This window comes from Nicotiana tabacum, chromosome 23 (assembly GCF_000715075.1).
Source record: "Nicotiana tabacum cultivar K326 chromosome 23, ASM71507v2, whole genome shotgun sequence".
Classification (NCBI taxonomy): domain Eukaryota; kingdom Viridiplantae; phylum Streptophyta; class Magnoliopsida; order Solanales; family Solanaceae; genus Nicotiana; species Nicotiana tabacum.
Genome location: NC_134102.1, coordinates 73,607,671 through 73,679,759, shown reverse-complemented (window position 1 = coordinate 73,679,759; position 72,089 = coordinate 73,607,671). Strand labels below are relative to the sequence as shown.

General features: G+C 40.4%; 1 protein-coding gene across 1 annotated transcript; it reads left to right on the top strand.

Moving 5' to 3' along the window:
• The first annotated feature begins 43,710 nt into the window (after window positions 1–43,710).
• Window positions 43,711–45,432, top strand: LOC142177217 (uncharacterized). Its single transcript, XM_075245686.1, has 2 exons — window positions 43,711–44,199; window positions 45,316–45,432. The coding sequence occupies exons 1-2, from the start codon at window positions 43,711–43,713 to the stop codon at window positions 45,430–45,432; spliced, it is 606 nt and encodes a 201-aa protein (XP_075101787.1).
• Window positions 45,433–72,089: the final 26,657 nt, after the last annotated feature.

Below are 72,089 nucleotides of genomic sequence, written 5' to 3'. Positions count from 1 at the left end.
CAATTTCAACTAAGATGGACGATAAATAATTTAAATACAGTTAAACACAATTTCAAACTTGAATACAGTAAGGAGTCAAATGAGATATTAAGCCTAATTTAGGATTTAAATAAAGTAAAATACAAGAGGGGTTGTGCAAATAGAGCATCAACTGAGCTTAGTTTAGAAATAAATGAAATGAAGTAAAATATCGTATTTAAGCAAAGTAAAATATCAATTAAATTTAGTGGTATATATATATATATAGAATTTGTTAAAGTAAAACGTGATAACAACTTTTAAGTAAACTACACAACAATAAGGTGATGAGTAAATTTGGGAAACCAATTAAAGTAAAAGTGTAAGAAATCTTTTATTTAATTACGCTAAATTACCAACGTCTCAATCAGATATAAGCTAATGACCCCGTGCACATAAATTCACCTTTATGATCAATTTATCAAGAAATAACAGAGGTGCAAATTTGGAATATTGAGGCAACACAACATATCACGTAGCATACATGACTCACATAAGAAGCCAATATCGTTCTATTATTAGAATACTGACGGTTAATCAAATACGATCAAAATACAATGAAGTGATTTAAGAAAAACCAAATACCATCTAACATAAAATGTACCATGAGAATCACAACCGGAAATAACCTTAATATCACAACAATCAAAACATGTACATCCGTTGCAACATGCAACCCGATCCCACACAATAATAACTATATCCGTTGCGGCGTGCAACCCGATCCCACGCATATCATCATTTATCAATATCATAATCCTCCTTTATTCTACTATATCATCATTTATCAATATCGTAATCCTCACTTATTCCACCATATCATTATTTTCATTATGTTGCGGCGTGTAACCCGTTCCCCAAGCAACATAAATTAAGAAACATATTTACAACCAACTACGGATTACCACAAAATCAAAAGAAATAACAAGGCTACACAAACAATTCATAACGGATGAAAAAGTTACACGATAACTCACTAAATCATATAGCACTGAATGGCAATCCACAAACCAAGACACAATTTCTGAGAATCAATTAACTATTAAGGCATGTAGCAGACAAAGCATGAATTCAACAAGTAATTAAAATTAACAATTAGCATATAAGGGTGAACTTGACAATAAAAGATGGGACATGTACTAACAACTTCAAGTAAAGCATGTAAGAGCAATCCTAATGACAAAAGATATAACATGAAACAATAACTATATTTAATTGCATGAAAGAAGCCTAATAATCTAATCCGAAAAAATACTATATATAATTCCGCATACACACTCGTCACCTTGGGTACACGCCTTCCACATAATTCAGATAGTACCATCAATCCATAACCTAAGGACTACCCCCACACAAAGTTAGGCAAGATACTTATCTCAATTCGGCCAAATCAATACTTAAATTAGCTTTTCCTTTACAAATTCACATCCGCTCGGATCAATCTAGCCAAAGACGACTTAAATACATCAAACAATACAAGAGAAAACAATTTCGATTAACAAAGCAATGATCTTTATACAGTTACTAAAATGTCCACAAAAGTCAACCTCGGGCTCGTCCGGTCAAAACTCGGGTCCAATGGTAGGTATTTTATACACATAGCCCCACGAGTCCATATACGTATTTTGTTTCCAAATCCAAGTCCAATTCGACTCTCAAATCCCCAATTTTTATTTTTCAAAACTTTGACAAAAATCTCCAAATTTCCTCTTAGATTCTCATGAATTTGATGTTAAATCTAATATATAATCACGAAATATAATTAAAAATTAATTAAAATTACTTACACAGTAGTTTGGTATGAAAATCCCTGCACAAAATTGCCAACCATCGAGGCTAGGGTTCAAAATATGGTAAAATGATGGTAAGTCTGGGAATACTCAGCTATATGCAAGTTGCAGATGTCGCATTTGCGACACGGGGTTTGCAAATGCGAACCCTGCAAAAGCAAGCATCATATCGTAAAAGCGAACAGGAGAAACTCTGCTAAAGTCACATCTGCGACCCATATCGCAAATGCAAAGACAGCTACCATCAGAAAAGCGAACAACCTACACTCGCGCAAATGCGAGAAATATCTTTGCAAATATGAACTCTTCCCTAGCAGCTAAGTTTCTCAAATGCGAGGGCTACTTCCCAAATGTGATAGTCCTATTTGCGACAAAAACATCGCAATGCAATGGAACCAGCACCAACACTCAAATATTGAGTAAAATCAATCTACAGCCAATACGAAACTCACCCGAACCCCCGAGGTTCCAAACCAAACACCCACACCAGTCCAAAAAGATAACACGAACTCGCTCGCGAGATCAATACATTAAAATAACCTCTAGGAGCACAAATCGGATGCCAAAACTCATGAAAACCATAATGAATTTCAAGAACTTCAAGAATCGCAAACAAGCGTCTGAACCATATCAAATAAACTCCAAATGACACCGAACTTTGCAGGCAAGTTCCATATGTGGAAACGTATCTATTCCAAGTCCCAAAACAAAAATTCAAACCTGATAGCCTTAAAGCCAAACCATGGTCAAACGTAGGAAAATTCCAAACCTATAAATTGCCAATTTCTACCAAATATTGCCGAAACTTTCTAGAAACCTCCAAATGCAAATCATGGCATACGTCCAAGTCTAAAATCATCATCCGGACCTACCGGAACCATTGAAACTCCGATCCCAGGTCAAATACTCAAAGGTCAAACCATAGTCAATTCTTTCAACTTCGAGCTTCTCAAATAAGCGTCGCTCCTAAAAAATCATTTCCGAACCACCCATAATACACTATGTGAAGTTACTCATGACCTCAAATTGTCGAACTAGGTGCAACTGCTCAAAATGACCAGCCGGGTCATCACATCCTCCCCCACTTAAACATACGCTCATCCTCGAACTTGCCAGGAGTTGTTCTAAAGCTACCAAATCACTGCATGATCTCACCATAAATGCACTACGGAGTGATTCCATATCACCCCAATCCATGTAGGCCCGACAACGCAGCTCAACTAAAGTCTCACTTCATCCTTAGTCCATAAACCTTAGTGCAAAGCCCAATCTTCCACATCTGCAACTCATCATAGGACCCGAATCTCACTTCAATACTCTATATAATCCTGAACAAGCTGAATGGAGCCATAACCCCAACCCAAGGTACAACCACATGATGTTACTCACAACTCTGATGCCTGCGGCAATAACTTCTGAGCCAGTAGCTGTCTAATAACGAACCTCGGTACCGGTAATACACTTCATATTGAATAAAACCTTGTTCCAAACCTCTACAATGATGCCAATGATAAACGAAACATGCAGAAACTCATAACCACTCATGAAATCAACAGTCAAGAAGCTCCCTCGTCCGTCACGGTCCATTTGCCCAAATGTTGAGCGGAAATAACATCATCCCCCAACCACTCCTCATCCCGATACGATAGGGGAAATCTCAGCTCTAGAAACCTCATCTCAGCCAATACAAGTAGCCCAACTGACAACTCATCAAGGAACCACACGGATTCTCACATAAGACGGTTCGTACACCAAAAAAGCAATAACTCAGACATGCAGCAAAATAGGAGGAAACCAAGGTACAAGGATTATCTAACAAATGCAATAGATATAACAACAAAATACAATTTCATCAACTTATTCCACAGTGGGAAAATGGAACACAAGATAAACACAAGGAAGGGTATCCCACATAACATCTGTTGCGACACGCAACCCGATCCCAAATATATCAATCCACATAGGATGCCTATTGAGCCAAAGTGTTCGGGTTAACAGATCCCATATATGCCAACATCAACTACGATAGAGTGCACAAATATAACTGTGGGAAGGTGAATAGAATGGGTACAGATAACATCCATTATGCCCGGTACTAAACTCAGGATATCAATTTCATAAGAGTAACCAAACCCGTTCTGAAATAGAATACACCTTCTTAGCGGGCTTTCAAATAGCCCCACACTAATTCCGATCATTCCCAGACAGATAAGTACCCTTCCAAAAGTCCATACAACATATCCATAAGATATTCCATGAGTAATCCCATTCTCAACATTCCTTCACTATCCGCAATCAAGGAATAGTCCGCGTACGAGGACATCCAGCCCCCGGAACCGCATGAATACAAGAATTTCTATACCTGATCTCAACTGCGCTGCTCAAATGGCTGATACATCACTCACACTCCATCATTTTACGAAAATACCCACATAGATCTTCCATATCGCATAACAAAACCTTATCTTCAGTAGCCCCAAGAACGCGGAAATTGTCGTACCACTAACCGAGCATCTACAACCCAAATCACAAGGTGCTTTCCTAAAATGCACGCTCTTCACATACGATATCCAATAATGCCAGCATTCTATTAACTTCTGATATTCATCTAGGAGGAAACCATAATGCACATCATATTCCTTATGTCCGTAGCAGACACCCAACTCAAGCCATGGTCGACACCATCAAGAACTCTCCGAGACCCGTCCACACATAACTAAGCACTCCGAACTGAATCTCCCCAACTTAATCGAGTCACCCAAATCGTCCAACCCCGAGTACTGCCACAAACACCGGTAGAGAATTAACACCTAAAAAGGACCAATTACCTATATTGCCATTCTTTCCCAACACCACCTTGTCAACCCACTTCTTCAGATCCTCCTCGACTTTCCTTCAGGATTGTTCTTCCCTGTCGGTACACAACGACCCTAGAACCAATGCTCAATGTAGAAGATCCTAGCACGAACCACATAGCCCAGAAGCTCATAAGTCACTTTATTTCCTCTTAAGCACCCCATAATGCCGCAACCGAGATGCACACGCTGAATAGACCTTATGTGAATCTAAAGTTGTTTCTCTGACCCCTCTGATACTGAAATGTAGAATTATTAATGACACATAAATACCGCAAGTCCCAACACTAATCCATGCAAATCTCAGATCTTGATCATATACAAATTTTGGGGAACCTTTCAATACCACATATGTATACATCTCAGGCCAAAACTGGTATAACAGATGACCCTGCAATCTGCTCACCGACTGTGGACTCCCTCACTTGGCGCGAAGCCATGGGATACAACATCGGATGATCCACAATACTAACCTTCACCGTTCATACAATACTAATCATAATACACCTCAAGCTATCTAGTGGTGCATTTTCATCCTCGTGACAGTTAAACTCGATTCTTCCAGTGCCTTGAATGATAGTATGTACCTTTCACTTAGTAGAAATCCCATACGAACCACATAGTCTTCAATACCACCCACTATCCTCAAATCAACATCCACCTCATGACCCAACAACGATCGCGATGATTAGGCAACCAATTAAACCTTCCCAAGCTCGTACTTATTTACCAGGTGCAAGAAACTACTACACCCCCATGTGATCAACTGAATGATCTCTCAATACTTCTACATCCTCAATCTAGACGATACGTTGAGACAGTGTTTGAGCATCCCTGGCTTCCTCGTAGCCCATCCGGAGCACCACAAACTGTTGGCGCATAGTTGATACCGTGGGTGCAATATTATACACGAGTGGATGCAAAGGAATAGAAGATATATGCTTCAAGCTGAATCAACGAGTGAAAGAAGTGGAATTTCCTAATTGTTTCCGTAGCCTCTTGAAGATAAGTACAGACGTCTGTATACCGATCCGCAAGACCCTACTAAACCTGCTAATGACTCGTAGCAGCTATGAACCTAGAGGTCTGATACCAACTTGTCACGACCCCAATTTCCCTCAATAGGATGTCGTGATGGAACCTAGTCTCTAAGACTAGGTAAGACTAACACTTGCTGATTAAATAATAGATTTTCAACCAAACAACTATTAAGATGAAAACAAAAGTTTCTATAATAAGGCAACAATCTCAACATGATACAATATCCCAAAACCGATAGTACAAGTCATAAGCCTCTCAAAGAGTCATAAGCCTCATAAATCACACTTCCAAACTTTACACACATGGCACCTTGTGCCCACATTTACCAAACCACTTCCGCACATCAAAATTCACGTGCTACCATGTACATAGTATCCGTATCAATATCAACTAAGATGACCGTAGGATAATTTAAACACAATTTCAAACTTGAATACAACAGGAAAGCATCAAATGAGATATTAAGCCTAATTTAGGATTTAAATAAAGTAAAACAAAGGAGAGGTTGTGCAAATAGATGAGCTTAGTTTAGATATAAATGAAATGAAGCAAAATATCGTATTTAATTAAAGTAAAACATCAATTAAACTTAGTGAGTTAAATAAATAATTTGTTAAAGTAAAACGTGAAAACATTTTTAAAGTAAATTACACAACAATAAAGTGATGAGTAAATTTGGGAAACCAATTAAAGTAAAAGTGTTATAACCACTTCAATTAGTAAAACGAGGAATGAGATATGACTTTTATTTTTGAAAGACACACAAGTGAAACACCTTAAGAACGCTTTCATTTAATTCCACTAAATTAGCAATAACTCAATCGGATATAAGCTAATGACCCCGTGCACATAAATTCACCTTGACGATCAATTTATCAACAAACAACAGAGGCGCAAATTTGGCATATTGAGGCAACACAACATATTGCGTAGAATGCATGACTCGCACAAGAAGTCAATATCATTCCATTATTAGAATACTGACGGTTAATCACATACAATCAAAATACAATGAAGTGATTTAAGAAACAACAAATATCGTCCTAACATAAAAAGTACCATGAGAATCACAACCGAAAATAACCTTAACATCACAACAATCACAATATGTACATCTGTTACGGCGTGCAATCCGATCCCACACAATAATGACCATATCCATTGCGGCGTGCAACCCGATCTCACACATATCATCAAGTATCAATATCATAATCCTCCCTAATTCCACAATATTATTATTTATCAATATTATAATCCTCCCTTATTCCACCATATCATCATTTTCACTAGTGTTGCAGCGTGTAACCCACTCTCCAAGTAACATAAATTAAGCAAATGATTTACAACCAACTACAACGTACCACAAAATCAAAAGAAATAATGAGGCTACACAAAGAAGTCACAAAGGATGAAAACGTTACACGATAACTCACGAAATTAAATAGCAAGGAATAAAAATCCACAAACCAAGACATAATTTCTGAGAATCAATTAACAATTAAGGCATGTAGCAGACAAAGCATGAATTCAACAAGTAATTACAATTAACAATTAGCATACAAGGGTGAACTTGATAAAAAAAAAGATGGGAGATGTACTAACAACTTCAAATAATGCACATAAGAGCAATCCTAATTACATAAGATATAACATAAAATGATACATACAATTAATTACATGAAAGAAGCCTAGGAGTCTAAACCAGTCAAAATACCACATTTAGTCCGTGTACACACTCGTCACCTTGTGTACACGGCTTCCACATAATTCAGATAGTACCATAAATCCAAAACCTATGGGGTAGTTTCCGCCACACAAAGTTAGGCAAGATATTTACCATTAATTCGGCCAAATCAAATCTCAAATTAGCTTTTCCTTTACAAATTCACCTCCACTCGGATCAATATAGCCAGTAATGACCTAAATAGATCAAACAATGCAAGAGAAAACAATTTCAATTAACAAAGTTATGATTTTTATACAATTTCTAAGAAGTCAACAAAGTCAACCCCGGGCTCGCCCGGTCAAAATAGGGTCCAAGGGTAGGCCTTGACTACCCATAGCCCCACGAGTCCATATATGTGTTTTGTTTCCAAATTCGAGTCTAATTCGACTCTTAAATTCCTAATTTTTATTCTTCAAAACTTTGACAAAAAACTCAAAATTTCCTCTTAGATTCTCATGAATTTGTGTTACATCTAATATATACTCATGAATTATAAATTAAAATTGATTAAAATTACTTACCCAATAGTTTGGTATGAAAATCCCTCCACAAAATAGCCTCCCATCGAGGCAAGGGTTCAAAATATGGTTAAATGAAGCTAAGTCTCGGAATACTCAGCTATATGCAAGCTGCAGATATTGCATTTGCGACACGGGGTTCGCAAATGCGAACCCTACAATAGCGGGCATCATATCGCAAAAGCGAACAAGGAGAAACTCTGCTAAAGTCGTATTTGTGACCCAAAATATCGCAAATGCGAAGACAGCTGCCATCGGAAAAACGGCAAAAATCTTCGCAAAAATAACATAAACCTTCGCAAATGCAAGGAATATCTTTGAATATGCGAACTCTTACCCCACAGCCGACAAAAACAACGCAAATGTGATTGAACCAGCACCAACAGTCAAAAATTGAATAAAATCAATCTGAAACAAATACGAAACTCACCCGAGCCCCCGAGGTTCCAAATCAAACCACCACACCATTATAAAAATATAACACGAACTCGCTCACGTGATAAAAACATCAAAATAACCTCTAGAAGCACGGATCAGATGCCAAAACACAATAAAATCACAATGGACTTCACGAACTTCAAGAATCGCAAACAAGTATCCGAACCATATCAAATCTTCTCCAAATGACACCGAATTTTGCAGGCCAGTTCCATATGATGAAACAGACCTATTCCATGTCACGAAACCAATATCTAAACTCGATAGCCTTAAAGTCAAACCATGGTCAAACTTAGGAAAATTCCAAACCTTTAAATTTCCAAGTTCCGCCAAATGGTGCTGACACTTACTAGAAACCTCCAAATGCAAATTCGAGCATACCCCGGATGTTCAAAATCATCATCCGGACCTACCGGAACTATCAAAACTACGATCCGAGGTCGAATACTCAAAGAGCAAATCTTGATCAATTCTTTCAACTTCGAGCTTCTCAAATAAGCGTCGCTCCTAAAAATTATTTCCGAACCACTCAAAAACTAAAGCCGATGATGCACGCAAGTCATAATACACTATGTGAAGTTACTCATGACCTCAAACTACCAAACTAGATGCAATTGCCCGAAACGACCAGTTAGATCGTTACAAATAGTGGTGAATCATATTAGCTAAATCATGAGAGCTAAGGTCCAGTATTACAGATCAAATAACAATACAAGGCAATATAACTACCAAGAAAAATTATCAGTCTTAGAAGATGGCTAAACATAGAGTCACCTAGCTAATTTAGGGAAAACTTAATAGAGGAGGTCAGTCTACACAAACCTTTTGCGGAGCACCAAACCAAGTAGATGCTAACTGCCGTCTAAGGTATCTAAACTTACTAGGATAAACTCATAGTAGATTGCACTTAAATAGAAGAAGAAACGATAAATTAGAATGGAACTACTATAACTCAAATATTAGAAGAAAAGACTTGAACTTTTAATTCTTTTAGTATATGAATCGGTAGTATTAGGTGTGTATTGATGTGTGTTGATGTCTGTTAGGTGAGAGGATTTAAGACTGTATTTATAATGGCATTCAAGACTAAGTGTTCTGATAAATTCAAATTAGTTAGTGTATGGTGACGACGAGTAGATGATGATAGCAATACGGTGAAATCAGAGAAGGACATAGGGGAAACACTGAAGACTTTTATCTGGGAACGAGGATATGAAGAATCAATCGTTGAGAGTGAAGACCCTTCGGCCAAAGATCTAATGTCTAGAGGTCATTGTGTTTGACTCTGGACACGAATAGTAATGATGAAATTCAGTCATGCATGCTCTGATTTGAAGGACGAAGGGAGAACAGATGAGTTTCAGTTGCGCGATTTAGGTCTAGGGTTTGGTTTTAGGGGTTTGAATTAAATCAATGGAAATAGAAAGAACCCAGTATGATTCGCGGCTAGCAGAGACAAGATGGATGATTCGAGGTTGAATCGAGTGACCTTGCACATATTTGTGCAAAGTTTTTGATTGATAGGTTTAAATGGGATGAGGAAAGAAGAGAGGAAGGGAAACGTAGGCGGTCGGGTGGCACAAATAAGTAGGGTTCTAGGGGTGTATATAAGGTTAAGACTAAGGGACGAGATCTGAGCCATTGAATCTTTGATTAACGACTCTGATTTATGGGAGAATAGAAATTAGTAAAAGGATTTATTATGGAAAAAATGATGGTCATTGGATCTTTATTGTAATGATCCGGCAGGTCATTTCGAGAGTTATATCTCTGTTTCCCCCATTTCTGCTTCTTCTATGTTCTTGAGTTATATTATGATATACCGAGTTAGTTGGTTCGGGTCTGGAGTGGTTTCAGAGTGAATTGAGACACATAGTGTCTTTATTAGAAGTTTAAGTCAGAAAAAGTCATTTGGATGTTGACTTATGTGTAAACGATCGGTGATTTGGAGGTCTGTAGTGGAATTTTGCTTGAATTGGCAAAAATTAAAAATTTGATGATTTTGGTCGGAAGTGAAAAATTTGATATCAGGGTCAGAATGAATTTTCGGATGTTAGAGTAGGTTCGTGGTGTCATATGTGACATGCTTGTAAAATTTGAGGTCATTCGGGCGTGGTTTGGTAGGTTTCGGCGTCTTTTTCGGAATTTGGAAGTTTAGAAGTTCTTAGGCTTGATTCTGAGGGTAATTTGGTATTTTGATGTTGTTTTGAGTGATTCGAAGCCTAAACTAAGTTTGTATGTTGTTATATGACTTGTTTGTACATTTGTTTGAGGTCCCGAGTGCCTCACGAGGTGTTTCAGATGCTCAATGGAAGGAAGTTTTGGACTTAAGCTTGGCAGATTCTTCTGATGTTCTGGTGTTTTCGCACATGCGGTGGGAGGCCTGTAGGTGCGGCCCCGCAGAAGTACTTAGGAAGTCGCAGATGCGGGAAAAGCTAGGTTGGATTGGAATCGCAGGTGCGAGAAGGGGGATGCTTCTGCGAGACCGCATATGCGAGGCTGAGACGCAGATGCAGAAGAGAGGAGTTTGGCTGTTTTCGCAGAAGCGGAGGGAAATGCGCAGGTGCGCGTCCGCAGGTGTGTGACCTGGGATGCAGGTGCGGGGCTAGTGCGTTAAGTGAATTTCCGCATAAGCGGATTTCCGAACCATAGAAGAGGCTCCGCAGGTGTGGATATTGGACCGCATGTGCGGTTTTGCTGGGCAGAAAGTATAATTAGAGGGCTTTGAGATTTTTCCTCATTTTCACAATTTGGAACACAGACTTTTGAGCTTTTGGAGTGATATTTGGAAGGAAATTCAAGGGTTATCACTGAGGTAAGTTCCTTGAGCCTAATTATCCTTAGCTATGGTATTGTTACGTTGATTTCTCACCTAATTAGTAGGGTTTTGAAGTGAAAATTGGGGGTTAGGGCTTGGGATTTTGGAGAGTGGATTTGGGGGATTTGAGATACCAAATGATGCCGGATTTTGATGAATTTAGTATGGGTGGACTCGTGAGTGAAAGGGATTTCGTGTTTTATAAGTTTTATTGGATTCTGAGACGTGGGCCCGGGTGGGGGGGGGAGGGGGCGGGTTTGAGTCGATTTCGGATTTGAGCTATAGTTTGGTATTTTTCTTGTGGAATTGGTTCCTTTAGCCTATATTGATCATATTGTATTGCTTGTGGCTAGTTTCGGGATGTTTGGAGGCCGATTTGAGAGGCAAGGGCATCGCGGAGTAGGATTTTGCTTGGTTTGAGGTAAGTAACGCTTCCAGACTTGGTTCTGAGGGTTTGAAACCCTAAATTATGTGTTATGTGATTGGTATTGAGGTGATGCACATGCCAAGTGATTGGCGTGCGGGCGTGCAAGGTGAAAACTATGGGCTGGGTGATTCCGTGGCACCGTTTAGTGATTCTATTTTGTTAATATCCATGCTTTCAACATTTGATAAAGTAATTGAGCTGTAAATCATGCTAGATATCATGTTTAGGCTCAGCGCCAGTATTGGCTGGACCCTCAGCGGTAATTTCTTGCTGTCATCTCACTAGTTTCATTTACTATTCCATACTCAGTCATGATCATGCAATTTTATATCAATACCTCGGTCCCAGTTATTTGCTGATTCATCATATCATTATGCCGAGTTGTTTTCTTGACATTATGAGCCCATGGTGAGACTAGAGAGATTAATGACTGAGTGAGGCCGAGTGCCTAGTTATGACTGACAGTTATGGGATCGGGCTGTATGCCGCAGTGGTTATATTGATGATTATGATAGCGTATGTGCTGTAGGAGCCCTTCCGGAGTCTGTAACACACCCTAGTGAGCGCGGATGATATTATTGAGGGATGGATTTCCATGGACATGGATTTGTCCAAAGTACTTGATAACTGGAGATGGATTTCTCCATAGGATTGGATTGCCCTTTTCCCTCGGTACTGGTGGCTTATAGTCAGTGTTGTATATGTTACGGAATGGATTTCCCTAGGTCGGATGGCCATATGCAGTACCGAGTTGTTGGATACTTAAGAGTGAAGCACATGGTGCATTTTATACACTCTATGCATTGGCATGTAGAGATAGTTGCATTGTATACCTTATACTGTTCAGATATGTATTTCATTTACTGCTTGAGTTGTATATTTGACTTGAAAGCATGCCTACGTTTCTGCACATTTATTTATGTTATACCTATTGAGGTTGAGTTCGTCACTACCTTTCAGTCCAAAGTTTGGACTTGTTATTTACTGAGTTGGTGTACTCACGTTACTCCCTGTACCTCGTGTGCAGATCCAGGCAATATCGGTCATAGCGGCGATTGCTGATTGAGGATTCTATAGTTTTGGAGATTAGCAAGATAGTTGCACAGCATTCGCTGGCCTTGACTCTTCTTCCTTATCTATTTCTTACTTTCATTTTATACCTCTAGACACTGTAGTAAATTGTATTTTGGATCTGGACGCTCATGTACTCAGTGACACCCTGATTTTGGACAGGATTGTATCACTTTAGGATTTTCTTATGTTTCATACAGTTTTTCTTTAATGTTAAATGCTTCCTTTAACGTTTTTAACTTATTGTTGTTGGTGTTGGGTTTTGACTTGAGGTTGGCCTAATTCCACGATAGGTGCCATCACGACGGTCGATTTTGGGTCGTGACAAGTTGATATCAGAGCCTAGGTTACATAGGTCTCATGAGCGGGTTTAGTAGAGTCTTGCGGATCGATACGGAGACGTTTGTACTTATCTTCGAGAGGCTACAGAACCCTTAGGAAACTCCACATTCTTGAATTCTTGTCGTGCAAATCTATTGATTATAGTAACTAAACATCTGTTGTTTCATTCTCTCACAGATGGTGAGGACTCGTAATACCAGGCAGGGTGGACAGCCACCAGTACCACCAGCCAAGGCCGCGAGAGGCCAAGGTCGCAGTAGAGGTTGCGGTAGGGGCAGAGGTGCAGCCCGCACAGCAGCTGGGGTAGTACCTGCAAATCCACCAGTTGCCCCAGATAGGACCAGACTCCAGTTGTTGATGCACTGGCTCAGGCACCACCTGTGCCTATTGTGATTTCAGGCCTTCAAGAGGCCTTATCTCAGATTCTGACCGTGTGCACCAGCCTTGCTCAGGCGGTCTCTATTCCAGCCGTAGCAGCCACTTTTTAGGCCGGGGTAGTGCTCAGACTCCCGCTGCTCGCACACCAGAGCAGGTGGTACAGGGATTCCAGACACCGGGGGCACCACCCGCCAAGCCGATTGCAGCGTAGATTGGTTCCTGCTACGCCTGAGAATGAGCAGCGTAGATTGGAGAGGTTTGGGAGACTCTAACCTCCATCTTTCAGTAGTGCAGAGGGAGAGGATGCATAGGGTTTCTTGGATAGGTGTCCGAGGATACTCCGTACAACATGTCAGATCTCGTTCACTACCTTTCAATTCTCTAGGGATGTATTTAGTTGGCGGGAGGCTTATGAGAGGCGTAGGCCGGTCGGCGCAACACCCCTTACTTGGCAGCAGTTCTCCGTTATCTTTCTAGAGAAGTTCGTGCCTCAGTCCCATAGAGGGGAGCTGCGTAGACAGTTTGAGCAGCTTCGTCAGGGTGATACGTTTGTAACGCAGTATGAGATGCGATTCTTAGAGTTGGCTCATCATGCTATCTGGTGGGTTCCCACAGATAGGGAGAGGATCAGGAGGTTTATAGATGGCCTCACTTATCAATTGCAATTGCTTATGAGCAGAGAGGGAGTGTATGGTGCTACTTTTGATGAGGTTGTCGACATTGCTCGGCAGATTGAGATGGTTAGCGGTCAGGAGAGGGTTGAAACAGAGGCCAAAAGGCCTCGTGGACATTGTAGATTTAGTGGTACTCCTTCTAGGGGTCAGTTCCAACATGGTAGAGGCCGCCCATTCACGCATGCTCAGATGGCTCGCCCAGTGCACCGAGGTGCATTATCCGGTCATGGGCCCCATGGTTATCAGCAGGGCTAGACATCATTCGGTGCACTACCAGCTCAGAGTCCGTCTCATGCACCTTCAGCCCAGGGTTCATCCGTGTCAGGTCCTTCTGGCGGTTATTCCAGTGCTCTAGGTTCCCTTCAGTCCCCAGTGGCCAGTAGAGGTTGCTTTAAGTTTGGGGATTTGGATCATATAAAGAGGTATTGTCCTCGCCTGACAGGAGGTTCATCTCAGCAGAAGAGTCAGCCTTCGATTACAACACCAGTTCCTCCACCCGCGCAACCAGCTAGGGGTGGAGCCCAGTCAGTTAGGGGTCGCACGAGAGAGGGAGGCATATCGGGGGGTGGCCAAGCCCGTTTCTATGCTCTTCCTTCCAGACAAGATGCTATTGTTTCAGATGCTGTGATTACAAGTATTGTCTCTGTTTGTCACAGAGATGCCTCTGTATTATTCGACCCTGGTTCCATTTATTCATATGTTTCCTCGTATTTTGCTCATTTCCTGGTTATGCCCCGTGCGTCTTTAGTTTCATCTGTTCATGTACCTACTCATGTGGGTGAAACTATTGTTATGGACTATGTATATCGGTCATGTGCGGTGACCATTAGGGGTCTGGAGACCATAGTGGATCTTTTCTTGCCCAGTATGGTCGATTTTGATTTGATATTGGGTATGGATTGGTTGTCTCTATGTCATGCTGTTCTAAATTGTCACGCTAAAATTTAGACGTTGGCGATGCCGGATTTGCCGAGAGTTGATTGGAGCAGTTCTATAGATTATTTACCTAGTAGGGTGATCTTATATTTGAAGTCTTGACGGATGGTTGAGAAGGGTTGTCTATCCTATTTTACATTTTTGAGGGATGTTAGTGCAGAGACTCCTGCCATTGATTCTGTTTCGGTGGTACGTGACTTTTTGGATGTGATTCCTGCAGACCTGTCGGGCATGCCGCCTAACAGGGATATTGGCTTTGGTATTGATTTGGTGCCGAGCACTCAACCTATTTCTATTCCACCATATCGTATGGCACCGACGGAGTTGAAAGAGTTGAAGGGACAACTTTAGGAACTCCTTGGTAAGGCATTTATTTGACCTAGTGTGTCACCTTGGGGTGCACCAGTCCTATTTGTGAAGAAGAAGGATGGTTCCATGAGGATGTGCATTGATTACAGGCAGTTAACAAGGTCACAGTGAAGAACAAGTACCTTTTGCCACGTATTGATGACCGAATTGATGAGCTTCAGGGGGGGAAGGTGTTCTCCAAGATTGATTTGAGGTCAGAGTATCACCAGCTGAAGATTCGAGATGCAGATATTCTTAAGACAACTTTCAGGACCCGATATGGCCATTATGAGTTCATAGTGATGTCTTTTGGGCTGACCAATGCCCCAGTAGCGTTCAAGCATTTGATGAACAATGTATTCCAGCCCTATTTAGGCTCATTCGTTATTGTATTCATTGATGACATCCTGGTGTACTCTCGTAGCCAGGAGGAGCATGCTCAGCATCTGTGGATTTTGTTACAGAGATTGAGAGAGGAGAAGCTTTATGCAAAGTTCTCTAAGTGTGAGGTTTGACTTGGTTCAGTAGCATTCTTGGGGCACGTGGTGTCTAGTAAGGGTATTCAGGTGGATCCGAAGAATATAGAGGCGGTGTAGAGTTGGCCTAGACCGTCCTCGGCCACAGAGATTAGGAGCTTTCTTGGTTTGGCGAGCTATTACCGTCTCTTTGTAGAAGGATTTTCATCTATTGTATCTCCCTTGACCAAATTGACCGGAAAGGGTGCTCCATTAAGGTGGTCGGATGAGTGTGAAGAGAGCTTCTAGAAGCTCAAGACTGCTTTGACCACAGCTCCAGTTCTAGTTCTGCCGTCAGCTTTAGGTTCTTACAGCATGTATTGTGATACTTCTAGGATAGGTATTTGATGTGTTCTGATGCAGGAGAGTAGGGTGATTTCCGATGCCTCGCGCCAGTTAAAGACCCATGAAAAGAACTATCCTGTCCATGACCTTGAGTTAGCAGCTATTGTGCATGCCTTAAAGATTTAGCGGCACTATTTGTATGAGGTTCATTATGAGATCTATACTGATCAACGGAGTTTGCAACACCTGTTCAAGCAAAAGGATCTTAATTTGCACCGGCAGAGATGGTTGGAGATTCTCAAGGGCTATAATATCACTATTTTGTACCAACCGGGGAAGGCCAACGTGGTGGCCGATGCTTTGAGTCACTGGGCGGAGAGTTTGGGGAGTTTAGCATATCTTCTAGCAGTAGAGAGACCTTTGGCATTGGATGTTCAAGACTTAGCGGGCTAGCTTGTCATACTGGATATTTCGGAGCTGAGTCGGCTATTGGCTTGTGTGGTCTCCAGGTCTTCTCTTTATGACCGTATCAGGGAGCGTCAATATGATGACCCCTACCTGCTCATTCTTCAGGACAGGGTTCAACAAGGTGATGCTAGGGATGTGACTATTAGTGATGACAGCATGCTGAGGATGCAGGGCTGGATATATGTGCCTAATGTATATGGGCTCCGGGAGTTGATTCTTGAGGAGGCCCACAGCGCGCGGTATTCCATCCATCCGGGTGCCGCGAAGATGTACCAGGATTTGAGACAACACTATTGGTGGAGGCGGATGAAGAAGGATATAGTTGGGTTTGTGGCTTGGTGTCTCAACTGTCAGCACGTTAAGTATGAACATCAGAGACCGGGTGGCTTGTTTCAGAGGTTAGGGATCCTAGAGTGGAAGTGGAAGTGGATCACCATGGACTTCGTGTTTGTGCTCCCACAGACTTCGAGGAAGTTCGATGATATTAGGATTTTTATGGATCGGCTGACCAAGTCCACGCACTTTATTATACTTGGTACTACTTACTCTTTAGAGCGGTTGGCTGAGATTTACATCCGAGAGATTGTTCGCCTGCATGGTGTCCCACTTTCCATCATTTCAGATATGGGCACTTAGTTTACATCTCAGTTTTGGAGGGCCGTGCAGCGAGAGTTGGGTACTCAGGTTGGGTTGAGCACAACCTTTCACCCTCATACGGACGGACAGTACGATCGCACTATCCAGATATTGGAGGACATGTTACGCGCTTGTATTATTGATTTTGGGGGTTCGTGGGACCAACTTCTGCCACTCACGGAGTTTGCATATAACAATGGTTATCAGTCGTGCATTCAAATGGATCCGTACGAGGCTTTATATGGGAGGAGGTGTAGATTTCCAGTAGGATGGTTCTAGCCGGGTGAAGCTAGGATCTTGGGTACAGACTTGGTCCAGGATGCATTATACAAGGTGAAATCGATTCAGGAACGGCTTCGCATGGCACAGTTTACGCAGAAGAGCTATGCGGATAGGAAGGTCCGTGATGTGTCTTTCATGGTTGGGGAGAAGGTGTTGCTACAGGTATCACTCATGGAGGGTGTTATGAGGTTTGGGAAGAGGGGCAAGTTGAGCCCCCGGTTCATTGGGCCTTTTGAGGTGCCTCAGGGGATAGGGGAGGTGGCTTACAAGCTTGCCTTGCTACCCAGATTGTCGAGTGTGCATCCAGTGTTTCACATTCTATGCCCCTGAAGTATATTGGATATTCGTCCCATGTTTTGGACTACAACACTGTTCAGTTGGATGGTGATATGACTTATGATGTGGAGCCGGTGGCCATTTTGGATCAGCAGGTTCGGAAGTTGAAGTCAAAAGATATAGCTTCAGTGAAGGTGCAGTGGAGAGGTCAGCCTGTGTATGAGGCCACCTGGGAGACCAAGCGGGAGATGTGGAGCAGATATCCACGCCTATTTGAGGCTCCAGGTATGTTTCTAGACTCGTTCGAGGACAAACATTTGTTTAAGAGGGAGATGATGTAACGACCCGGTCGGTCGTTTTGAGAGTTATAGCCCTTTTTCCCCCATTTCTGCTTCTACTGTGTTTATCAGTTATATTATGATATATCGGGTTAGTTTGTTCGGGTCCGGAGTAGTTTCGAAGTGAATAGAGACACTTAGTCTCTTTATTAGAAGCTTAAGCCGGAAAAAGTCAATCAGATGTTGACTTATGTGTAAACGATCTAGGATTTGAATTTTGATGGTTATGTTAGCCTTGTTATGTGATTTTGGACTTAGGAGCGCGTTCGGAATGTGATTTGGAGGTCCATAGTGGAATTTGGCTTGAATTGGCAAAAATTAAAAATTTGGCGATGTTGGTCGGCAGTGGAAAATTTGATATCAGTGTCGGAATGAATTTTGGGAAGTTGGAGTAGGTTCATGATGTCATTTTTGACGTGTGTGTAAAATGTTAGGTCATTCGGACGTTGTTTGGTAGGTTTCAGCATTTTTTTTGGAATTTGGAAGTTTAGAGGTCCTTAGTCTTGAATCCGAGGGTAATTTGATGTTTTGTTGTTGTTTTGAGTGATTCGAAGGCTCGACTAAATTCGTATGTTGTTATATGACTTGTTGGTACAATTGGTTGAGGAAGTCTCAGATGCGGGCAAGGCTGGGTTGGATTGGAATCGCAGGTGCGAGAAGGGTAACGCTTCGGCGAGGCTAAGACGCAGATACGGAAGAGAGGAGTTTGGTTGTGTTCGCAGAAGCAGAGGGAAATGCACAGGTGCACGTTTGCAGGTGCGTGACCTTGTGCGGGGCCAGTGCGTTAAGTGAGTTTCCGCAGAAGCGGAGTTCCCAAACGCAAAAGCGGCTCCGTAGGTGCGGATATTGGACAACAAGTGCGGTTTTGCTTGGCAGAAAGTATAAATAGAGGACTTCGAGATATTTCCTGATTTTCACAAATTGGAACACGGACTTTGGAGCATTTGGAGTGATCTTTGGAAGGAAATTTGAGGGTTATCACTGAGGTAAGTTCCTTGAGCATAATTATCCTTATCTATGGTGTTTTCCCATTGATTTGTCAACTAATGAGTAGGTTTTTGAAGTGAAAATTGGGGTGTAGGGCTTGGGATTTTGGATAGTGGATTTGGGGGATTTGAGAGACTAAATGATGTCGGATTTTGATGAATTTAGTATGGGTGGACTCGTGAGTGATTGGGCTTGCGGGTTTTGTGATTTTTGTTGGATTCCGAGACGTGGGCCCTGGGGGGGGGGTGAGTCGATTTCAGATTTGGGCTATAGTTTGGTATTTTTCTTGTGGAATTTGTTCCTTTAGCCTATATTGATCGTATTGTAATGCTTGTGGCTAGATTCGGGATGTTTGGAGGCCGATTATAGAGGCAAGGGCATCGCGGAGTAGGATTTTTCTTGGTTTGAGGTAAATAATGCTTCCAAAGTTGGTTCTGAGGGTTCGAAACCTCAAATTATGAGTTATGTGATTGTTATTGAGGTGACGCACATGCCACGCGATGGGCGTGCGGGTGTGCACCATGAGAATTGTGACCTAGGTGATTCCGTGGCACCGTTTAGTGACTCTATTCTGTTAATATCCATGCTTTCAACATTTGATAAATTAATTGAGCTATAAATCATGCTAGATATCATGTTTAGGATTTGTGCCAGTATTGGTTGGACCCTCAGCGGTCGTTTCTTGCTGTCATCTCACTAGTTTCATTTACTATTCTACACTCAGTCATGATCATGCATTTTTATATCATACCTCGGTCTCAGTTATTTGTTGATTCATCATATCATTGTTTCGGGTTGTTTTCATGACATTGTGAGCCCATGGTGAGACTAGAGAGGTTGATGACTGAGTGAGGCCGAGTGCCTGGTTATGAGTGACAGTTATGGGATCGGGCTGTAGGAGCCCCTCCGGAGTCTTTAATGCACCCCAGTGAGCGCGGATGATATTATTGAGGGATGAATTTCCATGGACATGGATTTGTCCGAAGTACTTGATAACTGGAGATGGATTCCTCCACAGGGTTGGATTGCCTTTTTCCCTCGGTACTGGTAGCTTATAGTCAATACCGAGTGGTTGGATACTTGAGAGTCGAGCACATGGTGCATTTCATATAGTTTGTGCATTGGCATGTAGAGATAGTTGAGTTGTATACCTTACACTGTTCAGATCTGTATTTCCTTTACTGCTTGAGTTGTATATTTGACTTGAAAGCATGCTTATGTTTCTGCACATATTTTTCTATTATACACGTTGAGTTGAGTTCGTCACTACCTTTCAGTCCAAAGTCTGGACTTGTTACTTACTGAGTTGGTGTACTCACGTTAGTCCCTGCACCTCGTGTACAGATCCAGGCGATACCGGTCGCAGTTGCGGTTGCTGATTGAGGATTCTAGTGTTTTGGAGACTAGCAAGGTAGATGCACAGCGTTTACGAGCCTTGACTCTCCTTCTTATCTTTGTAATACTTTCAGTTTATATCTCTAGACACTGTAGTAGACAGTATTTTTTATCTAGACGCTCATGTACTTAGTGACACCCTAGTTTTGGGCTGGATTGTATCACTTTGGGATTTTTTTATCTTTCAAACAGTTTTTGTTTAATGTTAAATGCTTCCGGTAACGTTTACAACTTATTGTTGTTGGTGTTGGGTTGTTGAGTTGAGGCTGGCCTAGTTCCACGATAGGCGCCATCACGACGGTCGATTTTGGGTGGTAACATTTGTGATCCAACGGCTGAGATGGGATCCGATGAAAGCTTGAAAATAAAGGAAAAATAATGGTTAATTGTGGACCGTTGATGGATTGAATCAACAGTCCAGTTCTTTTGTGTTTCTTATGTGAGTGTTGGAGAGCCATGACATGGCGCAATGCAATTGGTTTAGGGGAGATGGCATGTATTGCCAACTTGGATGACAGGGGTGGGTCTGGCCCGGGTCAAGGTTGGTTGGGCTTGAGTATTAGGCTAGATTAGAATTTAAAATATAGCCATATTGTTTAGCTAATCAATTGCAATTACAGCCTTTAAATTTTTAAACCCCTTTTTAAAATTAACTTAATCAAACTTAATTAATCCTAATTATATGCAATAAAAAATAATCATCAAATATATTATTAATTACTGTAGTTAATTAGTTATTAAAATTAATACTTTGTCTGCAAAAACTAATTTTGGCTAATTAAAGCAGTAAAGGTGGTATAGTTATAAATTAAAGATTAATTTGTTAAATTATTTACAAAACCTGTTTATCAAGATATGAAAATTATTTTAATAGTTAAAAATAGTAAGAGTAATATAATTTATGCATATTTAATACCAAATTGTTATTTATTTAACATTGTTAATACGTATTATATTATTTATATTTTAATAAAAAAGGTATTATTGAATTAAAAATATTTTACTACATTTATTGCTGATTAACAAACATGAATAATTTAATTTGTAAAAGTGAGGGTCAAAATTAATCGTCAACAACTGCCCCTCTATGACCGGAGACGACAAAAGAGTTTGTAGGCAAAGAAATTGACTTAATGACTAATTTTACCCCAACTCTAGGCATGTATTGGAGAGATGGTATATGGGATTGTTAAGCTCATGAATAGTGAGGTTGGGACTGAATTCTGGCTTTGAGTCATCTACATACCTCGGGCTTAATGAGGATCAGGCATCATGTAGTTCTGGAATGACGATTCGGTCAGAGTTGCGCTTGAAGGAATTGTCCCAGTATCGTATTATGATGATACTACAAGACGAGAGGATTTTGGAACCCAAATGACTTCATGGATTGTAGCTTGATTATGAGATTTGGAGTTCTACTGATCGGATTTAGTTGGAGTTTGGATACTTCGCTCGCTTATGAGTTTGCTGTTCCTCATTCCGGGGTAGCTTGGTTTGCTGCTAAGAAGAAGTTCCACGTTGCAGTGTTTAAACCTGCAAAAAGATAATACACACATACCCATATATCGTAATGCAAATACGTTAAGATATAATGTAAATATCCAAGAACGATGATGCCTGACTGCCGGCTATCCATTATTTAAGATCTTGGGTGATAGGATGTTTGAATCTCAAGTATCCAAGCGCTAAAACATTATTTGGGATGTCGAGGAAGGGTATTTGAATCTGACATAAATGTTAGCCGGGCAGTGTACCATTCTGCAGTTGTTGGAGCATTTGAATCCACGCGATGGGAGTACTCAATTTTGAATTTTCCCTCGATGGGAATATTCGATTTGACTTTGAATCTCCACGCGGTGGGAGTAGTTGACTTTGAATTTAAAATATCCATATGATTGGAGTATCTCCATGCGATGGGAGCATTTGACTTTGAATGTAAAATGCCTATAAGCTGCATAAATAAAATGTCAAAACATTCAAGGAAAAATGAAGAAGTAAATGAGCATGCCCAAGAAATACTCTTTATTGCAGAACTAATTTGCGGTCCTCGATCGACGGAACATGCAGCTAAATTAAATGGTCTATCCTTCAATTGGCCAAGTTGGGGATGGGGTTTGGAAATATCTACTTGGAATCTCCAATGTATTCGTAGTCCAGATCATATTTCCCAAGGGTTTCGTTACATTCAGAATCACGGAACACATGTTTTATCAATTTGATTACTGAAAAGAAAACATTGAGGATAAATAAAGACAAAGATAAATACATGATGATTTTCAAGAAGATAATTCTTTTTGTTTCATCAAAAGGAATGTCTCAAAGTTCAAAGAGGCAGTTTAACAAAAAAGTAAAGGCATGGTTTAGGCCTCAATTGACGATGCGGTTTTCAAAACTACTATAATTCCACACTACCAAAACTCCCGGTGAACTAGAGATGGGCTGGCTGTCTAGTTTTGCAAGGTCTCTCCTGGTTTGGCATCCCGAATGGTTGGTGTCTTGATATGAACTTCGCCGCAACATTCCTTGTTCATGGCCACGAATACTTTTCAATCCCATAGATGATATCTTCTTATAGTGGTGAGCTCTAACACAGACTCGGAACATGCTCTGGTACGAAAACCTTCTTCCCAATGTTAACATTATAGGTTCTTCTAGTTGTAGGATGGTATCCTAAGCCAAGGGTGCCTTTCTGCCCCTTGTGTTGAATCAGCTCTATTATCCCATCTGACCGGGCTCCTAGCCCAGTCCCTGGTCAGTACCCATACTTCATCATTTCTTGCATTGCTATGTTTGACCTATACGGTGACTGCATACTATGATTCTGTTCATTCTTCTCCATTTCTATTGCTTGCATGATCACGACTGTGTGTAAGGAAACCCTATCCAATCTTTCTATAAAATGAACCTTATGTTCCAAGTAAGCTGATTGGCTCCATTCTCTTTGTACCACAATCTCCTGGTAATCCTATTCGAATTTCATACACTGATGGAACATGGAAGGAACTGCCCCTGCCATATGTATCCAGGGCCTTCCTAGTAGTAGATTTTATGAAGATGATATCCATCACCTGAAACAATATTAGGAATTCAACCGGTCCAATTTGCAAGGCTAGGTAGATTTCTCCGATGACAACGTTCTACGATCCATCAAAATCCCTTACCTTAACATGGCTCTCTTTCACTTCCCTCAAATGAATGTCTAATTCCCGTAGAGTAGAGAATGGGCAAATGTTTACTCCAGATCCCCCATCGACAAGTACCCGAGATACGACCTTGTCTCCACACTTTACAGTGATGTGCAGAGCCTTGTTGTGATCCATTCCCTCCACAGGAAGTTCATCCCTCAGCAAGGAAATCTTGTTTTCCTCCACCATCTTCCCAATGGTTGTTTCTAGCACCTCACTGGTGGTAATTGCTCGGCACACATACTTTGCTTAGCGAGTTTACCAGAGCATCCGTGTGATTGTCGAAGATCATTAACAAATCCATAATCGATATGTGGGCAGGGTCTTCCTCAACTGTTCTTCTATGGAGTATTCTTTAATCGTCTTCCTCCTCAACCATTCTGCTGCCTCCATACCAGTTATGTATCTCCTATGATTTGGCTCCCTATTCGGATTTTCCTAGTTTACCTCTTTTGGAGCATAGCACCTTCCTGACTTAGTCATCCCATGAGCAGCTATGATGTCTGTCATCTTGCCCTTTCCCTTCGACTGATAAGTGCATGGAATTGTTTTATATTCTCGACTCTCTTCATCTCTAACGGCTCTGATGGGTCCATTGTTGGTATGTCTGAACCATCACAGGATGGTTTAGCTTGACAATAATCAATGGAGTTTCTCGAGAGGGTGTCCTTGCATCTTTGACATTCCCAATAGTAACGGTAGTCCCTTTCAAATCATAGTCCTCGTCCATTGTGATCATGTTGGCTCCTTGATTTCTATGGTTTGGTAGTGGGTTATGGTTTACATTTGATGGGGATGGGGTGAATTAGTTAGCTCCACTCTTAATCAGCATTCCGATCTCATTCTTCATTCTATAACATTCCATGGTGTCATGCCCAAGAACACCTAAATGATAGCACAACGCTTGCTTGCATCGAAATACTTGGAGGGTTGGTCAGGGATTCTTCCTTCCACTGGGTATATTAGTCTGGCTATTCTCAACATCTCAAATAATTGGGCTAAAGGTTCAAAATTGGGGTGGAGTTTATGAGGTTCCTTTCTTCAACCACCGTATAGTCGTGGTTGGTTTAGATTTTTATTGGCTCGGGGAAGGTTGTAGTGGGGTTGAGCATTGTTGTATTGTTGGGAGTTATATACTGGAGTATAAGTGAATTCAAGCGGTGGGTGAGTGTTTGCAGGGTAGGAATTGGTTAACGTGGGGGACTTGACTAATAGTAGGGGATGATGGATCTGGAATGCATAGCCTTGTCAGCATATTATAGTGCAGCTTAGGGAATTTCTTATCCATGTCCAGCCAATCCCTCCAGTTTTTGGGATCTTGTTTGGTGTACCAAGTGAGCGACTCCCTAGTCAGACTCCTTATAAATAATTTCATTCTTAACTTTCCGTTTCTCCCCACTCCGACCATCTTGTCATAGTATGCCCTCAAATGAGCCTGGGGTTTACCTGTTCCATCAAAAATGTCAAACTTTGGAGGCTTATACCCTTCGGGCATGGCAACATCAGGGTGTATGCATAGGTCCTCATAATCCAAGCTCTCGCTCCCTCGAGCAACTTGGAGGTTCTTTATCTGTTTCCATAATACTCGTAGTTGTTCCGACAGTGACTCATCTTCATTAATCTTTACTTCTCTTTCAATTTCAGCATATTGGTCTATATCATAGGGCATTCTGACCCTAACATGCGCGGTAAATGTGGGTTCAGAAGAAGCATATATGGGTGGAAGATACCACTCATGTGTGGTGGTGTGTGCCGTAGGTATATACTGCATGTGGTTGTTTGTGAAAGTGACATTGTCATAAGGAGGGGTGTGAACGAATATGGTGGTGGCTAGTGAATTGTGTGGTGCTTGGACATAGTTGGGAACATACAGTGTGTGTATGGGAGGGTTTGGTGGGTTTTCGAGGGTTACTGGCGATATGACTTGAGTAATGGCGGGGTTAGTAGTGATAGTAGTTGGTGTATTAGTTGTTTATCGGGTTAATGAAGAGAAATGGTCAGGGATTGAATCTAGTCAGGGGAAGCGAGGTAGTTGTGGAAGCGTCGTCATGGCCAGCTGTGCCAACTCGCGGATTTGTTGTACCTCTTCTCTCAATGACTCTATCTCATGTTCCATTCAGGTAACATGTTCATTATTTCGGGTATCGTGTTTTCCCCCTGATCCCCTAGGGTTGTCTGCCACCACTAGAGCTTTTTCGGCTGGGGCGTCTCTTGCAGTCATCTTCCCTTTGGACCTTAGATTGAATGGTGATTCGTCCAGTTTATATATCAACACAAATCAACCTCTTTTGTGTGGATACATAAAGTGATAAAGCGAGAAAGTAAAGAAAAATAGAAGTCAGTCTCAAGGATTGCATAGATATAATCACATAGAACACTTAGTTCACATATTCATACATGCACGTTTCCTAAAATACATAAGGACCTCTCTTTGTTGGAGGTAGGCCTATATCTTGAGCGTTTGACAAACAATCAGATTTTGACACATTCGGATTTAGAGAAAACTTCAATTTTCATTGATTGGATTGTGGGTTACAATAAGGCTTCATCACTTGATACTAGATGGAGAAAGTTATTAATGGCTACAACATGATTCTCAAAGGTTTATAAAAGATTGCATGGGCTTATGGATTCGCCCTTAGGAAATGAAACTACAAGAAAGAAATCAACCAACCACTTAATAGTCATCCATGGAATCTCCTCCCAAACTTTATTTTTCTAGATCTTCCTCGTGGTCCTTTTCAACCTCCTCTACATCCTCATCATTGTTATATTGGATCCTCCTCTGTTTCTATTTCATATTAGATCTGTATGTATTCAACTTCTCGATTGTCGTCAACCTGCAGCGACACCATGTGGTCGACCGATCCTGGTACTACATGTCGATACATGGTAGTGGTGACTAGATAGTGAGGATGGATCTCGTGATATAGCTGCAGAGCTCCTACTGAGTCCTCTAATACGGTTAATCCCTCTCTACTGGGCCTGGTCAACTCGTCTTCTTCGTTGATCCATACTAAGTACTCATGCGTGCACCAAGGATCAGAATCTTCCCATTATAATCATCCTCGTATAAAGTTTTCCTTAACCAGAGAGGCACGTATTGAATCAGCCCAAACTACCTCATAACCCTTAGTGGTGCATATGGCTGAATCCCTTCCAGACTACCAACTCGATGAAGTACTTCCCCGAGCTTCTCAAGATCACTCTACCACTCAACCGATAAAGTTTCCCAATGGCTCATCGTTTCCTTCTGGCCACTCCTCCTGGCCCCGTGGTGTAGCCCAATGCCACATCGTTTCATTATGGTTGTGGATCATGTTACTGGTGCCGACAAAGTAGTCAATGATCGCCTCCCTCTGGAAGAAATGCTCTGTAGCCCATATCTATAGTGGCAAGTAGCAACCTTTGACAAAATCATATCCTCTTGAACATGCCGATAGTGCCCGGAATGTCTCTGCCAATATCATAGGAACAAGGGTGGCCTACAAATTTTCTCAAAAGGTTGCCAAAACTAGGGGAATCAGCCTGATATCAATTTGTCCCTTTCTTTGTGGGAAAACCAGAAGTCCTAGCAGTGATAGAGAGAAGGTCAAGGGGTGAAGGCTCTCCCATGCAGCTTCATCACACTAGAATTCTTCAAGATGCCACTCATAGCCCTCCCGATGCCTAAATTTATCCAATAGCTGGTCCAGACTCACCCATCCATCCTCGACATTTCTCAAGTTCCTGTTACTCATCTGACCTAGTGCATGGAGGAACCTGTGGTCTGGCATGATGACCGGCATTATTGGCTTCCGCGTGGTGAATGGTAACTCCGTGAAACTGGTAATCTCCTCTAGTGTTGGTGTCAACTCACAATCAACAAATTTGAAGACCACCTTCAGTGGGTCCCAAAACTCTATCAACAGCATAGTGAGTACTTTGCCAGCTCAGATGTTCATCAGGGCGGTTAGTTTTCCTAGGTGTGTCATGATCTTGTTCCTGTGCTCCCGTCGAATGTTCCTCCACTCCTGCTTCAATTTGTGAGTGACGCCCATGGTCATGTTAATCTCTGGGAAGTTGCAGTTGATTTCCATTTAAAGGGGTGAAATGTTTGGTAAGCATTTGCTCCGGATCCTTAGTGTCATATCTGGATTCATTCGTCCTTCCACAGAAAGTATGTCGTTGGGTGCATAACCCGTTGCCATTAAGGTGGCTTTCATAATCGTAAGTCAATTCCAAGGATCGACCCACCTAAGGTTTATGCAGCATTACCTATGTTTGTTAAGAGTAGAATGTCTTATAATTTTTTGGAGTTGGACTGAATAACCGCTACACGTTATATCAATTGTCCTGAAAAAGTCGTTATGTGAAACTAGAATGTTTTGAAAGTTGTGTAAAGACAACCCTTGCATGCCATTGTGTGTGATTTTGTACGATCAATACTCGATAGGAAAGATGTGACGACAGTGTATAAAGTAGTAACAGATAATTATGGTAAAGCAGTAATATAAATAAATAGGTAAGCATGTTGTAAAGTGTAAGAAAGTAGAATAAAGTGAGTAAATACATATTTGCATATCAAGCATAATCAAAGCAAAATAAAACAAGACATCCCCAAGTTCAAGTCCAGCCTAAGTCTGCTAAGGTCAGAACCTAAGTGTAACATCTCCAACAGAGTCGTCATATTGTTGTACCCTATTTTGCACTAATAAAAACACAATAAAACTAATGGTTCTTCTAAAAATGATAAAAGAGAATCACCACCTAATATTTTAAAGTATATTAGGATACCTATAAGTCTATGAGATTATTATCCTAAGAGTCTGCTAACCGGTGAGATTTGGGTGAGGGTTCTAGTTATTCTAAGGGGAATGTGTTAGGCACTCCTTAAAATCTACCTGAGGTAGCTCCTTAGGCTTAGGCTAGGTTTGGGGAAAGAAAAGTCTATATTCTGCCAAGTTAGTGTTTAAAGTTGATAAGTAAACTCTATGAAAATGTTCTAAGTCTTATTTGAAAATTCACTATTTTGAGAAGGCTGTGTATATACTTTGAAAAGAAAAGATGTTATCTGTTTGTGAGTTTACAATCTTGGAAAGTAGGAAATCACCTTTTAAAATATGTATGTACCTTAAGTTGGAAACCATATATGTTTTTGCCTTTGAAGAAAGTCTGGTATTTAAAACTCGTTATTTTGAAAAGAGTTCTGTTTTATTTTTGAAGAGAAGATTGTTATTTATTTGTAACATTGTAGAGTAAAAGACTATTTTGAAAACATACCTTAAGTTGGAATGGGTATACGTCATTTGAAAATCAGTTTCAACGGAAAGCTTTGTGTTTAAAGATTTATTGAGGTTCATCATTTTGCAAATTTGGATGTGTTTGGTTTTACTTCTTGAAAACAATTCTCTTATTATTTCGCAATTTAGATGACGATTTTCAAAAGAGAGTTTTGTTTTGCTTTTGGATCTGCCAAAATTAAAATTACTGAAATCTTTAGTAATAACATAGATAAGACTTTCTGCTTGTTGAAAAGATTAATTTGAAATTAATAGCGATCAAACATTAGAGTAACTAAGGTGAACCAACCTTCTAACTTAACTTTTACCTATGAGTCTTGGTTTGCCTATGTTTTCCAAAAAAATTATTATAAAATAACCAATAGTAATGTTATTTTCCAAAGATACATATATATATATATATACACATAAGCAATAGATAATGACTAGTGATTGTTTAAAATAAAGGAGAGAAGAGAATTGGACTCTTGGTATTGGGCCAGCAGATGCTCAGGCCCAAGCAGGGTTCACATAAGTAGCGGACTCAACAGGTAGGAAAGCAGAGAAGACGAGCAAAGTTTATAACTTGGGCTTGAGTTCTTAAGGAACTCGGCAGGCCCAGCACCAAAAGAGCAAGGAAATAATTAGTGAAAATCAGTAGGTTATAAAATTATAGCAAGTAATAATAATAAAGGGGGTGAGGGATACAGTGAGGCTAATTTTACTTGTATTAATCAGATGAGGAATAAGAATTAATGACCAAAGGCTTAGAATGAGACCTTATTCATGGATAAAATCCCCTTGTAGGCCCCTGGCACTTCAGAGTTTACAAGGGTCTTAAGGACCAAGAACAGTGCTTGTGTCAGGGAGGGGTATTTTAACCACGAGCCAAATTTACTCCAAATTATCCCTAGTCATCCATTCTTACTTTTCCCCAAAGGTTAAGGCATAAGTAAAGTGTCAACCTAGTAATTCCATATTGCCAGAACACAAGTAGTAGATGTAAAAGATCATGATAAACCTTTCCAAGGTTCAAACACACAAAGATTTAGTAACTTTAGGCAAATAGGGCACTACAATTCATCATCATATCAGAGAAATAACTTAGGATACAACATTGACTTGGAAGAATTCATATCAGAGTGTGGAGTATAAAGATAGGACAGCGTAATATGCATATAGTCATTGTTGGGACATGTTCAGGCAAGATCACAAAACACAAGTGACATAATTCATTATTTATAACTTCAGACTCAGAAATATTGTCAGGTAATCACCAATAGCATACAGAGATGAGCACAAGCATTCAATCTGCTAATTCCAAGAAAGATTCAATGTTTTTAGAGTTCCCCTCAGTATGTTTAAATTATAAGAACAATCCACAGGTACTCTAGTGGTTCAACACAGTTCATAGCAAAGCATGCACCCAATCAAGTCCTCGCATCTATTAAACACATAGGCTAATTGTTTCATTTCATAACTCTTAAAAGGGCATACTAATTGATCAAGCCAGCAAAGACTTTAACCTAAATGGAAAGGTTGATTTTAATCTTGTTTAATGTTAATGGCATGATGTCTAATTATAACAACACATAGTTCATTAAATTTTTAGGCTATCAGACTCAGACAACTTCAAATTAAATCCCCCATAAGTAGTGATATTATCAAGCATAGACAACAAGTAATGATATTCATTTAAATTTGGAAAAGCAAATAGACTCCAATAATATAACACTATGGTAATATAGACAAGTTCATTAGCAGGATATGTCAACACAAGCTCAATGCATGAGTTTGTATGCAGGTTGTTGGAATAGCATAGTTTCATGACCAAGTTTACTAGGCAGAGTTATTTAAGTAAGAACAGGTCATTACATACAAATGTTTCAAGGAGAGTTACTCAATGAACTTAAACTAGTACAACATCATAGAAAGGAAAGGACTAGTGCACGTACAGAGTTAACACACAGATGTAAGTACGCAATTCCTCAAACTAAAGTCATGTAATAGTCTATGAGCTCACCAGAACTAATAGGATACATGTGAGCTCAAGCATAGAGGTTAAGAAGAGTCATTAACAAAATAAAAGGAATGTCATATGGATATTGTCACAAATCTCAAACAGTCATGAGATGGCAAGTATTAACACTCATTACCGGGGTCAATCCCAATAAATTATTTTCAGATATGAGGACACGTTTTCTGATACACTAACAAGGTTTAGCATGCGATTTCTTTATCATGAAGAATACACATAGATCATGTCAACACTGTAGCATGAATAAGCTGTCATCTAGGGTCAAGCAGGTTCAATATGAAAGTATAAACAATGATGGGAATCATTTTTGTTAAACTGAAAACATATAGTGTCACGATCCAAAATCCCAACATGTTGTGATGGCCCCAAAAACACTTACTAGGCAAGCCAACAATCACATAACAGTTAAATATTTGAATAAAATATATTTTAATAAAACTCAACAGTGGAAATCTCATGTGTATCTGATACAAATAACTGGAATACTACTACGACCACCCCAAAATCTGGTGTCAACGAGTACATGAGCACTACTAAGTGTCAACATATACCGAAACTCTAATACAACTGTGTGAGTAATTGAACAGTAATAAAGAAAACAAAATGGAAGAGAGTCAAGGTCTGTGGATGTCATAGCAGCTACCTCTAAGTCTTCGAGCAGGTACTAGCACAGATCTAGCAATCACCACATCCAAATGCACCCGGATCCACACACGAATTGCAGAGTGTAGTATGAGTACAACCGACCCCATGTACTCAATACGTAACAGAACTAACCTTAGGTTGAAAGAAGTGACGAGCTCAGAAGAAGATAGCCAGTGTCCAATATAATGACAATAGATGTTTAATGATGACAAAAACAATAAACAACTCAAAGAAATTATCATAAGCAACTCGTTCATATTACAGAAATTTAGACATGCTTTCAAGTTCAACAATTAAAGTCCAACACTAATAGGAACATGTCAAGTTACAGCTAGCACGAGGAATGGTACATCTCTATGCCTACATGTCAGATATGCATGTCAAATGAATGATCTCACGATGGTATCCCCAAGTACTCACACTCTCAGAAATATTCAATCTGCCTGCCAGATGCCCACACAAACAACACGTAATCGTTCCTGACATCAATGCCCCTGACCAACCCACGTGTATACATGTCATTATGCATGCGCTCACTTCTGGTATGTCAGACTCCGAAGGGACAGATCCTACCCAAGCGCTAATATAAAGCTTATAAGGTCTGTTACGGCGTGCATCCCAATCCACATAATAATCATAAAGAGAATATAGCCTGTTGTAGCGTGAAGCCTGATCCACAACGAAACTCACAACTCGGCTCTCAGGCCCACCTTAGTCATCAATCTCTCAAGTCTTAAGAGGTCACAAATCTTGTACCACTCAGCCCAAATAATAATAACATGTGATGTATAAATGCATGATCGCAGAGACTGAGATATGATATGAAAAAATAACATGACTGAGTATATAATTACAGTTAAAGCAGATAGCTCAAAACAACAGAAATAACCTCATTAGATCTCAACCGAATAACCACATAGCCTAAACATTATTTCTAACATGAATCACAATTCAATTACTCTATCAGGTAAGGATTGCACGGATAGGACAAAACTTGATAACAACACAGTATAAAAGAATCAATCGGATCATAATTGCCACGATGCACGCCCACTCGCTCATCACCTAGCACGTGCGTCATCCCAACACAAAACAAGTAATTCCAAGATTAGAAGTGTTACTTACCTCAAAGTGCGCAACTCAATGCTCCAACGAACCCTTCCCATGTGAATCAGCCTCTGAGCGACTCGAATCTAGCTAAAGAAACGTAATTCCATCAATAATAGCGATAGAAAATAATTCCCAAAAGATAAATCTAAGGTCTTTAACCAAAATCAAAATGTCAACCCAAAGGGTCAACCCCGTTCCCACAACTCGAAACCTGAGAAAAAAAATAAAATCCGAACACACATTCAATAACGAGCCCAACCATACCAAAATCATCTAATTCTAACCACAAATTGAACCTCAAATCCCCAAATCTCACTCTCCAATACATAGTCCAAAAATCCCTAAATTGCACCTCAAACACATATAATCTAGGTGTAAATATTAATGGGTAAACAATATTTATCAATAAGAGGGATGAATCTTCACTTACCTCTTCCATTATAGTGAAAACCTTTTCAAACATCGCCCCTAGCCGAGCTCACAAGTAAAAAATGAGAGAAAATCACGAAACCCTCCGTTTTAACATTCTGCCCAACACTATCGCACCTGCGCCCTATTTTCCGCTTCTGCGGAATTCACTTAACGCCTGACCAAATCCACTCTTGCGCCCAACTGCCCGCACCTACGAACTCACAGGTGCGGAATATTTTATCGCACATGCACATCTACACATATTACGCCAAAACCGCTTTTGCAACTCCAGGGTCACTTCTGCGGTCTTGCACATGCGGCCAAAATCACGCAGGTGCGATCACACTAGAAGCCTTAAGTTTTAGCAATTCTTTAAGACCAAAACTCAATCCGATATCAATCTGAATCATACCCGAGGCCCCAGGACCCCATCCAAACTTACAAACACATCCTAAAACATGATACGAATTTATTCGAACCCTCAAATCACATCAAATTCGGGAATCATACCCCAATTTAAGCTTATTGAAACTAATGAACTTCCAACTTCTAAAACCAATGTCAAACCATATCAAACCAACTCCGATTGACCTCATATTTTACACACAAGTCATAAATGACACAACGAACACATTCCAACTCCCGGAACCAAAATTCGAGCCCAGTATCAATAAAGTCAACTCTCGGTCGCACCTCTCAACCTTCCAAACCTTGAATTTTCCAACTTTCGCCAATTCAAGCTAAAACTACCTATGGACCTCCAAATCAATATCTGGACATACTCCAAAGTCCAAAATAACCATATGAAGCTATCAGAACCATCAAAACTCCATTCCAGAGTCATTTACAGAAAATTCAAACTCCGGTTAACTCTTTCAACTTAAGCTTCTAACCTTAAGACTAAGTGTCCTAATTCACTTCGAAACATCCCCGCAACCAAACCAACCACCCCGGCAAGTCACATAACCCCAAATAAGTATAGAATAAGCAATAAAAAGAGGAACATGGCTACAATACCCAAAATGACTGGCCAAGTCATTACATTCTTCCCTTCTTAAACAAATATTCATCCTTGAATAGGTCTAGAATCAAACCTGGAGTCTCAAATAGGTGTGGATATCTTCTTTGCATCTCCTGCTCAGTCTCCCAAGTATCCTCCTCGATTGGATGGCCTCTCCTCTTAAGTTTTACTGAAGCTATATTCTTTGATCTCAACTTTCGAACCTACCGATCTACATTGGCCACTGGTTCCACATCATAAGTCAAATCTCCATCTAACCGAATAGTGCGGAAGACCAAAACATAAGACGGCTCACCATGATACTTCTGGAGAATAGAACCATGAAACACGGGGTGAACACTCGATAGACTAGGTGGTAATGCAATCTTGTAAGCCACCTCTCCAACTTTCTTATGCACCTCAAAAGGACCAATATACCGAGGGATCAACTTGCTCTTCTTTCCAAACCTCATCACGCCCTTTATGGGCGAAACTCTAAGAAATACCTTCTCTCCCACCATATATGCAACATCACGAACCTTCCGATCAACATAACTCTCCTGTCTAGACTGTGCTATATGAAGCTGGCCTTGAATCAACTTGACTTTCTCTAAGTCATCCCGAACCAGATCAGTGCCAAACAACCTATCATCTCCCGGCTAAAACCAACAAACTGGAGATCAACACTGCCTCCCATATAAGGTCTCATAAAGATCCATCTGAATAATAGATTGGAAGTTGTTGTAGTAGGCAAACTGTGAAAGCGGTAGAAACTGATCCCAAGAACCCCCGAAATCCATAACATATGTGTGTAGCATATCCTCTAAGATCTGAATGGTTCGCTTAGACTGTCCGTTCGTCTGGGGGTGGAATGTTGTACTCAACCTAATGTGTGTGCCCAACTCTCGCTGCACTGCTCTCCAAAATATGATGTGAAATGCGTGCCTCGATTAGAAATAATGGACACTAACACACCATGAAGATGAACAACCTCATGGATATAGATCTGAGCCAGCGGCTCTCAAGAATAGGTAGTAACAACCAGAATGAAATGTGCAGACTTAGTCAACCGGTCCACAATCACCCAAACTGCATCAAATTTCTTAAAACTTCGTGGGAGTCCAGCAATGAAGTCCATGGTAACATGATCCCATTTCCACTCGGGGATCTCAAGTCCCTGAAGCAAATCGCCCGATCTCTGATCCTCGTACTTCACTTGCTAATAGTCAAACACCGAGCCACATACTCCACTATATCTTTCTTCATTATTCTCCACCAATAGTGTTACATCATGTCTTGATACATCTTGGCGTCACCCAGATGAATGGAATACCGCAAACTGTAGGCCTACTCAAGAATCAACTCACACAACCCATCCCCATTAGGCACACAAATCCGACCCTGCATTCGCAACAACCTTTCATCTATAGTAGAAACCTCCTTAGCATCACTGTGCTACACCGTGTCCTTATGGACAAGCAAATGGGGGTCTTCATGCTGATGCTCCCTAATGCGCTCATAAAATGAAGACCTAGAAACCATGCAAGAAAGAACCCGGCTAGGCTGTGAAACATCTAACCTCACGAACTGATTGGCCAAGGCCTTAATTTCTGATGCAAGTAATCTCTCACAAACCAAAATATATTCAAGGCTACCCATACTCACAACATTTCTACTCAATGCATCGGCCACTACATTGGCCTTCTCGGGATGATACAAAATGGTGAAATCATAGTCTTTTAACGGCTCCAACCACCTATACTGCCTCAAGTTTAGATCCTTTTTCTTAAATAAGTGTTGTAATCTCGGTTGATCTGTGAATACCTCACAAGAGACACCGTAGAGGTAGTGCCTCCAAATTTTAATGCATGAACTATGTCTGCCAACCTTAAGTCATGAACGGGGTAGTTCTTTCCATGGGCATTCAACTGGTGCAAATCATATACAATCACCCTACCCTCCTTCATCAAGACACACACAATACTAATCCTCGAAGCATTACTATAAATCGTATATGAACCCGATGCTGATAGAAAAACTAGAATTGGAGTTGTCGTCGAGGCTGTCTTGAGCTTTTGAAAGCTCTCCTCACACTAATCAGACCATCTGAATGGGGCACCCTTCTGGGTAAATCTATTCAAAGGTGCAGAAATGGACGAGAAACCCTCCACAAAATGGAGATAATATCCGGCCAAACCAAGAAAACTCTGAATCTTAGCAGCTAAAGACGGTCTAGGCCAACTCTGAGCTGCCTCAATCTTCTTCGAATCTACCATAATCTCCTCATTGGACACCACGTGCCCCAAGAACGTCACTTAATCAAACCAAAACTTACACTTGGAGAATTTAGCATTAAGCTTCTTCTCCCTCAAGGTCTAGAGTACAATCCTCATATGTTGCTCATGATCCTCCTGGCTGCGGGAGTACACCAGTATAACATTTATGAGCTTAAAACACACACTTAAATTATGCTCGCTATTCAAATATTGTATAGTATAATATCGTATCCACAAGGATTGGATTTAAACAGTATTGTTGTAGTTTCTAGCTTGGTTGCTATCAATGATAATCAACAATTGCAATTTCTATAATTTTTAAGTACAGTTAACTAAGAATCTAAAACTATTGACTAATGAAAATCACAACAAAATTAAGCAAGGAAGATATCAATGGGAGAAAATAGGGGTTCATAGGATAGGTGCAAGACAATTGTTTGGGATCTAACTCTAGATAATTCACTTCTAATGTTCAAGTAAGTCTTTCGAATTCACTCAATTATTAGTTCAAATGTTCAGTAAGAACTCATCTCTCGATTATGTCTTAACCTCGTGAGATGAACCAATTTAAGCACGTAAAGATATGCAAGAATGCGTAATGGATTGAACTTTAGGAGAACCTCTTTCGATTATTTTCCTAACTAGGTTTAATCAATAATTCAACTAGCCTCTTTCGATTATTTAGAAGAATTAATGAACTCCACCAACAAGATAATGCAAATATATCACAAGTTATGCCTCTTTCGATTACATGAACAACTGAATATAGATGCAACAGTTAAATCATCCAAAAACACTTCAATACAAAAACTAGAATTATAATCGACAAACAATCATCAAAACACCAAATCCATCAAGCCCTAAAGAGAACTACTCCATAGATATGGAGAAATGCATCTTAAATATAGTTAAAGTAAATGAAAACACAAATTCAATCCAAACTCGGGTCTTGATTAAGGAAAGAATGATGAAATCCTTGTGCTCGTGTTCTTCCGATTCTTTCTTAGCCTCCATAGGTCGAATACATGTCAAAAGTCTCGAAAATAATGTGTTTTCATGTATTTATACCAAGTAGGGCCGGGCCTTGACGAAATCATCTTCTCCTAGCCAAAATAGGATTTTCACTCTGTAAACATTGCATAGGCATGCCGCATGGAGCGACGCGCCATCTGGGAATTAATGGAGAAATCCAGAGAGTTGGTTCTGACAGGCAGCAGGAAATTTGCATAGGCCTAGCACGCCATGCTCCGCCCCACGCGCCGCACTAGTGCAATGACTAGCTAAAAACACAACACAAAATTATGCTCTCTAGTCGAATGTAGTATAGAAAATATCGTATCCACAGGGATTGAATTTAAACAGTGTTTTCGTAGCTTCTAGTTTAATTGCTATCCAAGATGATCAACAATTTAGAGTTGTGTGAATTAAAACTAAAATTTACTAAAAGTCTAAACTATTGGCTAATGACAATCGCAACAAGAGTAAGCAAAGAAGATATCAATGGTAGGAAATAGGGGTTGATTGGATAGGTGCAACATACTTGTTTGGGAATTATCTCTAGTTACTTCACTCTATGGTTCAAGTGAGTCTCTCGGATTCACTCTATTATTAGTTCGAACGTTCAGTAGAAACTCTTCTCTCGATTAAGTCTCAACCTCACAATATAAACTAAGTTAAGCTCAGTGAAGATATGCAAGAATTTGTAGTGGGTTAATCTTTAGGATAACCTCTTTCAATTACATAAACATGTGCAGCACTCTCAAAGGGCCAATGATTAGCATCTTCATATAACTCATCATGAATTGTAACTTTCTCCCCTTGAGTCTTCTTTATCAATGGGCCTCCAGCTGCATTGCTCAATTTTCTACATGAGGCCGGTGTCAATCCATCCCAAAAGTCCTGGAGTTGCATCCAGAGTTCAATTCCGCTATGTTGATACTTTCGAACAATCTCCTTAGACCTTTCCCATGCTTCAAAACAGTTTTTGTATCTTTCTGGAAGAAGTTATGGATTTCCCTTCTAAACTTGCTCGTTTTAGCTGAGGAGAAATATTTATCAAAGAACTTTATGTTCATCTCCTCCCAAGTTCTAATCGATCATGAGGGCAAGCTTCGAAGCCACTACTTTGCATCATCTTTGAGTGTGAAGGGGAATGCCCTTAAGTACACTGCATCTTGTGACATACCATTATATTAAAAGGTGTTCATAATCTCCTCGAAGTCCATTAGATATGTATTTGGGTCTTCGTTTGGCTTCCCTCTGAAGATACAATAGTTCTGAAGAGTTTGAAGCAACCCTTGCTTCAACTCAAAATTATTTGCTACAAATCGAGGCGGTCTAACACTTGACAAACCTTGATTGTAGACCAGTCTACGTAATCGCCAAGTGGTCTACCAGGCGTGAGAGCTATATTTCTTAACTGGTGTGGACCCGAGGGTCGATTTTGAGCAATTATCTGACCCCTCTCTTCTTCGTAGATAATATGTGCATCTCTAATAGCTGCTTCCAAAGCATCCCATGCTGCTTTTTGTCTTCGTTGGGCTGCTTCTCTCGCAGCCAAAGCCACATTATCATCACCGTTTCCAGCCATAGTTCCTTTGGTTGAGGATTGCTCAACCTTTTCTAAAGTTTCGATGAGATTTTTTTCCTTTCTTATTTGTCGTAGTTGATTTTCAATTTTTGGCTCATATGGTAGCTCTTCTTTCGCAGAAGCTCGAGTCATGCACCAATCTAAACCTGTAGCCTGCGCATAGTTAAAGAACACTAACCGTAAAAATAGAAAAATAAAATTAACTAAAAAGAACAAAATCCCTGAATTAGCACTACATCCTATTTTAAACATTGTTGATTGCCAATCCCTGGAAACGACGCCAAAGTTTGATGAGCTAGAAACACACACTTAAATTATGCTCGCTAGTCAAATATAGTATAATATAATATCGTATCCACATGGATTGGATTTAAATAATATTATTGTAGTTTCTAGCTTGGTTGTTATCCCAGATAATCAACAATTGAGATTTCTATGATTTCTAATCTCAATTAACTAAGAATCTAAAACTGTTGACTAATGACAATCGTAACAAAACTAAGCAAGGAAGTTATAAATGGTAGAAAATAGAGGTTGATAGGACAAGTGCAACATAATTGTTTGGGATCTAACTCTAGATAATTCAGTGAGTCTTTCGAATTCACTGAATTATCAGTACAAACATTCAGTAAAAACGCCTCTCTCGATTAAGTCTTACCCTAGCAAGATGAACCAATTTAAGCATGTGACGATATGCAAGAATGCGTAGTGGATTTGTCTTTAGGAGAACCTCTTTCGATTATTCTCCTAACTAGGTCTAATAAATAATTCATCTAGTCTTTTCGATTACTTAGAAGAATAAGTGAACTCAACCAACAAGATAATGCAAAGATATCACAAATTATGCCTCTCCATTACATGAACAAGTGAATATAGATACAACAGTTAAATCATCAAAAAATACTTCAATAAATAAAACTAGAGTTATAATCCACAAACAATCATCAAAACACCAAATCCATCAAATCCTAAAGAGAACTACTCTATAGATATGGAGCAATTCATCAAAAAATATTTAGAGTAAAGGTAAAATACAAATTCAATCCAAACTCGAGTCTTGAGTGAGAAAGGAATGACGAAATTCGTGTGCTCAAGTTCTTCCAACTCCTCCTTAGCCTCCTTAGGTTGAATATGTGTCAAAAGTCCCGAAAATAATATTTTTCCATGTATTTATATCAAGTAGGATTGGGCCCATATGAAATCACCTTCTCCTAGCCGAAATAGGATTTTCACTCTGTAAAAACTGCACAGGCGCGCCGCATGGGGCGACATGCCATGCAGGGCATTAGTGGGGAAATCTAGAGAGTTGGTTCTGACTGGCAGCAGGAAATTTGCACAGCCGTGGTGTGCCATGCACCGCACTAGTGCAACTTTATCAGAGTACGACTCAAATCTTGCGTTTTGACGTCCAGACTTAGCCCTCGGCCTCCGAACACGATCCCGGCTTAATCCCTTGGGCTTTTACTCAGATGTCAAAGCTCCATTGGATGTACTCCATGAAATGCCAAAATATGCTAAGTACGTTAAAGATATAGTGGTTCATAAGAGGAGATTGACTGAATTCGAGACAATCGCACTTACTGAGGAATGCACTTCGAGGGTCCAAAACAAGCTTCCTCAAAAGCTTAAGGACCCTGGTAGCTTCACCATTGCTATGTAGATTGGTAATATTGATGTGGGTCGTGCTCTTTGTGATTTGGGGACGAGCATAAATTTGATGCCCTTGTCCTTGTTCAAGCAATTGGGTCTGGGAGCTCCAAGATGAAACACTGTGATGCTGCAACTAGCTGATAGATCCATAGCTTACCATGAAGGGGGGATTGAATATGTGTTGTTGCAAATTGGGAAATTCATCTTCCTAGCAGACTTCATTATCCTAGATTATGAGGCTGATGAACAACTTCCAATCATATTGGGTCGACCTCTCTTGGCTACAAGTGATGCAATTATTAAAGAAAGAGAGGGAAACATGATTATGAAGGTGGACAACGAGGAAGCTATTTTCAATGTCTACAAGGTGATTCAACTTCCCTGCCATTATGAGGAGCTATCTATAATATCTGTTGTGTAGGTGGATGAGAAACTGATAGATCAGAGTGTATATCTAGATGATTCTCTAGAGAAAGCACTCATGTTGTTTGATAGCTTGGACATTGATGACAAGGTTGAGGAGATAATGCATATACTAGATGCATCATGTGTCTACATGCAAGGATTAAACGCCTTTGAGCCCTTAAATAGGCCGAGTGGGCCTCCACCAAAGCCGTCGATTGAAAAGGCTCCAAAATTGGAACTTAAACCCTTGCCCCCTCACCTTCAATATGCTTATTTTGGTGGTTCGGACACTCTACATGTTATTGTTTCCTCTGACTTGTCTAAATTGCAGGAAGAAAATCTGTTAAGAGTGCTACGTGAGCACAAGCGAGCTAATTGGGTAGACGATGTCTGAAATTAGAGGCATTAGTCCAACCTTCTACATGTATAAAATCCTCGTGGAGGACGGACACAAGCCAAGTGTAGATCACCAGCTCCGCCTAAATCCAATCATGAAAGAGATGGTAAGAAAATAAGTGATTAAGTGGCTCGATGCACGTATTGTATTTCCAATCTCTGATAGCAAATGGGTAAGCCCCGTCCAATGTATGCCTAAGAAGGGGGGATGACTGTAGTGATTAATGAACATAATGACTTGATTCCCACAAGAACTGTGACTGGGTGGAGAATTTGCATAGATTATAGAAAATTAAAAAATGCCACTAGCAAAGACCATTTTCCCTTCCCCTTTATTGGTCAAATGCTTGATAGACTAGCTGCACAAGAATACTATTGTTTCCTAGATGACTATTCGGCGTATAATTAGATTGCTATAGCCTAGAGGACCAAGAGAAGACCACATTTATGTGTCCCTATGGCACGTATGCATTCAAGAGAATGTCATTTGGTCTCTGTAATGCACCTGCGACTTTTTAAAGGTGTATGATGGCTATTTTTACTGAAATGGTTGAAAGATTTGTAGAAGTGTTCATGGGTGATTTTTCTGTGTTTGGGTGTTCTTTTGATGATTGTTTAATGAACCTTGATGAAGTTCTTGCTAGGTGTGAAGAGACAAACTTGGTGCTAAACTAGGAAAAGTGCCATTTCATGGTACGAGAAGGTATAGTCTTGGGGCACAAGGTATCCAAAAATGGTCTGCAGGTGGACAAGGCAAAGGTGGAGGCGATTGTAAAATTGCCCCCACCAACATCCGTTAAGGTCATTCGTAGATTCTTGGGCCATGCAGGTTTTTATCGTCATTTCATTAAAGATTTTTCAAAAATTTCTTCTCCTCTATGCGTGCTTCTTGAGAATGATATCCCCTTCAAATTTGATGAGGCTTGTCTGAGAGCATTTGAAGAGATGAAGAACAGATTGGTGGCCGCGCCAATTATCATTGCCCCGGACTGGGCACAACCATTTAACGTGATGTGCGATGCGAGTGACGTCGCAATAGGAGCTATTTTGGGGAAAAGGAGGGATAAAATCTTTCACTCCATTTACTACGGGAGAAAAACTATGAATCCAACCCAAATGAACTACATTGTTACTGAAAAAGAGTTGCTTACAGTGGTGTGGGCATTCAACAAGTTCAGATCTTATCTAGTGGGAACCAAAGTCATTGTCTACATCGATCACTTAGCTATAAGGTATCTGTTTGAAAAGAGAGACGCCAAGCCGAGGCTGATTCGTTGGGTCCTCCTTTTCCAAGAATTAAACTTGGAGATCCGAGATCGAAAAGGAAAAGAGAATCAAGTGGCTGATCACTTGTCCAGAATAAATAATTGGAACCATGCGGCCGAGAGAGGTTCGATTAAGGAAACATTTTCGGATGAGCATTTATTGGCAATCACCTCTAGTGAAGCCCCGTGGTATGCATACTACATGAATTTTATTGCAAGTGGGGTGATGCCACTTGAATTATCACCTGATAATAGTAGAAGATTTCTACATGATGTGAGGCTCTACTTATGGGATGAGTCATTCCTGTATAATCAATGCGCAAATCAGTTAGTACGAAAGTGTGTTCCTGAGGAGGAGATGAATGCAATCTTGCATGACTGTCACGCTTATCTATATAGAGGTCATCACGGTGGGGATAGAACCGCCAAAAAAGTGTTGCAATTGGGTTTCTATTGGCCAAAATTATTTAAGGATGCACACGCCTTTGTTAAATAGTGTGACAAGTGCCAAAGAGCCGGAACATTCACGAAGAAGCACGAGATGCCTTTGCAAAATATTCTGGCAGTAGAGATCTTTGATGTTTGGGTGATTGATTTCATGGGACTATTCCCATATTGTAATGGTCACATATATATTTTTATAGCGGTCGACTATGTGTCTAAGTGAGTGGAGGCCATTTATCTTACTACTAATGACGCAGAGGTAATGGTAAACTTTTTAAAAAAACACATCTTCACATGCTTTGGGACTCTAAGGGTGCTGATAAGTGACGAAGGAACTCACTTCTGGAACAAGATGTTGAACAACATTCTACCAAAGTATGGAGTTAAGCATAAGGTTGCCACCACCTATCATCCCCAAATGACTGGTAAAGTGGAAGTGTCAAATAGATAGGTGAATCAAATTCTAGAGAAAATGGTAAGTGGAAACAGGAAGGACTGGGCCGGAAAGCTTGACGATGCATTATGGGCGTATCGAACTGCATACAAGACTCCCATCGGAATATATCCGTATAAGTTGGTTTATGGGAAGACGTGCCACTTGTCTGTCGAGCTTGAACACAAAACCTATTGGGCGATTAAAAAGTTGAATATGGACATGGACTTAGCCGGCGAGAAGAGGCTGTTACAGCTCAACGAGCCTGATGAGCTTCGATTGCACGCGTACAAAAATGCCAAATTGTATAAAGAAAAGACCAAGGGGTGGCATGGAAAGCAAATCCAACATCGCGAGTTTGAGCCAGCACAAGAAGTTCTCTTGTTTAATTCGTGGTTGAAGCTTTTCCCCGGAAAGCTTAAGTATCGATGGGCAGGACCTTTTGAAGTGGTTAGTGTAAAGCCTCATGGAGCGGTGGAATTGCTTGATACGAGTTCAGGTGGTACATTCTTGGTGAATGGGCAGAGAGTAAAACAGTATTAGGGTGGTGACATTGCGCGTCACAAGACTTCGATGGACTTGGCCGATGCGTGAAGAACGTGTTGCGTCGTGCCACGACGTAAATCAGGCACTTCTTGGGAGGCAACCTAAGCATTTTCTTTTATTTTTCGTAGTTTACTAATTTTCCCCAATCGTTTTGTATTTTTGATATTTTTTGGAGTTCCTTAAAAAAATTTAGTGTTTTTTGTAGGAATTAATTCTTGTATGCATTTATAAAAAAACAAAATTAGGTATGAGAAAACAGGGTGGATGCATTCCATCACCCTTAGTGTCCAAATATTAATGGCCAACTGCACGAGGCAGGGAAGAGCAGCCATTGCGACCAAGGTCGCATCCCACCAATGTGTTGGTAAACCAGGCGGACGCGTCGCGTCCGAGCTCACGCGCACATGTAAGTTTAATCTTTTAACACTTCACATGCCTAGAACACCAAATCCTTCTCCCATACCTTTTCTTCTTAAACCAGACGTATTTCCACAGAAACGAACCACCACTGCCTCCATTCCAAATGCCCAGGTATTTACTTCGTTTCATTCTCTCCCTCAACTCTTCTATCTTCTTGTATCCCTAAATAGTAGCAAAATCCCAACCCTAATTGCCCTAGGTTAGGTTTAACCCTATTGAGTTTACCACATGAAACTAAGAGGGGAAACTGGAAAGTTTTGAGGCTTTGCTAGCCGCCTGTGATTGGTTGTTGATGCTTCATGATGACAAACTATAATTTACGTCATCTAAAAAATTTTGGGAGGGTATTTGAATTGCCCAACTTTTAGAAAGCACTAGGCAAAACTGTTGCAATTAAATAAACTTAAGCTGTTACAATATATGTAAAGTGCAGAATGTTTCGAGTCTGTGGTAGACTATCCTAATAGGCTGAACATACAACACATTGCTTTACTTCTTGTACTTAAAGTGTTACGTCAAATTGAATTATGTGTGCTCTATGTTTACTGTACACCTTGCGATTAAGTGTGGGGTTGACGATATAGCTGAGCAAATTCATAGTGAGCTATTGTAAGTAATTGAACATGTTCTGAAACTTCACTGTCCTGCAAACTAATTGTTGACTTCTTTATTTTGCAGGTACAAAGGTTCCTAATGGCTGCAATAGGCAAAACTTACAAACAACAAGAAAGAGATAATGACAGGAAACCGCCTAAAAAGCGTACTGGAAAAGCGACAGGTGCTCCAAACCCATAGAACAAAAGAAAGCGGACTGAGAAAGCAAAGGCACTGCCGACTAGGCAGTTAATTGATGAATTAGAGCAAGAAGATGAGGGACCATTAGTAAGGAGGACTGTGAAAAGGGGTACCACAAACATATCAGCAAATCTGCCAAGCAATGGGATATAGTTCAGAGAATCGGTACCGTACCATACCAAATTCACCAAGCAGATTGATCCGAAAGATAAAGAGAAGCAGAAGACTACCCCAGAATCTAAGTCCGAGTCTGATTTGGACTATGAGCTCACAAATGTCAACATGAGCGACGAAGATGAGGGTGGACCAATTGACTGAGCTGCTTGGAAGAAGAATTTTGTTAGTGAAAAAGCATTTCGAGCTTATATGAAAATCCTGGATTCAAAGAAATATATTCACGAAAAGCCAATCAACATTGGAGCATTGAAGAACAATTATCCAGATCTTCTGAAATCAATTAGAGAGGTGCAACAATGGGGACCTATCTTGAAGGTCCATGGCAAGGCCAACCTTACTATTGTCAGAGAGCTTTATGCCAATTGGCGTCACTCACATGGTAGCATTGTGAGAGTACGAGGGGTGGATATCAATATCTCAGCTGAAGTTCTGAACGAGTACTTAGGAGTGCCACACATACCAACGGACAGGTATGACTCTATATGCAAGGAGCTTGATTACTCACATATTCAATCCGTCATATGCCCTACCAGGATATATGCAAATTGGAAGCATTGAAGTGTGGAGTACCATTCTCTAGCCAAAGAATTCATGAGCGCATTGGCATGTGTGGTGCTGAATTTCATCTGCAATCGCCTGATGTCGTGACAACACAAAAAAAACTGATGTCCCTTGATACTGAGAACTAGTGTTGTATGCTTTATTAGAGAGGATCCTGCTAAACTTGGGAGCCATCACCTATGACCAGATGCAGCGCATCAAGATGAACTACAAGTGGAGGTTGTTCTATGCGAAAATATTATCGGCTTAGTTGACAGAGATGGGAGTGCTATGGGACAAGGAGAATAATGACATCAAGGCTAAAGCTCCAAGATGGTATGATGTTACTCATGTACTAGAGCCTAACAAGGGGAGGGCTTCAAAGTTCACCATTCAACAGTTGTTTGAGCAGATGAAAGCTGATATGTAAGAGAACAAGGCTAAGTTGATCGAGACTCGTGCAGAGTTGAGTGCCACTAGAGGTGAGTTGATTCAGACTCGTGCAGATCAAAGCCGAGTCCAGGATGAGCAGGCTACGATGATTAGGTAGGTATCACTACTCCTCCGTGCTTTGGTTCAACATACAAATATAGATATTTCACAGTTGCTTGCACCATATGCTGCTGGACCATCCACTTCTGCTCCTCCTATAGTCCCGTGGTCTCTAGACACCATGCCCACTGAGACCGTCGTGCCGCATGTTACAAACTCAACTCCACCTGGTGAGGATAGGACTGTGACCGAGCCCCCTATTCGTGAGGATACTATTGCTATGATAGAGGGGGCCATAATAGATGCCGTGGATGCTTCGAGTACTCACTCGGTTGTTGCCGCTACTCTCGCCCCAGCTTTCCAGACCACTGTTGTTGATGCTCCTCCACAGACCACAGAGGATCTCTCCACATCAACTTGAGGGAATTTCTTCTCACCCTACTCTACTTTATTTGTGTGAATTGAGGATAACGCATAGTTGTAAGTGTGGGGCGTGGGTTATTCATTTTTTGTGTGGATGAATATACTTAACTATCACAATGTTTGTTGTTTTTGATACTTTTGAGGCTGTAATATTCACTGAATTAACGGCTTATAATAGTTAGTAAATTCGTCTATAAGTAGTAACTCTCAGTCTCTTGTTGTTTACATTTGTAGTAAGTAGCCTTATAAAACAAAATATCAGAAAATAGAGGACTTTTCCAGATGACGAACTACTTGGACAGTTCTCTCGGAGGATTAAGATCCTTGTAAAAAGACAAAACGATTTTTATTTGATTCTAGGAAGTAGTGTTACTATTAGGAAATTGACAGAAAAATAAAGAAAAGCACAAAAATATTTTATTTGCTTTGAGTAGTTAGTTTAAAGTTTAATCTATTAGGCAATAATCCCACTTGGTTTTTCTTTGGCCATCGGTTCTTTTCCAAGGTTTAAATTTTTGAACCGAGTATTATTTTATTATTTTTAGAGTAGTGAAGGATATAACGACTCAGACTGAATTCATCACATTCAGTGACTTGTTTGATACCAACAGAGTTAGACTTGAGCATGCGGATTATAACTTTATCCATGAGTTTTTAAGAACTATTTTTGCCTTGAAAAGTAGAATAGTTTTTTTTTGTGACGCTTAGGCTCATTTTCTTGACTCCTGTCGTAACTGCTGTTCTTTGTGCATTAAAATTATGGCTTAACTATGTACTTGCTTTGATTGAGAGTTGGAATGTAGCCATCCTAATTGAATCATGTGCCATTGGGTGGCGAGATTTTGTATAGTTCCATGTAGTACACTTTTGTCTAGAACTTGACCTGCATGTGAGTTGAAGCGAAATCCTAGGTTTTGCTCGGTTTGAAATATAATTTTAGGCCTTCTTTTATCTTTTTGAATTGTAATTCTACCACAAATAAAATCATCCCTAGTTAGCCATTTTAAACCTGTAGACTTTTTATTTGGCACCCATAGTACGAGCCTATACCCTTTTGTTCTTAATTGAAACTTTTGATCCTTGTACCTCTTAAGGCACTTTAATTGTGAAATGAGCTCTAAAAGAAGAATGGAGGGGATTTGAGTGGAACCAATGAAAGAGAGAAATGTGCACTTATTTTGTAAAATAATACACCACTAGCAAAAATTGAAAATAGAAAATAGAAAAAAAAGAAATGTTGTCATGTTCTGGCTAGTGAGATGTAAATTGAGGTAGTGTTTAAAGAAAGAGGGAATGTTTTGGGGGTGATATTGTTGTCAAATTTAAGTGGGATTGAAGAAAGTTGTGCTTGAAGTGATTATTTGACGTGTTAAAGTGCTTAGGAGGGTTAGCCACCATTTCCTATATCTATCCTACCCATTCTCTAGCCCATATTACAACCACGATAAATACCTAATTGATTTTAGACTGAAAGGTCCTACATTAGTAGAGATTTACATAACGGGCAAGCATGTGGTACCTTTTGTGCGCATGTGAACTTCTCTGAGAGAGTGAGTGAGTTCTTCTATTGTTTGAATGCCTTGAATTTCGTTCGAAATTTATTTGAGTGTGTGGACTATCTCTCTTTGTTTTGTGGTGAGGGCACATGTTTCATGATGCATACAGGACTTTATTAAGTTCTTTAGTCAGAGTGAGTAAGTTGGCCTGAAAGTAGTTATGCCAGGGAGTTAATTTCTGAGCTTGAGATGTCCCGAAGTTGCTATTTGATTATTTTGAACTGTTCACTATTCTGCTTAGTATGCTTTTAACATGGGGAAGAAAGTCCGAGAATGCATGTGCAAAGGGATAATTGTTGGTATCAACCAAAGTTGTGGGTGCTTGAGCTTAATTGAAATGTGTGACTTGATAGCTATAAGCTTAATTTTGTTCGATCCAGTATAGGTTGATTCTACTTTGCTCGAGGAAAAACAAAGGTTTAAGTGTGGGGTGGTGATGTTGGGCATATTTCTATGTGCTATAATGTTACTTTACTCATGTTTTAACTGCTTTTTGGTGCTATTTGATCTTTAAGGTGCCCAACATGTGTTAATTATTGGTGTTATGACTAATTGAGTTGTATGTGATGATTTAGGGTGTTTGGAGTGCACAAATATGAAGAAAAGGTTCTCCAGCTATAGGAGAATATGGTGGATGCGTCGCATCCAACCTAGGAAAAAAGTGTATTTGGTGCATCCTTGGCAGTGAAGTCGGGAGAAGGCATCCGCCTTAGAAGCGGACGCAAAACATCCACCCCAGTATCAATCCCTGAAATTGAGTTAGATTAGGAAAAGGAGAATTTTAGCTGACGACTTGTGTACGCAATATATAAGCCAAAAATGCCTCTCTTAGGTCATCTAACACCCGGGGAAGCAGAGAAAAAGCCATCACAAAGTTTGGAAACCACAGAATTCGTCTTGAGTTCTTACTTTTTCCTTCTTTTATTGATGTTTATGTATTCTTAGGAATTACTTGACATTGCTACCATGAGCATACATGGATAAACTCGTTAGTTATGGGGTCATGGGCTCTACATGAATATTGACGTTTGAAGTTTGAATTGACGAGTTTGATTTTATCATATTGGGTTGTTTATTTAATCATGTTCTTAATTATTTTGTTGCGTAGCTAACAGTGAAATACTATTTACGAATCTAGAGTTGAACTCGAAAGTGGAAATTCTAGATTGCATATAGGATTAAATAGAGCAAGTTCTTGAACCTGGGCATCGGGAAACGGATTTGCAATTAGGATTGAAATATACCTAATTGTCTCGCTTGGTTGAAATAAAGGAAGTGTAAATGTGTTCTTGTTAGTCTTAATTCCATAGACATATATGCATTAAGTTAACTTGAATATGCGAGTAAGAACTCGAAAGATTATTACGAGTAACATTAACTCCGTCAATCAACAAACCATATAAATCAATCAATTAGTTTAAACCGAGAACGCAACAAGATTGTTAGCTAGCCTATGACCCTAGAAAATCCCCTCCTATTGATTTTTATCTGAAATTGCCTACGTGTTTTAGTCGATCTCTAGTTTATTTAATTTCTTGTTAGTTTCTTCGGTTGTTAATTAATTACTTACACATTTTGAGAAAAAAATCTCTTGAATAGATAATTTTTTGAGTTTGAATCAGACGAAAGTTAATCATAAGTCTCCGTGGGAACGATACTCAACTCACTATTGTATTACTTGACGACCACACATACTTACGTATGTGTTTGGTCGCAAAAACACCATACCACATGGTACCAGTAGAGTTGAAGGAATTGAAGGAACAATTTCAGGAATTACTTGATAAGGGTTTCATCAGGCCTAATGAGTCGCTTTGGGGTGCACTGGTTTTATTTTTAAAGGAGAAAGACAATTCTAAGAGGATGTGTATTGACTACAAGCAGTTGAACAGAGTTACAGTCAAGAACAAGTACCCACTATCGCATATTGATGATTGTTTGATCAGCTCCAGGGGGCTAGAGTATTCTCAAAGATTGATTTGAGATCGGGGTACCATCAGTTGAACATCGGGCTTCAAATATTGCGAAAATAGCTTTCAGGACTCGCTATGGTCACTATGCATTTCTGGTGAGGTCTTTTGGTCTGACCAATGCCCCAGCAATCTTTATGCACTTGATGAACAGTGTGTTTTAGCCGTATCTTGATTCTTTCGTCATCATGTTTATTGATGATATATTGGTGCATTATCATAGTTGGGAGGATCATCATCAACACTTGAGGATCGTGCTACAGACTTTGAGTGAGAAGAAGCTAAAATCTAAATTCTCCAAGTGTGAGTTTTGGATTCGGTGGCATTTTTGGGTCATGTGATATTCACTGAGACGATTAAGGTGGATCCAAAAAAGATTGAGGCAGTTCATAGTTGGCCCAGACCGTCTTCTGCTATTGAGATCTAGAGTTTCCTTGGGCTATGTATTATCACTGTTTTGTGGAGGGGTTTTAATCTATAGCAGACTCATTGACTAGATTGACGCAGAAGGGTGTCCCATTAATGTGGTATGATGAGTGTGAGGAGGGCTTTCAGAAGCTCAAGACTGCTTCGACTATAGCTCTAGTTCTGCTTTTACCTTCAGGATTGAGTTATTATACAATCTATTGTGATGGTTCATAGATTGGCATTGGATGTGTGTTGAGGCAGGAGGGTAGAGTTATTGCTTATGCTTCGTGTCAGTTGAAGCCCCATGAGAAGAACTACCATGTACATAATTTGGAGTTGGCAGCCATTGTTCACGCGTTAAAGATATGGAGGCATTATCTTTATGGCGTGTCTTGTGTGGGGTTCATAGATCACATGAGTCTCCAACGCTTGTTCAAGAAAAAGGATTTGAACTTGAGGCAGAGGAGGTGGTTAGAGCTACTAAAGGACTATGATATCACTATTCTTTATTATCTGAGGAAGGCTAATATGGTGGTCGATGCCTTGAGTGGGAGGGTTGAGAGTATGGGGAGTCTTGCTTATATTCCAGTTGATTAAAATATTTTTAAATAAATAATAACTATTTTCTTAAAATATAAATAATATAATACGTATTAACAATGTTAAATTAATAACAATTTGGTATTAAATATGCATAAATTATATTACTCTTACTGTTTTAAATTATTAAAATAATTTTCATATCTTGATAAAGAAGTTTTGTAACTAGTTTAATAAATTAATCTTTAATTTATAATATACAACCTTTACTACTTTAATTAGCCAAAATTAGTTTTGACAGATGAAGTATTAACTTTAAAAACTAATTAACCACAATAATTAATAATATATTTGATAATTATATTTTATTACATATAATTAGGATTAATTAAACTTGATTACGTTAATTTAATAATTCAATATGGCTATAGTTTTAACTCTAATCTAGCCCAATACATAAGCCCAACCACCCTTGACCCGGTCCAGACCCACCCCTATCATCCAAGTTGGAAATCATATCCTTAGAGACACCCCTAGAATCCTACTCATTTGCACCACCGACCACCTTCATTTCCCTTTCCTCTCTCAATTTTTCATCCCGTTTAAACCTACCAATCAAAAACCTTGCACAAATCTATGCAAGATCACTCGATTCAACCTCGAATCATCAATCTTGTCCTTGCTAGCGGGGAACAAGCCGGGTTCTTTCCATTTTCATCGATTCAATTCAAACCCCCAAAACCAAACCCAGACCTAAATCGTACAATTGAAACTCATATGTTCTCCCTTCGTCTTTAAAATCGGAGCATGTGTGACTAATTTTCATCATTATAATTCGTGTCCAGAGGTGAAACGCATTGACCTCTGGACATTAGAGCTTTGGCTGATAGATCTTCACTCTCAACGGTTGATTCCTCATCTCCTCTTGCCCATATAAAAGTCTTAAGTGTTTTTCCCTTTGTTCTTCTCCGATTTCACCGTATTGCTATCATACTGTTGTCACCATCCACTAAATAATTTGAATTTACCGGAACACTAAGTCTTGAAGACCACTATAAAGATGGCCTTAAATGCTCTCACCGTCAGCTAATTCCAAAAAACTACCAATCAAACCAAATACTATTGATGCATACAATGAAAGAATTGAAATTTCAAGGTTTTTCTACTAAAATTTGAGTTTCGATAGTTCCTTTCTGATTTCTCTTTTCTTCTTTCGTGTGGGTGCAATCTATTGTGAGTTGATCGTAGTAAGTTTGGATACCTTAGACGGTTGTTAGAATCTGCTTGGTTTGATGCTCCGCAAAATATCAGTGTAGACTGACCTCATCTCTTTCGTTTCCCCTAAATTAGCTGTGTGACTCTATGTTTATGCCATCCATACTGATAATCATATGTTGAGCATGCTAATGTGTGGTTTTAATTATGTCTTGCTATTTATCTCATTCGTTTTTTGTTCTAAGAATGATAATGTTTCTTGGTAGTTATATAGCCTTGTATTGTTATTTGATCTATAATACTGGACCTTAACTCTCATGGTTTAGCTAATATGATTCAGCACTATCCATATGAACAAATCTTGTTGAGTCTTCATGATTTAAGCCCTATGTTAATACAATATGTGTTCCATCGGTGTCAGATAGGTGATAGCTATACTACCATGTTTAGTTACTTTTTGAATCATGCTTTTAAGTTCTTCCTGATATCTTGTTAAAGTCCCATATCTATTGTGATGTGCTAATTGATCCTTATGTCTGTGATGTTATGCTATATGTAATGACTTTTCTAGTCGTTTAGGGTATTGTATCCCAGTTTCACCATTTATTTCTTCTTCTATACTCATTTGGGGCTATGTGACTTGCCGGGGTGGTTGGTTTGGTTGCGGGGATGTTTTGGAGTGAATTGGGACACTTAGTTCCAAGGTTGGAAGTTTTAGTTGAAAGAGTTGATCGGAGTTTCACTTTCATATAGATGACTCCGGAATGGAATTTTGATTGTTCTGATAGCTTCGTATGATAATTTTTTACTTAGGAGTATGTCTGGATATTGAACTAGGGGTTCGTAGGTTTATTTGTCTTGAATTGGCGAAAGTTAAAAATTTGAAGATTTGGAAGGTTGAGAGGTGTGACCGAGAGTTGACTTTATTGATACCGGGCTCCGATTTTGGTTTCGGCAGTTAGAATAGGTCTGTTGTACCATTTATGACTTGTGTGCAAAATGTGAGGTTAATTAGAGTTGGTTTGATATGATTCAGCATTGGTTTTAGAAGTTGGAAGATCATTAGTTTCAAAAGGCTTGAATTGGGGTACGATTCGTGAATTTGATATTGTTTGATGTGATTTGAGACTTTGACTAAGTTCGTATCATGTTTTAGGATGTGTGGGTTAGTTTGGATGGGGTCCCGAGGGCCTCGTATATGATTCATATTGAAATCAGATTGAATTTTGGACAAAAGGAATTGCTAAAGCCTAAGGCTTCTGGTGTGATCGCACCTATGTGGTTTTGGCCGCAGGTACAAAATTGCAGAAGCAGCCATGGGTTCGCAAAAGCGGTTTTGGCTGAAACTGGGTAGATGCACAGGTGCAAGGAAATATTCCGCACCTACAAGCTCACAGGTGCGGGCAGCTGGGTGCAGAAGCAGAATTGAATAGGATAGGCCAGAGTCGTAAAAGTGGAGATTCTCCGCAGGTGCTGGAGCAAAAGTAGGACCGCAGAAGTGACCCTGTAGGTGCGCTTGGTCAGACGTTAAGTGAATTCCATAGAAGCAGACCCTTTCACCACAGATGCGGTTCCACAGAAGTGGAAAATAGGGGCACAAGTGCGATAGTACTAGGCAGAATGTTAAAACGAAGGGTTTCGTGATTTTCTCTCATTTTTGAGTTTTGGAGCTCGGATAGGGGCAATTTTTGAGAGATAAATGAAGATTCATCCCATTTATTGTTAAATATTGTTTACCCATTGATATTTACTCCTAGATTATGTATGTTTGAGGTGCAATTTGGGCATTTTTGGACTATGTATTGGAAAGTGAGATTTGCATATTTGAGGGTCGATATGTGGTTAGAATTGGATAATTTTGGTATGGTTGGAATTGTTATTGAATGCGTGTTTGGATTTTGTGAATTTTGTAGGGTTCCAAAGTGTTGGCTCATGGTTGACCTTTTGATTTTGGTTAAAGACCTTAGCTTTATCTTTTGGAATTGTTTCCTATAGCTATTATTGATGGAATTAAGTTGCTCTGGCTAGATTCGAGTCGCTTAGAGGCTGATTCTCATGGCAAGGATTTGTTGGAGCATTGAGTAAACTTGGAATTAAGGTATTTATCCCTGGAAAATGCATTACTTGTGTTGTGTTGGGGTGACGCACATGCTAAGTGACGTGCGTGTGGGCGTGAACCGTGTTAGTTATGATCCGATTGATTATTTTGGATTGTGTTGTTACCAAGTCTGGTCCTATCCATGAAATCCTTATTTTTTAAGGAATTGAACTTTGATTCATGTTAGAAATCATGTTCAGGCTATGTGCTTATTCGGTTGAGACCTAATGAGGTTGTTTTGAGCTATCTGCTTTAACTGTAATTATATACTCAGTCATGATTCTTAATTTACATATCATATCTTATTCTTTGTGATCATGCACTGTTACATAACATGTTATTATTATTTGGACTGAGTTGTACGAGATTTGTGAGCCCTTTAGACTTGAGAGATTGTTGACTGAGGTGGGCCTGAGAGCCGAGTTGTGAGTGTTATTGTGGATTGGGCTACACACCACAGTATTGAGTTACGCACTTTGAGGTAAGTAATATTTGTAAACTTGGAATTAAGGTATTTATCCCTGGAAAATGAGTAACTTGTGTTGTGTTGGGGTGACGCACATGCTAGGTGACGTGCGTGTGGGCGTGAACCGTGTTAGTTATGATTCGATTGATTATTTTGGATTGTGTTATTATCAAGTCTTGTCCTATCCATGAAATCCTTATTTTTAAGGAATTGAACTGTGATTCATGTTAGAAAACATGTTCAGGCTATATGCTTATTCGGTTGAGACCTAATGAGGTTGTTTTGAGCTATCTGCTTTAACTATAATTATATACTCAGTCATGATTCTTAATTTACATATCATATCTTAGTCTTTGTGATCATGCACTGTTACATCACATGTTATTATTGTTTGGACTGAGTGGTACGAGATTTGTGAGCCCTTTAGACTTGAGAGATTGATGAATGAGGTGGGCCTAAGAGCCGAGTTGTGAGTGTTATTGTGGATTGGGCTACACACCACAGCATGCCATATTGGCTTTATGATTATTATGTGGATCAAGTTGCACACCCCAGCAAGCCTTATAGGCTTTATATTAGCCCTTGGGAAGGATTCGCCCCTTCGGAGTCTAACATACCAGTAGTGAGCGTAGGCACATTGATATGTATACACGTGATTTGGTAAGGGGCATTGATGCTAGGAACCCGAACAATGCTGAGTGATTGTGTGTGGTTTGTGTGGGCATTTGGAAGACAAATTGAGTATTTCTGAGAACGTGAGTACTTGGGGATACTAGCATGAGATCATTTATTTGAGATACATATCTGACATGTAGAAATAGAGATGTACCATTCCTCATGCTAGCTGTAACTGACATGTTCCTATCAGTGTTAGGCATTAATTGTTGAACTTGAAGGCATGTCAAAATTTCTATAGTATGAACGAGCTGATTATGATAATTTCTCTGAGTTGTTTATTGTTTCTGTCATCATTAAACATGTGTTGTCATTAAATTAGACTCTGACTGTCTTCTTCTGAGATCGTCACTGCTTTCTGCCCAAGGTTAGTTCTGCTACTTATTGAGTATATGGGGTCGGTTGTACTCATATTATACTCTGCACTTCATGTGTAGATCCAGGTACATCTGGACGTAGTGATTGCTAGATATGTGCTAGTACTTGTTCGAAGAATACGAGGTAGCTACTATGATGTCCGCAGATCTTGACTCTCTTCCATTTTATTTTCTTTAGTATTGTTCCATTAATCAGAAAGTTGTATTAGAGTTTCGGTTTATGTGACACTTAGTAGTACACGTGTACACATTGACACCAGATTTTGGGGTGGTTGTAGCAGTATTTCAGTTATTTGTATCAAATATTCATGAGATTTCTGCTATTGAGTTTTATTAAAACATGTTTTATTGAAATGTTTAGCGGTTATGTGATTATCGTCTTGCCTAGTAAGTGTATTAGGTGCCATCACGACATGTTGGAATTTTGGGTTATGATAATTTGAATCATAGCACTAGGTTTCTTAGGGCTCATGAGTCATGAGTAGGTTTAGTAGAGTCTTGTAGATCTGTAGGTAGACATTTGTATTTATCTTCGAGAGGCTACCAAACCGTTAGGAAACTTCACTTTCTTGCATTCTTCTCGGGAGGATTTTTAATTTTAGAATCTCGACTTCTACTCTTCTATTCTCTCACAGATGGTGAGGACACATACGATCAGATCAGGCGGACGATCACCTGTAACACCAGCTAGGGCCGCGTGAGGCTGAGGACGCGGTAGAGTCCGGGGTGCAGCTCATACTACATATAGAACAACACCTGAGGAGCCACCAGTTGCTCTATCTGAGGAGCAAATACCATATGTTGTTGAGCTGGTGGGACCAGCTCAAGCACCGGCTGTTCCAATTGTGATCCCAGGCCTTCAGGAGGGCTTAGCCCAGATTGTGACTATGTGCACGAGCCTGGCTCAGGCTGTCTCAACTCCAGCTGCACCAGCCACTACAAAGGCTGGGGGAGGTGCACAGACTCCCGCCCCCTGTACTCCAGAGCAGGTAGCTCTGGGACTCCAGACACCGGGGGTAATACCAGCCTAGCTGGTTGCTGCTGCTCGGGCCCAGGTTGGCCCACCCATGAGTGATGAGGAAAATAAGAGACTAGAGTGGTATGGGAGGCTCAAGCCTCCATAGTTTGGTGGGGGCAGAGTTAGGGGATGCTCATGATTTTATAGACAGATGCCAGCAGATCCTTCGCACATCGGGTATCTTGGTGACCAGTGGCATTGCATTAACTACATTTCAGCTAACAGGGGCAGCCTATAGATAATGGGAGGCTTATGATTTAAGTAGTCGATCCAGTGTTGTACCACATACGTGGCATAAGTTCTACGATCTCGTTATAGAGAAGTTTCTTCCATAGACTCGCATAGAGGTGTTGTGTAGGCAGTTTGAGCAGCTACGCTAGGAGGGTATGAAAGTGACTCATTATTAGATAAGGTTTGCCGATTTGGCTCTTCATGTAGTATGGTTGGTTCCTACCGGGAGAGAGAGAGAGAGAGAGAGAGAGAGGATCATGAGGTTTATTGATGGCCTCGACTATGGTTTATGCTTTAGTTTGGCCCGAGAGGCCTAGACATATGTTAGGTTTGACTAGGTGCTCGAGATTTCTAGGTGTTTGTAGTCGGTTCATAGGCTTGAGCGCATGGAGCGGGAGGACAAGAGGCCCCGTGTTTTAGGTACTTTTAGTGGTACCTCATCTGGAAGTCAGTCTCATCATAGTAGGGGCCGTTCTTATAGGTCCGCTCGAATGGCTCGTCCGATTCATGGTGGTGTATTGGCTAGTCACGGTCCATATAGTGCTCGTTCAGGTAAGTCATCTTTCAGTGCCCTCCTAGCTCAGAGTTTATCCCGTTCTCTATCAGTTCGGGGTTTGTCAGTACCAGGTTCTTCTAGTGGCTATTCTGGTTATCGAGGTCCGATTTAGTCCTCGCCGCCATCTTTGGATCGAGGTTTATTCGAGTGTGGATAGTCGGGGCATGTGAGGAGGTACTGCCCTCGTCTTATGGGCGGTCCAGTTTAGCTGTGATTTAAGGCTATGACTTTTGCATCAATTACTTGACCATCTGCTCAGTTAGCTCAGGGTGGGACTTAGGGAGTTCGAGGTCGCCCTAGATGGAAAGGTCGATCAGGTGATGGTTAGGCTCGATGCTAAGGGTTTACCACCAGGCCATATGTAGTTGCTTCAGAATGCAGTGACCACATGTATTTTCTCAGTGTTCCACAAGGATGCTTCAGTATTATTTGACCCTGGTTTCACTTATTCATATGTATCATCATACTTTTCTTATTATTTGGATATGCCCCATGATTCCTTAGTTATGCATGTTCATGTATCTATATCGATGGGTAATTCTATTGTTGTGGACCGTGTGTATCGGTCGTGCATGGTGACTATTAGGGGATTGGAGACGATAGTTGATCTTTTACAACTTAGCATGATTGATTTTGACGTGATTTTAGGCATGGATTGGTTGTCACCATGTCACGCTATTTTGGATTGTTACCCTAAGACCGTGACATTGGCGATGTCGGGATTGCCTAGGGTTGTGCTGAGAGGTTCCCTGGATTATGCTCCAAGTAGAGTGATTTCATACTTGAAGGCTCAACGGATGGTGAAAAAGGGATGTTTGGCATATTTGGCATTTGTGAGGGCCGTTGGTGCTGATACTCCTACCATTGAGTCCGTTCTGGTAGTGAGAGACTTTCCTGATGTGTCTCCTGCAACCCGGACGGGCATGCCAACTGACATGGACATTGATTATAGTATTGACTTGGTGCTGGGTACTTAGTCCATCTCTATTTCTATGTATCGTGTGGCACCGACAGAGTTCAAGGAATTGAAAGAACAACTTCAGAAGCTACTTAATAAGGGATTCATTAGGCCCGGTGAGTCACATTTGGGTGGGCCAATTCTGTTTGTGAAGCAGAATGATGGTATTATGTGGATGTGCATTAACTACAGGAAGTTGAACAAAGTAATAATTAAGAACAAGTACCCACTACCGCACATTGATGACTTATTTGACCAGCTTCAAGATGCTAGAGTGTTTTAATAGATTGATTTGTAGTTTGGGTATCATCATCTAAAGATTCAGGATTTTGATATTCTGAAGACGGCACTCAGGACCCACTATGGTCACTACGAGTTCCTAGTGATGTCTTTTGGTCTGACCAATACCCCAGCACCATTTATGCATCTGATGAACAATGTATTCCAGCCATATATTGATTATTTTTTCATCGTATTCATTGATGTTTGATGGTAGGCTATAATTACATATTTTAGTCGCCTATTGCACTCTAATTTACTGCACTTTATTCGTGTTTGAGCTTTAATTGATAGTGTTTTACACTTATTGTGTGTTTTATGCCTTGTAGAAGTGATTCCGAGTTATGTAGATGTTATGGAATGGTGTCCTTACAGCACTCACTGGCTCTGAACTTGCATCATCTTTCTTTGACTCGGGTGTTGCCTTAGGAATCAACTCCCCCTCAGGTGTGGGCTTATCTCTTCTCTTCTTTGACGTTTCTTATAATTCCCTCCCATTTTTGAGTGTGACTGCATTAACTTGATGGTTCTTCTTTGTATCATTGGGAAAAGCGCCTACAGGCTTGGTATTTTGATTTGATGCTAACTGCCCAACTTGTCTCTCAAGATTTCTGAAATCAGTCCTGGGTTGTTGATTGTCAAGAATCAACTTCTTCAACAGGTCATTTGTATTCTCCTCAACTTGCTGGGGTGGCTTCTGAGGTTGACTGTAATTTCCTTGGGGCCTATACTAATTTTGAGTCGCTTGATTTCTACCCCTGGAGAAGTTAGGGTGATTTTTCTATATGCATGTTGATTCATCAGACCCCTTCTCTGTTGCCCCACATAATAGATGGATTCAGGATTCGTGGGACATATGTCACTCGTGTGACCTTCACCACATAACTCATAGCAAGTCGACATTTGTTGCACATGTTGCATCTGTTGCGTTTGATGCATTGTCATTCTATTCATCTAATTTGCTAATTTCGTTATTTCTGCTCTCATGGCTGAGAAATCATGAAGCTCTATTACACATGTTGCCTTCTGTTTAGGTGCTCTTCGTGATTCCCCGTCTCCTTGCCAATTATTATCATTAGCAGTGAAATTGTTAAGAAGAAGTTTGATTTCACTATACGGCCTTGCCATGCAACTACCCCCAAAAGCTGAATCAAGATTTATCTTTGATGTCTTGTCTAACCCATCAACGAAAGGGTGACCCAACACCTCATCAGTCTGACAATGATGTGGGCAGTCTCTGAGTAGCTTCTTGTATCTTTCCCCAACTTGACAAAGAGTCTTGCCATCCCATTGTTGGAACCCAAGAATTTGTCTCATCGGCGACTTTGTCATTTTTGTGGGAAAAAACTTGATTAAGAATTTTTTTGCTAGATCATCCCAAATGTGGATCGAGTTAGCGGGCTCTTTTCTTCCATTCTCAAAATGTGTAAGTAATTAATTAACAACCGAAGAAACTACCAAGCAATTAAATAAATTAGAGATCGACTAAAACACGTAGGCAATTTCGGATAAAAATCAGTATGAGAGGATAATCCAGGGTCGTAGGCTAGCTAACAATCTTGTTACGTTCTCGATTTAAACTAATTGATTGATTTATCTGGTTTGTTGATTGACAGAGATAATGTTACTCGTAAGAATCTATCGAGTTCTTACTCACCTATTCAAGTTAACTTAATGCCTATATGTCTATGGAATTAAGACTAACAAGAACGCATTTACACTTCCTGTATTTCAACCAAGCGATACAATTAGGTATATTTCTATCCTAATTGCGAATATGTTTACAGATGCCCGGGTTCAAGAACTTGCTCTATTTAATCCTATATGCAATCTAGAATGCTCACTTTCGAGTTCAGCTCTAGATTTGTAAATAGTATTTCACTGTTAGCAATGCAGCAAAATAATTAAGAGCGGGATTAAATAAACAACCCAATATGATAAAATCAAACTTGTCAATTCAAACTTCAAATGTCAACATTCGTGTAGCAACCATGACCCCAGAACTAACGAGTTTAGCCACGCATGCTCATGGTAGTAATGTCATGTAATTCCCAAGAATACATAAAAATTAATAAAAGAAGGAAAATGTAAGAACTCAAGACGAATTCTGTGGTTTCCAAACTTTGTGATGGCTTTTATTCCGCTTCCCTCGGTGTTAGATGACCTAAAAGAGGCGTTTTTGGCTTATATTTTGCGCACACAGGTTGTGGGCTAAAGTTTTCCTTTTCCTAATCCAACTGAGCTTCAGGTATTGATGCTGGGGTTGATGCTTCGTGTCCGCCACGGATTCAACTTCTCAGAATTGCATGCTGGGGTGGATGCTTCGCATCCACCCTCTGTTCCTTTATCTCTGTTGTGCCGAAGTGTGGATGCTAAGGCGGATCCCTTCTCCCGACTATACTGCCAAGGATGCACCAAATACACTTTTTCCCTAGGTTGGATGCGACGCATCCACCCTATTCTCCTATAGCTGGAGCACCTTTTCTTCATATATTTGCACTCTAAACACCCTAAATCATCACACACAACTCAATTAGTCATAACACCAATAATTAACACATGTTGGGCACCTTAAAGATCAAATAGGACCAAAAAACGGTTAAAACATGAGTAATGTAACATTATAAGACATAGAAATATGTCTTACATTAGGTAGAATAGAGATGGGATGAGTTCCCGGCACCAAATCAATATCAAAATCTGGGAAGTCTTTCACTACCGGAACTGACTCAACGGTAGGAATATTGGCACTAACATCTCTCACAAAGGACAAATACGCTAAACACCCCTTCACAACCATCCGTTGAGCCTTCAAACATAAAATCACCCTACTAGAAACATAATCTAAGGAACCACTCCACTCACCCTAGGCAAACCCGGCATCGCCAATATCACAATTTTAGCGTAACAATCAAGAATAGCGTTCCATGCCTAGAATCACGTCAACATCAACCATACTAAGCAAAAGTAGAACAACCCTAGTCTCACAACCCCAATTGTAACCACACACGACCGATATACCCGATCCACCGTAAAAGAATCCCCCACCGGTGTAGATATATGAACATGCATAACTAAGGAATCACGAGGCATATCCAAATAACAAGAAAAATAAGATGACACATATGAATAAGTGGAACCATGGTCAAATAACACTGAAGCATCCATGTGGCATACTAAAACAATACATGTGATCACGGCATCAGAAGCAACTGCCTCTGGCCTGGCAGGAAATGCATAAAAACAGGCCTGACCACCGTAAAAATGACCTCCCCCTCTAAGGCGACCTCGTACTGACTAACCCCCACCGCTAGCTGGCTATGTGGGTGGTTTAGCTGTTATTGCTGAAATCATAAGCTAAGAGCTCTATAGTGGAACCCTACTTAGAAGTCTTGGGCAATCCCTCTTGAGATGACTCAAGTCTCCACACTCATAACAACCTCTCCTCTAACAAAGCTACTGACCCTGATAATCCGAAGAACTGCCTGTTGAAACCTAAGAAAATGGAGCACCGTAAGAACTTCGTGTCGGTAGTGCCTGAATGATGTCTGAAGTGGGTGAGCACTGTATGAATTGTGGCTAACTAAAGAATGACGAGGAATATGATGAGCTGTCTCAGAGGGTCAAAAAGGGAGACCCCTGCTGTAATGTGACTGTCCTCCAGATGAGGCATTACTGAAATCACTTGAACCATGAGGCCTCTTGACCTCTCGCTCCTCACGCTCAAGCCTACAAACCTGCTCCAAACATCTAGCAATCTCAACCACATGTTCAAACCTATCATCTGTCTCAACCTCTCGAGCTAAACTAAAACATAAACCATAGTTGAGGGCATCAATTAACCTTCTGATTTTCTCCCTCTCATTGTGAACCAACTATATCGCATGACATGCCAAATCTACAAATCTCATCTCGTACTGGGTTACAGTCATACCCTCCTATCACAGCTGCTCAAACTCCATACACAACTCCTCTCTGTGAGTTTGTGGGACAAACATCTCTAAGAAGAGAACTAAGAACTCATGCCATGTAAGTGGTGCTGCACCTGCTAGCCTGCCTAACTCATAAGTCTGTCACCATCTGTAGGCTGCCCCTGTCAGTTGAAAAGTAATGAAACCAACTCCATTGATATCCACAATACTCGCAGTATGAAGAATCCGTTGATACCGGTCCAGAAAATCCTGAGTATCCTTTGACTCTCCTCCACTGAAATCGGGCGGATCAAGCAGCCAAAACCGCTCCAACCTCTTTTTCTCATCATCTGACATAGGTGGACCAACCTTGGCCCTAACAAAAACAACTAGCTGAACTAATAATACCCCTGGTGTCTGATGACCCTGAGCTAGCTGCTTAGGAGTACGGGCAGTGGAAGTCTGGGAACCTCCCCCAGCCTTTGAGGTAGCTGGTGCAACTGGTATAGTAACTGCCTGAGCCAAGCTCGTGCATACACTAAACATCTGAGCCAAGGCCTCCTAAAGATCGGGTATAATAATAGGTAACCGTATCCGGTACCTGCTCCTCAGCTGGAGCAACTGGTGGCTCCACAAGTGTTGCTCTAGCTATAGTGCGAGCCCACCTCAGCCTTTACCTCGACCCTGACCTCTCGCAGCCCTGCCTAGTGGTACTGATGCCCATCTGCCTGATCCTGCTGCACATGTCCTCACTATATGTGAGAGAATAGAAGTGTAAAGGTTGAAACATCATAGATCACAAATTCGCAAGACAAGAATACAAGAAAATGAAGTTTTCTTAAAAGTTTAGTAGCCTCTCGAAGATAAGTACAGACATCTCTGTACCAATCCGCATGGCTCTACTAAACTTGCTCATGACCCGTAGAACCTATGAACCTAGGGCTCTGATAATAACATGTCAAGACCCCAAAATCCCAACTAGTCGTGATGGCGCCTAACTCACTTTCTAAGCAAGACAACATAATAACAATGGAGCGTAATAATAGAAATAGAAAATAAATAGCACAAGTCAAATACCAATAACCTGAACAACTGCATCAAAATATAATAACTCCCCATAACTGGTAATACAGTGTCATGAGCTCTAATCAAAAGTACAAGTCTAGAATAGAGAATAATGATATTGTCTGGATAGAAATAGCAGTACAAACAAAAAAAAGATGCCAAGACTACAGTCAGGATGCAGCTCTACCTCGTCTCTTCAATATGCTCACAGCGACAGCTCAACGCTAGCCACAAATCTCCGACACCTGGATCTGCACAATTAAGTGCAGAGTGTAATATGAGTAAAATCAACCCCATGTACTCAGCAAGTATCATAACTAACCTCGACGAGGTAATAGAAGTAATAATTATAAATGATACTCGCTATTACATGTATAGTTCATAAATTCAACAAGTACACAACAATAATGTGATCAAGTCATAAATCACGGAAAGAAACCAACTTAGTGTGCACAATTACTCGAGTACTCTACTCAGTCAATGATCCAACATATTAAGATGATATGCAAGTAAATCAGGTAAATAGCGAAGAAATTGCAAGTAAATATCAATGCAACAACCAAACAACACTGGACAGATTTTACTCAGGTTTTCCATAACTGTACCAACTACTGATCAGTTTTTTCTCAAATCCATGTGTACATCATCAAGAAGAAACATGAGAGGGTGACCATAAGGGGATATATTCATATCCACACGCTGCATGGATAACTCATGTGTTGCACGGATAACTCACGTGCTAATAATATCAACCGAACGGATAACTCACGTGTTGAACGTACAATTCACGTGACACTAATATCAATATATGGATCTACATTGATAACTCACATGCTGCACGGACAACTCACGTGCTATCAATATCAATCGCTTAGACAACTCAAGTACTAATATCACAATCCGTCCGGCATGGTCACAAGCTCAATATCACAATCTGCCCGGCGTGTTTACAGGCTCAATATCACAATCCGCCCGGCATGATCACGGGCTACCAGTCCAAACCTTGTCACATAGAAAGACGATATATAGTAATACATGTACATGATCAATAAACATCTCGTTCAATACTCTTGGACTGGTATAAGTGAAATGCTAAGGTGCATGCATGTGAAAGTGTACTATCACAACTCAAATCAGGCGTATACCTCACAAAATAGCAATTATCATGTTTAATCAGGAGATTAGCCTCTACATAACCTCAAACATAGATCACATAGCTCATAACAGGGGTAAAAATAAGAGAAGTTTCACAGCATGAAGCTTAGCAATCAATCCAAGGCAATTCATAACCTAAGCATTACCCCGAGCATGGATAAATACTCGGTGCTCGCACATGGGCTCAAGCCCAAACATATGCACCATTCATAGCACGTAGATATCACAAATAACTCAGGCAACTAGTGCCTCAACCAACTTTAGGTAAGATATTTACCTCAAGCAAGCCAAATCAATTCTCTAACAAGCCCTTTTCGCGTGTATCAACCTCCGGATGGCTCAAATCTAGCCAAAATAACTTAATAACATTAATAAAAGCCATAGGAAATGATTCCAAATGATAAATCTAAGATCTTTAACCAGAATTAAAAAGTCAACCGAAAAAGTAAATTTCGGGCCCGCATACTGGAACCCGTCAAAACTCACAAATTCTGAACACCCTTGTAAATATGGGTCCAAACATACCAATTTCATCCATTTCCAACCTCAAATCGACCCTCAAATTATCAAATCTCACTCTCCAATAATATAGTCCAAAAACTCTCAAATCCCCCCTTTAATTCATGCAAATTAGGTATATTAATCTATACATAATCAATATCTAACACCAAAAGTGAGTAAAGATCACTTACCCCTTCAATTGTGATGAAAAGCCCTCCAAATATCGCCTTTAACTGAGCTCCACAATTCCAAAAATGAGAAAAAAGACTAAACCTTTCGATATATGAAACTGCCAAACAAAACCGTATTTGCAGTAAACTTAGTCGCACTTGCGATGCCACATTTGCGGAATTTCCATCGCAGATGCGGAACTCAAAAATGCCCCGACCATCCACTTCTGTGGATCCCTCTTTGTATCTAGGTGTGGGATTTTGCAGTCAAGTGGTCGAACCTACGGCTCCACTCCTACGTCCTAGCTGCCGCATCTGCGAACTTCCTCTGATAGGCTCATACTCACACCTGTGTCCCCTAGCCGCATGGCATGGGATCTGCGGCCAAACCCACCGTAGATGCGAAAACACATAAAATCTAGAATTTCTTCAGTAATGCAACAAGTCCAAAACTAGTCCGAACGCAATCCGAATCACACCCGAGGCCCCTGGGACCACATCCAAACGTACCAACAACTCCTAAAGTACAACACGAACCTACTTGAGGCCTAAAATCATATAAAACAACATCAAAACCATAAATCGTACCTCAATTTAACCGTAAGGAAACTAATGAACTTTCAACTTCCAAAACTCATGTTGAACCATATCGAATCAATTCTAAATGACCTCAAACTTTGCATGAAAGTCTCAAATAACCCAAAGGACCTATTCCAACTCTTATAATCCACTAAGATGATTAACAAGGGGGTATCTACCATTTGGTTCGGGTTATGGACACCGATGTTGAGGCACCTACACTTGAGTCTATGCCTGTTGTGAATGAATTTCCGGAGGTCTTTCCGGATGAGCTCCCTGGGATCCTGCCAGACAGGGAGATTGATCTTGGGATTGACATGATACCAGGAACGCATCCTATATCTATTCCGTCCTACAGAATAGAACCGGCATAATTTGTTAGAGAAGGCTTTCATCCGGCCGAGTATGTCAAATTGGGGGGCACTGGTCCTTTTTGTAAGGAAGAAATATGGGTCACTAAGAATGTGTATTGACTATCGGCAGCTCAACAAGGTCACGATCAAGAATAAATACCCACTGCCAAGGATAGATGATTGTTTGACCAATTACAAGGTGCTAAGTATTTCTCCAAGATTGATTTAAGATCCAGATATCACCAATTGAAGATCAGGGAGCAGGATATTCTGAGAACAGCTTTCAGGACCCGGTATGGGCACTTTGAATTTATGGTAATGTCTTTTGGGATAACAAATGCCCCGGTAGCTTTCATGGACCTTATAAATTGAGTCTTCAAGCCTTTTCTTGACTCTTTGTGATAGTGTTCATTAACGATATTCTGGTATATTCAAGAAGTCGAAAGGACCATGTCGATCACCTCAGTGCAGTTCTACAGACTCTATATTAGCACAAGTGGTATTCAAAGTTTTCAAAATGTGAATTTTAGCTTGAATCTGTCACGTTCTTGGGTCATGTCATCTCAAAAGAAGGAATTGAGGTTGATCCTCAGAAGATTGCAGCTGTGAAGAATTGGCCTAGACCTACTACCCCAACAGAGATTTACGGTTTTTTGGGCTTAGCTGGATATTACAGGAAGTTTGTGGAGGGGTTCTCTACTCTTGCCTCTCCATTGACTAAATTGACGCAGAAGGCGGTTAAGTTCTAATGGTCTGATGCTTGTGAAAGAAGCTTTCAAGAGTTGAAATCAAGATTGATTACGGCACCGGTATTGACCCTACCAGAGGGTACAGATGGGTTTGTGGTATATTGTGATGCTTCGAGAATTGGACTTAGGTGTGTATTAATGCACCATGTCAAGGTGATAGCCTATGCTTCTAGGAAACTCAAGAATTATGAAAAGAACTAACCAACACATGACTTAGAGCTTGCAACGGTGGTCTTTGTGTTGTCGATTTGGGGTCATTATTTATATGGGGTCCATGTGGATATATTCACGGACCATAAGACTCTTCAATAAATTTTCAAACAGAATGAATTGAATCTGACCCAGAGAAGATGGCTTGAGTTACTCAAGGATTATGACATCGATATCCTATATCATCCAGGGAAGGATAATGTTGTGGCGAATGCTCTTAGCCGGAAATCTATAGGTAGTTTGGCTCACATGGAGGCATATTAAAGGCCATTGGCCAAAGAAGTTCATCGGTTGGCTAGTTTGGGAGTTCGTCTTGCAGATTCTAATAAAGGAGGAGTGATTGTCCAAAATAGGGCATAATCATCGCTTGTTGTGGAAGTCAAGGAAAAGCAATACAACGATTCATTGTTGGTACAACTGGAGGAGGGGATTAATAAACATAAGACAATGAAATTTTCTCTTGGCGTGGATGATGGTACACTAAGGTACCAAGGACGACTATGTGTTCCAAACATGGATGGTCTCTAGAAAAGAATCATGACTTAGGCTCACACTTCTAGGTATTTCGTGCTCCCGGGTTCTACAAAGATGTACCATAATCTTAAGGAAGTCTACTAGTGGAATGATATGAAGAGAAATGTAGCACACTTTGTGGCAAGCTGTCCAAATTGTCAGCAAGTGAAGGCCGAACACCAAAGACTAGGTGCGTTGGCACAGAACATAGAAATTCCAATGTGGAAATGGGAGATGATCAATATGGACTTTTTGGTAGGACTCCCTCGCACTCCTCGCAAGTTTGACTCGATTTGGGTAATTATGGACCGACTCACAAAATCAACACACTTCTTACATGTTAAGGCTGCCAACACAGTAAAGCAGTATGCTCAGTTGTATATCAAGGAAATAGTCAAGTTGCATGGAACTCCAGTTTCTATTATCTTAGACCCGGGGGCACAGTTCACGACTAAGTTTTGGAAGAAGTTTCAGCAAGGTTTGGGTACTCAGGTGAATCTTAGTACAACCTTTCACCCGTATATTGACGGGCAGGCCGAGTGGACTATTCAGACACTTGAGGATATGTTGTGAGTTTATGTTCATGACTTCAGGGGTAGCTGGGATGATCATTTGCTGCTCATAGAGTTTGCCTACAACAACAGTTATCGTGCTAGCATACAGATGGCACCGTTCGAGGCTTTATATGGTAGGAGATGTATATCTCCTATTGGGTGGTTCGAGATTGAGGAAGTGGAGTTGATAGGGCTAGACATCGTGCATCAAGCTATGGAAAAGGTTAAGATCATTACAGAACCGTTGAAAACTGCTCATAGTCATCAGAAGTCCTATTCAGATGTTCTTCATAGGGATTTGGAGTTCAAAGAAGATGATTGGGTATTCATGTTTACATGTTGAAGAAGGTGGTCGGAGATCCGTCGCTTATTGTTCCAGTTGAGACTATTAAGTATAATGAATAATTGACTTATGAAGAAATTCCAGTTGCCATTCCTGATAGGCAAGTCCATAAGCTGAGAAATAAAGAAATTGCCCCCGTGAAAGTGCTATGGTGGAACCAACATGTTGAAGAGGTCACCTGAGAGGCCGAGGAAGAAATAAAGAAGAAATACCCTCATTTGTTTGAGTAGTCATGTATTTATAAAGTTGTTTTCTATGAAAGTGTAAAGAGTTTACCTTATGTATAATTTGTACAGTTGATGTTAGGGGTGTTCCCTTTTGTGATATATTGCTCGTGAGGCCACGGTTGCCATTGGTTTTATGTTATGTTACGTCATTGGTTCATGTACATGTTGTTAGGATTAGTTTCTGGGATTCTCTGACATGTGGATAGGCCCAGTTAGAGGGAAACTCTGGCAAAAAGTTTTGAAATTTGAGGAGTTAGTCAAAAAACAAAATTGAAACTGTTGGTGTGTGTTATAGCAGCCGAATCACATTGGGTGCTAATGGTGAATGCTGACCTTTATTCGAGGTCAAATGATCCTAAGAAGGGGAGGATGTAAGGCCCCATAAACGTTTATCGATAACCCAGGGTTCGTGGTGCCGAAATAGATGTGCGCGCTGACGATTGAGGTTTGGACTTTTTGGGTTGAACAGTGCATTGGGCAGTTGAAGAAAATATTTGGAAGTGTAGGTCATTTTCTGCGGCCCATTCTGTAGTCGCAAAACTGATCTGCGGACTGCAGACTAAGGCAAAAATCTAGGCAATTTTCTTGGACCATTATACGGTCCATTATGCGGCTACATAATCATTTTGCGGTCCGCATAATCCATCATAGACCAAGCACAAAAATCCCTAGAGGGATATTCTTTAGCGCATTACACAACCGCAGACCGGTCGTAGAGTGAGTCAGGGGTGCCTAGTTCTGGTGGGCCATTATGCGGCCCATTTTGCGGACCACAGAAGACTTATGCGGTCACATATGCGACTGCAGATCTGTGTTGGGGCTTCATTTTTCTATTTTTTTTTACACGACCCAATTTTTATTAAAAGCCCTTGGGGCTCATTTTGAAAGAAAAATCTGATATTTTAGAGAGAAGGTAGAGTGTTATAGAGAGAGAAGAGGAAACCCTAGGCCAATTCTTCATCAATTCTTGCTCAAGACTTGGAGAATTCACAAGGAAAACTCACAAAGTCTTCAACAAAGAGGTAAGATTCTAGCCCTAACCCTCAATTACGAAATTTTGTTTGGGAATAGGTAATGGAGAGGAAGGTTTTGAGGATTAGGGTTGATTTTTATGCATGCATGTACATTCATGAGTAGTGGGAAGGTAGTTGAACTCAAATGGGTAGACCTTGGGTTTCGGGGTGAAGGAAATCTTCCGTAGGAGAAGCAAGAAACAATAATGTCCACCTAGTATTTGACAAAATGCTCACATGAGCTGAAAACATGAATATCCTCCTAATTTGTGTTCAATTTTGCCATGTCTCTAAATAGATCGAAGTTGCTAGGATTTTCGAAACTGTGTAGAGAATTAAGGAAATCTCAAAGCGAGGTATGAAGGATAAACTCTTCTTCTAGTATCGGAATTCCCGAATCCTTGTAATATTCTATCATGTGTAGTCGAACTTGAAACGCTATTGATGTGGGTTATTCAAGCTATTAAAATTGATTCCCGATTGGCATAACGTGTTAGAACCTTCGGGTGTTAATGATTCTCTATTATCGAGTTAATTATGTTATACCCCCTTTTGGGAGAAGATCTTGTATGAAATCAATGTGATTAAACACTTATTTCTCATATGATGAGACCTTGTAAACATACACTTGCTAAGGCCAAATGGTTGATTTAAAAGGGAACTCTCTTTTACAAACTATTATCATTTTGGGAATCCAAAGTGTGGCATTGTGAATACACCTCACCCACATACATTGGGGTGAGGCGACGGGGCCGCTTTGTGTAGAGTTATGTATTGTGAATACACCTCCACCCGCATACATCGGGGTGAGGTGGCAGGGCCGCTTTGTGTAGAGTTTGTGGCATGGTGAATGCACCTCCACCCGCACACATTGGGGTGACGCGGCAGGGCCTCTTTGTGTAGAGTTTCTCGTATTTTGATTGCACCTCAACCTGCATACGTTGGGGTGAGGCGGCAGGGCTACTTTTTATAAAGGTAGTTGTAGAGGATCCCCGACTTATGAGTTTATAAATGTTATTGAAAGCTCTTAATAAATTTTCTATGGCTTTAACGGATAACTAAGCCTTTCATTGTTACCATGATTCATCATATTCATGTTGTATTTCCATGTCCTGGCATAGGTGCTTGGTTTTAGTGCTAGTACTATTCAACATGTACTAACGTCCCGTTTGCCGGGGGCGCTGCATCTTTAATGGATGCAGGTGGTTCCATAGCAGGTGGTATTGATCAGTGATAGTAGCACACACTCTCCCCAGCTGACTTGGTGAGCCCCACTTCATTCTAGGGTCATGTATCTTTTGTTCCATATACATAGTATTTTGAGGTATAGCCGAG

What these genes read in the sequence shown, in the direction of transcription:
- LOC142177217 (XM_075245686.1), top strand. Translation starts at nt 43,711, where the DNA reads ATGGTAAGTGGAAACAGGAAGGACTGGGCCGGAAAGCTTGACGATGCA. An exon ending in TCTTGGTGAATGGGCAGAGA is followed by an intron (nt 44,200 to 45,315) that starts GTAAAACAGTAT and finishes TTTATTTTGCAG; the next exon opens with GTACAAAGGTTCCTAATGGC.